General features: G+C 44.8%; 2 protein-coding genes and 1 pseudogene across 2 annotated transcripts; 2 read left to right on the top strand and 1 right to left on the bottom strand.

Moving 5' to 3' along the window:
- Window positions 1–10,054: 10,054 nt before the first annotated feature.
- On the top strand, window positions 10,055–12,734 carry LOC121833322 (elongation of very long chain fatty acids protein AAEL008004-like). Its single transcript, XM_042286515.1, has 2 exons — window positions 10,055–10,106; window positions 11,830–12,734. Exon 2 carries the CDS (start codon window positions 11,874–11,876, stop codon window positions 12,732–12,734), a length of 861 nt encoding a protein of 286 aa, XP_042142449.1. The 5' UTR covers window positions 10,055–10,106; window positions 11,830–11,873.
- Window positions 12,735–19,596: 6,862 nt separating this feature from the next.
- On the top strand, window positions 19,597–20,460 carry LOC121833323 (elongation of very long chain fatty acids protein AAEL008004-like). The gene has a single exon (XM_042286516.1). The coding sequence runs from the start codon at window positions 19,600–19,602 to the stop codon at window positions 20,458–20,460; it is 861 nt and encodes a 286-aa protein (XP_042142450.1). The 5' UTR covers window positions 19,597–19,599.
- An 11,213-nt stretch (window positions 20,461–31,673) lies between these two features.
- LOC120836782 lies at window positions 31,674–52,179 on the bottom strand (annotated as a pseudogene).
- Between the last annotated feature and the right edge of the window lie 19,910 nt (window positions 52,180–72,089).

Raw genomic sequence — 72,089 nt, forward strand, 5'->3', positions numbered from 1 at the left:
ATTTTCTTGGACAGTGAGTCACAGGGACTGGAATGTTATGGAGGTGAATCCAGGTTCAGCGTCAATGGAGCTGTACCATGCCCGGATCGATGATACATGGGGGAGTGCCTGGTTGAACGTGTTCTGCACATACTCGTACGCTTTCGTAGAATAAAACTTCAATGTAAGGGTGAAAGCCCTCAGCTGAGCTGAGTATAGTTCCCTTGTCACTTCTCCTTTCAAGTTTTTTAGTATTCAGAAAAACAGTTCCACTAGGACACCAGAAAGTGACCGACGAAGAACAGTGATTCCATAATTGCTGACAAGTCAGTGCTCCCTCAAGATCGGGAGAATGTCTTCCGCCTGGAAAACCTTTTGTTTCAGCCACTTTGTCACTTCTTTCGAGTATTTCGGTTTCTTTTGTGAGTTCTTCCGCCTGTCAGACAATCTTGTCATTCTTGTGCTTTGAGGTGCGTGGACTTTCAAAGGCATAGGTATTGTCTGACGCTGTCGACTTGGATGATTGGGCATCGCTGGTGTCACAGGCAGGATTACTGGGGCCAGCACTGTTGTCATCTTGTGTTATGCTTGGAGGCCTTTCTGCCTGTGGTTGCTAAGAAAACCCACAAAATGAATTTCTTTTACTGCCCATTGTAATTTGACTTAGCATGCATGATCATGCCGTGTTCTTATTTATCAGAAGAAAAGAAATTGTGCAGTATGGAATCTTTCAGGAAAAAACTACAAGTTCAGCAAATAGAGGGGGTGGGTGGAACATCTTGTGTCTATTACTTCAGTGTCTTTAGGGGTTTTCACAATCAATTCAATTATCTCATCTTTGGAATATTTTTTAAGGCTTGAGACTGAATCAAGCTCTTCTCAGCAGCTAGAGATCATTGAAACAAGCTGAATTGCGAATTTATAGTACAACCAGCAATAGTTCGGAAAACCTTCAAAATGGTTTCGTGCCTATGTTCAACAAAACAGATTTCGATCTTTAATTTTTTATTTAAAACTTGTGTGAGGCAGCCGCAGAAAGAGTGGAGTCATTTTTATTGGTTCAACTTGTTACTTATACTATGCAAAGCCATGAAATTGACGAAGATGTAACATATCCATTCATATTGGTGTAGTGAAATAGGCACATTGCAAGTGCTTACTCTACTACATCAATCACCTGATTGCACATCTCCACTTCCGCTAACTTTTTTTGTCCTGTGATGAATCAGTTGAAGATATTTGTGGCCAGATATTCTAAAGAAATTCAAATCAGAGAACATTTTCAACAAATAAGGGGTGACTTATTACGTCCAGATGATGTTAAGTCAGGTTGAAAAGGGTTGGGACGGCACCGGCTTTAGCCGGGCAGTTTTTCCACTTCGGTCAAAACATTTCCCTTCGAAATAATCTGAACAAATCAAACTTCTTTCAGATGGCCGCCAGTTTTTCCTTTTATGTTCCGTACCCACTATCGGTGTATCCTTGGGGACTTCGTGGGAACCTTGATAATAAATAGAGATTCCTACAGATTGTACTACAGCGAAACGATATCGTGATCAAACGACGCCATACTTACTTGTGGTATGTCTTCATCTTATCGCTTTCCAGGTGGTTTGCACAGTCGATTGCCCAACACGCTGGCATAGTGGGCCTGCGCTTGTCGCATTTGAGAATGAATTACTGCGCTTTGCAACGGTCGGCCTGCCTTTTAATTGTGATTGGTGAAGTGGTTCATGACGCACGACGCCCTTGGAGCCAGCACAAACCCCAAGCCGGTCGTGGATCGAACAGGACAGCACATCGATTCAATTGGTTGGCTTGCATTGTTTTTAGGACGCCGCTAAATATAGTTATGGTACACACCTCGTACATAGTTAGGATCCTCTAATATTATTGCAATCGGAGACATATTCCAAGTTTCTGTGCACAACTAACACTTAGGAACCAAGGTCCGCAGTCAACAAACAGATCGCTTCGGCATTAAGTTTGTGGGCACCCTGGCGGCTCCCAAGCAAAGTTGCCCGACTGCGAGGCTCAAGCCGAACTTTTCCCGCGTGGCGGCGACGTCACGCCAGCCACGCGCACATCGGATGCGCCGCCTTGATAAGGCAGATCAGAGGCGGCGCACGGGGAGTCGCTGCCTGGACTCAGGCGCCGCTGGTAACCATGTTAATCGTCTCGTACATGTCCCATTAAATGTAGTTTCTTGTTGTTGAAACCGTTGGCTCCGTGTTATTCCTCCGGGTCGGGTATGCAGCAAGGCAAACCGACCACAATGGCGCCCAACCGTGGTATGCTACACACTCGCAGGAATTTCACGGGGCTTGGTTTCTTCTTTCGGTGAGCCTTTTTCATATTCCCCGTGTTTCCTATCGTTGTTTCGTACTTCCGTCACGTCCACGTTTGCTGTATTGGCGTGTTTGTGAATGTGTCTTTGTGACTGGCGGCAATTGTTTTGCGCGCTTGTGTTGGGTTTTTGGGGGCGTTTCTTTTTTTTTGTGCTTGCAGGAATGCTTACGCGACGCAGCACCCGGATGAAAGTCTGGCCCGGTACGTTCGGGCCATGCAAGAGCTCTTCAAGAGAGCGGACCCGAAGTCACCGGAATCGGACAGAGTAGCTCGGGTCAGAAGACAATGTCACCCCAGGTACCACGTCCACCTGATCAACCGCACCTTTGAGACCCTTGAAGAGCTAGCCCGGGGCGCCCGCCTCATCGAGGAAGCTCTTCATGCCGAGCGGAACTACGTGCCGCCGCCACCAGCCAAGTACGCGCTCGAACCGGCATGCGCATGGCGGGGCCCCGAGGCCTTCACGCAAGTGGACTGTCCGAACGAGACCTCCCTTCCCCACCACGTCAACCAGGAGAGTTGGCGTGGCATGCATGGTGAACTCCCGTGCGGGATAAGCGTATGTTCGCCTAACTCTCCCCGAGAGGTCCCCGGAGGTCACAGCGAGGCCCGTGAGGGTTTCGGGCGGGGGTCGCCACGACAGGTGGGAGGTCGTTGGCCGTGCCCTATCGCAAGCTGGGGCCCAACGGAGATCACCACCCAAGCGAACCATCTTCATCAGTCTGCTCCTGCAAGTGCTGGCGAAAACTGGCACGGTGCGGTCGCAAACCCGCAGCCCAGCAGCATTGACCCCCGCCGCAACGGAACAAGCCCTCCCCACAACAGCCAGTCGCAAGCCTGGTGGAGGCCCTCCCATAGTGGTTCCTTATCCGATCACTGGAGGCGGTCCGACGGGCACCTCGGTGCCGGTGGCCTAAGCAGGCAACTGTCGTCGGACTGCTGCTACGAATGCGAGCAGCCCGGCCATCACCGAAAGCAGTGTCCAAGGCTTCTGGACACTACAAACAAGAGGTGGCACGAGACGGCGGCAAAGGGCCGGAACCAAAACAACCAGGGAAACTACTACGGCCGGCGACGCTGAAACCAGACAGCCACTCGCCGACGGCCGGTGCAGTCCCTGGGAGCGGTCAGGCCGCGGCACAGATTCCATCGGTATGTCGAATCCTGCCCGAGCCTAACATCATTGAACCGCGCATGACAATATCTCTGCTCGATTTTCCCATTGCCGCACTTTTGCATTCCGGGGCCGCTATCTCGCTCATAGGGGATTTCGTTTTCGAACTCTGCAAAGCAAAAAAGATAAGCCTCCGGGAGTGCGAAACCCGTTTGCAGCTAGCTTCTGGTACAGCAATAACAGCTGGAGGAGCCGTGAGGCTGCAGATTCGGTTTAATAGAAAGAAGCGGCGTCAGCGATTTCTTTATCTGCCAGGACTCGTGGTACCTGTGATCTTGGGGCCGAGATTTCATTACAGGCGAAAGCATGACGCTCGACTTTTCTGGTGGTGGATACCGGCTGAACAGTACAACCGGGGGCGACGTGACTTGCAGTTCGAGGTGGGAGAATTTGTACTCCGGCGTACTCACCCACTGAGTGACGCCGCTCGAGGCTTCGCAGCCTCCCTCGCCAACAGGTGGGAAGGTCCGTTTCGCGTGCGTGAAAAGTGCTCACCACTCACTTAGAAACTAGTTAACTGTGAGTCTAGTGAGGAAACCGGACCTGTTTATGTCACCGACCTTAAACGATTTTTCCAAGCAGAAGACGAAGATTCCTCGCAGGACCGGAACGACACTGACGGCAGTCCCGATCCGGAAACCCCCTTGTCTCCACCAAGGCGGCAGTATAACCTGCGACGTCGGTGACACCAAAGAGAGAGGAACTTTTTTTTTTTTTTGTCTCCTTGGCCTCTTTCGCATTTTGGGGGTAGTTTTCTACTTCCACGGATCTGCCCTCTTTTCAAGAGAGGGGGTGAAGATTGTGTGCCCACCTCAGATCCGTTATTTCAAACTTTCTGGAAGGGGTCTGAAGATAACGTCAGGCTCAGCCCTCAACTCAGTCCCATGTCGTCTGCTTCCATGTTTTCTACGAAGCTGACTCATGGACAAAACCGTCGCCACACCCGCCATCTGAACGACACGGCGGCCGGTCTCATCGTGGACCGCGGCCACCCTCTACAGGACCACGGGCAAAGCAGCCACCTGGTGGAGCCCTGATCCCGAACAAGCGACAAGCTGGAGCTGACCGAACCGCCGCGCTCGTCAGCAGCCGCCGCGCTCGTCCAGCAGGCGCCGGCCGGACTTACAACGTCAGTCCGCCCAACAGCGCCATCCACCCCCTGACACCCACAACGTCTCCGTCATCGACATGCCGGACGAAGCTTGAGGGGGGGGAAGTGTGGGCACCCTGGCGGCTCCCAAGCCAAGTTGCCCGACTGCGAGGCTCAAGCCGAACTTTTCCCGCGTGGCGGCGACGTCACGCCAGCCACGCGCACATCGGATGCGCCGCCTTGATAAGGCAGATCAGAGGCGGCGCACGGGGAGTCGCTGCCTGGACTCAGGCGCCGCTGGTAACCATGTTAATCGTCTCGTACATGTCCCATTAAATGTAGTTTCTTGTTGTTGAAACCGTTGGCTCCGTGTTATTCCTCCGGGTCGGGTATGCAGCAAGGCAAACCGACCACAAGTTTTACGCGCGTTACACTTACCGAACGTCCTCGAAGGACTGCAATCATATCCATAACAATTATTCTTTATCGGTTTGCACGTTTTCGAAGGGGCAATACATATGAAGGGGCACTCCGCACCAAATCAGCTGTTGTTGATCACTGGCCACTTGATCACAGGCTACGCGTGTTGTCAACTCACTCCAGTTTTGCTTGAGCCTGAGGGGCGGTGATTTTGCGGAACTTTCTCAGGTTCCCGAGGGGCTACTGTTCGACAGTTGACAAAGATTGTAGCTTTCCAGGCTTGACAACGCTCTGTGTAGGTGACGTAAAATTGTCGATCAATGGCCGCGACTGCGCAGTGGTCTCAAAGTGGGGATTGGCAATCCAGCCAATATCCATAAAGATAAGTAGAACCGGCCTTCTTAGCGGACACGTTTTTTTAAGGCCGTGAGACGCGCGACTGCGCCTCCTTGCGGGGGCCACAACCCGACGTACAGTGCACTTCCCTTCATGGCTTTGTTCCGACACCTCTTTCTTCTTCCATGATTTTCGGTCTCACATATATTTGCCCCTATGACTATTACGCTCAAGGTGTCAGCGTTAAAATCTATTCCCGTGTTACGATTAAGCGTCCGCTTCCCTGTACTGGAAGTGAAAGCAGCTAACGCACATATCTGAACTGGTTGCTCTTCAAATAGACACTGACACCTCCCACAAGATGTTTTTACTAGGCGATTTAAGGCAGTGTTAGACGACTACACAATCCATATTTTGATACTGATTCACGTATCTTTCTAAGAAAGCCCGAGAACTCATGATGCTCGAAACCGAAACCGAAACATGAGCACGGAAGATAGTGGCCGCGACATGTGGACGCTTTGTACCGAGGAGGAGGGAGAAATGTAGAGTAGGAGAGAGTTGCTGGAAACCACGTAACGACATCCGACCGCGTTTTCTTTTCTCTGCTTTTTCGGCGTGTGAAGCAGATGACGACGGCGATAAAATGGGCCTTTTCCGGGGTTTCCACGGCGTATGCGCAGCAGCAGCAGACACGAGTCCGCCATTTTTGGTGGCGTGGTACGTCCGGCTCGGGACTGCAGGAGGCAGCGGTGGTCGCTCGTTTCGAAGCTCTCCGACAGGCCCTAGCGCTGTTTCGTTGTTGGCTGCAGCAACGACAGCAAGCGTTGTCGCGGTTTAAGCTTCTTTTGGGTTTCCTTCTACTAGCCTGCACGCGACGAAGCGGCAGCTCTGGATTCGGGCGATTCAGCGATACAATGCGGACGGCTCGTAAAGGCAGCCTTCAAAGCACTCCCGCGTTTGCAGTTACCACTTCAAGGAAAGTTCATGTTTTTGTTCCTTCATTTTTTATTTGTGTGTGAATACAAGTAAGCAGATTGGTTAGGTATGCTGTCGTGTCGCTTATGTGCCACGCAGAGCGAGCGCTTCGGAGTTAGCGTTTCTGGGATAGTGCGTTTCACTGGCACACTTTTTTGTTTACCAATGTGAGGGTCTCGCGTTGCAACGCAAACTGCCTGTCTGCTTTTTGGTTGTTGTAAACATTGGAATAACCCTCAGTTTTCAAATATTTATAAAGCATTGAGGTAAAGTGGCTATGTTGCGCAGTTTGTTGCTAAGTGCACACCCAGAAAGTAAAATGGGAGCACATCTATCGCTACCACGACCGCATCTGCTGGTCTTGTGGTTAAATAAGAAAGAGGAAACAATCGCCTTGATGTGCTGTACTCGTGTATGTATCGAGTAAACAAAAAATAAGTTTGCAACATTGTCTACAGGCGCGGAACTAAAAATAAAGAAAAAAAAGTGTGGCCGAGTTTGTGTTTTTTTTTCAGGTTACAGTCACACACAGCTGTAGCCTGAAGTGGGGTGACATTTGACGAGGCTCGTTAAGAAATCGGTGACTGCACGTATTAGTCTTCGATATTTATTAAACATGTATATTAGTGGTGAATTTGACCTTGTGAATTTTCAAAGTGGTGCTTTTTTCCAGTAGAAAACGAGACCAACAAACTCGCCAGGGTCAGCGGCGCTCGTAAACGACATTTAGTATAGTCGCTGAACAAGTCCGCCGTTGACCCGGTCAAGTTTGTTGGTCTCATTTTATAATGGAAATAGAGCTAAGCGTTGAAATGTCACAAGGTGAAATCGACAACTAAAATAAACTTTTGATGAGAATTACGTTGGTACGTTCAGGCGCCGGTGTTTTCCGGACGGTTTAGAGTAAGCTTTCCCATTTATGAGAATACATCTTGCCAATAAAAATTTTCCAGCAAATTAAACAAATAGCTTGCAATTAAAAAAAAAGGCTTTCCTTAACTGTAACTTGGTCTCAAATATTTTTTTAATTTACTGCCGGTACTGCATATGACATGCATCCTAGTTTAATGTAACCGTTTGTACTTTCCCATAGGTCGAAGAGAGCTTCAACGGTGTCGTCAGTCACAACGGATGCCATGGCGAAGTCAGTCGTTCATTCATTCGGGGAGAGAGAGAGAGAATAAAAAAAATTTACAAACGGACGAAGTCGTCCGTAGTTAAAGCATTAATTGAAAACAAATCTCCTCGTCGATTGTATTGGATAGAAGAAAAACAAACGCTGAGCAGTGAGCTCATTTCCCGACCGCGTTCAGACAGCCAACATAGATTGGAGAGGGCAGAATTGGAAGCAAGGCAGGCCATCAGAAACGCCTCTCCTGCTTGCCGATAGATGGCGCCCAACATTTGCGGAAAAGGGAAGCGGTGAGTAAGATAGATTTTGAAGATAGATTGAGGCAAATGGATGGGGAGCAATGGGCACGAAAGGTTTTCAGCTATTTATACATGAGGAGTGTAGACACAAAGTGGAGAGAGCGCACTAGGAAATTAAGAGGAAAGTTTTTGGGCTATAGCGGAGATACGGAAGAGCAAGTCTCAGTTAAGAAGAAAGTTAAGGCCACAGAAAGAGATCGATGGCTAGAGGGAATGCAGACAAAGACGGCTCTGGAAAGCTATAGATTAAACAAAAGAGTTATTGCCAAAGAAAGCATTTATGACAATTCTAGGGGAAGCTCATTGCTGTTTGAGGCGGCGAGGACGGGTGTTCTGCGAACCAGAACATACAGAGTGAAGTACCAGGAAATTGATACAGTGTGCACTGCTTGTGGAGAGGAGGACGAGACGGCTGAGCACTTGATACTCTACTGTAAAGGGCTTCACCCTATGCCTACCGAAGACAACATAGATTTAATAAAGTCATTGGGTTTTAGAGACAGCGAAGGGAGAGTGGATTTCAAGACTGTAGAGATTACCAAGCAAAGATTAAGTGAATGGTGGCAGAAATCGAGAGAAAACTAGGTATTTTCTTATTCACTGATGGCAACGGGGTTTCATAGCCTCACTTTCTTTGCACTGCGGAGTGAATATAGATTTCACATTTAAATATTCTAATCTTAATGGTAAAACAAAATGGCTAGGTGGCGTAAGCTACCGCCCGATCCAAAGGGCTCAGCCGTATTCATCCATCCATTCATCCATCCATCCAAAGGCCCATTGCGTGCACGTTTGTAGTCCGAATGCTTCCCACTTATATACCTTCCGCTCGATGTTCTACGCTTGAAGATCGGTTGGCCGGTACCACGAACAACCGTTCCGCATAAGCGACCCCCTCGTCCGTCACAACTTTGGTGCGTCGTGCTCCGCCATCGCGCCGTCCAGTCCGCCGTATATCGCCATATTGAACATGACGTAGTGCACCTACTTCCCGTGATTTGTGCGACATTTTCTTTTTCCGATCAATGTATTTGCAGTTTCCTAGAGGCCAGTAAACTGGGGTTCCTATTATTTTCATATAATTTTCAATATTGAATGTGCGCCTTATATGACCGTCGACTTTGAATATATTTGGTACGCATCAGTTTGAAGGCCACGTGACTGTGGAAAAAAGAGTGAGCACGACTGAAATCGGCCAACTGTCGGCGGCTGTTTTCGGGCGGAAAGAAAACAAATTTCGAGCCGCAAATGATGTGCTGGGTAGCTGGGTTCTTTTAGGTCATGCTCAAATAAAACCTCGGCGAGCATAAATACCCCGTCAGTGCCCCTTTAACACTGAATTTGCCGTACACTTTAACGAGCAAATATCGAAAATGCGCACAAACACGCGCTGAGTAATTATGACTATATGCTACTCCTTTTCGGCGCTTATCACCCGAGCAAGAAACGCTGAGTCACTGGGCCGTTGACGCATGCGCGGCGTCTGACATTTACAATAACAGAGCCACTGTGCGTGTCCAGAACGCGTCCCACAGCCCAGTACACAAAGATGGCGGCACGCAGGATGGAATTATCGGAATTGTCCGTTGCATGAGGGTCGACAGCAGAAAACCACTTCCCCGTTTGAACTCATGGTGGACCTAAGCGGACGCTACGAGACATCTTAGCCAATCCAGCGCTGAGAAGGCACCACGTGCCTAAGCTGTCGGGTCAACTGCAGGAAACCACGTCACTGCGCTTGCCCCGAAGGTCACGTGACAGTCGGGCGACGTTGGGTTGGCTTTCGTGGCTCTTAGCGACCTCCGCGGTCCATTGTAAGGGAAACAGGTGTACAGCGGAAAGCGTTCTTTTGCTGTTTTCTTGTACCGTGCGATTAAAATAATAACGTCGAGGCAGAACGTTCCTTAGGAAGTTCATCGTGACTGGCAAATGCAGCGGAAGCTGCATTTGGTAGTCACATTGATGAATTGAGGAAAGGCTGGGTTCCAATGTCGTGAGGACAAATTTGCGATTCGCTTATTTCGCGGATCTTCTTTGCAACTAGAGAGGTGCAGTTCCTTCTCGGTGCAGACATTACAGACGCCGTGTGCGAAGAATGGCCTAGTTGCTGGACATGGCACTTCAGAATTAGCCGACCAGTAGCAGAGAACGTCCAGCTACAGACTCATGCTTGATCGCTAACCTTCAGAGCGGAGCGTCACCATCACCGAGGATTTGCTGCACCGCAACTTGGCCAGGCCGTTGCTCGGAACCAGAGAATTCAACCAGTTCCTCTGAGGGAAACCATAATTTGTGTCCGTCAGTGGTTTCCCTTCACCTGCCTGATCACAGGTCAAGAGGCGCTCAAACGTAAGTCAAAACGTTATTTTGTATGTTAGCTTTCGCCGAAAGTGAGGCGCCCATGTGTAGAGACAGAATTTTGTTTTTCAAGACGAGACACAATTTTAATTAAGCTTTCTTTAGCGAAATGTGTGCCGCCGTTCTGGCACTTTATGAGGTCTCTCGAGTGAGTTTATCTGGAGAGTAATACATCCTCTTTCATAGAATTTGGAGCACGCGTAAGGAATATACATATTAAGCCGTTCTGAAATGCCCACTTCGTAAAGTATATTTACGGGCAAATTTGTTTCGCCCCTCTGACCAGGGAACCCCCTGCTCTTGACGCCTTTTTTGCTTCGTGTAGCAGCGTACGAGGTACAAAAAATACACAAACGTCTGATATGTGAAATTCGTTTGGGATGCACAATGTCAATAATCTCTTAGTTTGACAGGTGTATTTTGTACGTATATAAAAGAACATAAAACGATTATTCACAATATAAAACGGGTCGCTAAAGTCACCACCTGGACGTCCCGGAAAAATAACTGTTATTGAAAGGCGTGCTTTATTGTTTTAAAATGCGCATTACCAGATTAATATCAGTGCTAAGATACAAAACCAAAAAAAAATCTTTAGCAAAATTTTATTATTCCTGCGATAGCATGAGGGCGAACATAAGACTCTCCGATAGCATTTCTCCGATAGCATGAGCACGAGGGCGAACATAAGACAATATTTTGACACCATCCCAGAGATATCACCGGCTTAATCACTCTAAGACGCATGGTTGTAGCTGGTGCCATCTCTTAAGAGCTAGAAATTAATTGTCTACTTGCAATGTGCCCTTGTCGACTTTTTCATGTTTTAGGTATAGCATTGACTTTTACGCACTTTTAAGATTCAGGAGTATAGCATTTTATTGCTTAGCAGATTTCATTTTTATCTTCAACAAAAAAATTGCCGGCATTGTAAGGCAAATTTGGATCCAGTCATCCCGATCCCGGCCGCACGCCGGTACGATGCTCGTCCAGATTGAAACGAGCCCCACCTCTGCCCATTTCGATCTGGATGAGCATCGTGCCGTCTTGCGGTCGTGTATCGCTACTGCGTGAGCACGTTAAAGACCCCAGGTTAGCAGTCGTACTGCACTGGCGAAATTGCTCATCTACAGTGTAAACCAGTGTCGCCCCTACTGGCAGACCGACCTTACGCTGTATAATTCACAAAAAAAAAAAAAATCGTCCAAAAAACGTCGGATCCAGTCCGTGTTCAAAGGTGCAGTTCTGAATCGGTCATTGTTGAGATATTGTCTCATTCTACTTGTTTACTTTTGAACAACAACGTAACCTGAATTTTATTTTGTTTCAGCATTTCTGATCAATATTTAAATTATCACTTGAATAATATTTATCTATCCGAAGTCACAACGTAGCTGGAGTTTCTTCTTAATATCGCTGAACCCTGCTAAGTTCAATAGAAAATATGAAAGTCAGAGCAAAGTCAATGAACTATTCGACGTAGGAGCAAGTCAGCGTAGAAGTTACATTTCTCTTGATTATTTATTACTAACGGCCTTCTCCGCAGAGAAGTAAAAAAAAACAGAAAAATAATACAAATTACTCTAGTTATTCGGCTTCTTGGACTGCCAGTTGCGACACCAAATTCCGTATGCCCACAACGCTCTTGGCAGTTTTTGATACGCTAATCCCCACACTTTCATGAAACATGTTTCCTGTGTTCTTGTTTCGTCAGGAGGAACCGTTCAGCGTAGCCAGTACCAGAAGTGAATACCCAAAATGATTGCCAGCCTGAACCCGATCACCCTGTCGAACAAGATCCAGCAGATGGGAGACCCCAGAACCAGGGACTACCCCGTGGTCATGAGCCCCTTGTTTGTCTTCCCGATGATCCTCTCCTATCTGTACTTCGTCAGGGTGGCTGGCCCCCGGTGGATGAAGAACAGGGAGCCATTTAAGATTGTGAACATTATTCGCCTCTACAACCTCATCATGGTCTACCTAAACGCCAAGTTCCTCGTCGCGTTGCTAGGCCTAACGTACCTACCAGGAGGACGCTACAGTCTCTGGTGCCAGGGAATCACCGGGTACATGGACGATGACTTCGAAAGATTCTACAAGTTCGGCTGGTTCTTCGTCTCAGTTCGGTACGCCGACTTCTTGGACACCGTGTTCTTTGTCCTACGAAAGAAGTTTACGCAGATCACGCATTTGCACGTCATTCACCACACCATCGTGGCGGTGAACGTTTGGTTTTTTGTCTTATTCGCCCCAGAAGGACAGGTTGCTTTGGGACTGTCAATCAACGTTTTTGTACACGTCATCATGTATTCGTACTACTTTCTGGCCACTTTTGGTCCTGCGGTACAGAGGTACCTCTGGTGGAAGAAGTACCTAACGACGTTGCAGATAGTCCAGTTTGTGATTCTTATTCTTCACATGTCGGTTCCGCTTTTTGTGGACTGCGGCTTCCCCAGACACCTTTGTCTGCTCGGAGGCGCACAGACGGCTTTGATACTGGCACTCTTTGTGAATTTTTACATTCAAGCATATCTACGGAAGAGTCCTACTCACGCGGGCGATCGTGCTTCGGAAAACGAGAATATAAAAGGCAAAATGTGCAACGGAAAAGACAATTAAACGCGTATATATGCGATCACGTGCTGCTTTTCTGCTTAAGAGAAAACAGGTTTCGGAAGAATATTTTTGCCTATTGTTTTATCAAAGAAAACAGGACAGACCTAATCTTGCAAAACAATCTTCTGTTACAAGCCACAAAGCTCTTTTCATGTGGAGATGTGAGAAAGTACCTAGCATGATATTAAAAGCGTATGCTAAGTCAAAGTTTCCGTTATTAACCCCACAAAAGAAAAACAATGGTTAGAGAGGCAGGTTTTTTTCTTCGTGGGGCTACCATAAGTTTCATTTTTTTACACAAAAATGTATATACATTTTGAACTTTAATGACAAAAGAGGAAACACATTCTTATAGATAAATAAAGAATACTCGTCTGCATAATCTAATAATATTGATGACGGATGAAGCCTGCAAAAATGACACATCGGTAGTTTAGCTTCATGTTCCTTGAAAAACACTCCGGTTAGCTTTTCTGCCATGACGCTAGCAGACGGCATTTAAATAATGGCGTCAGCTGTTACTGTTTCTGGCTTCAGACATCGTGTTTGTGCGTGTGCCCGTTCAGCAGACGTTTTGTTGTCACAGTGGTGGTGGTCATCGCAGACGGAAATATTGTGCGGAAAAAGACGGTGATGTGGCGAGATCAGGTGCGTGCTTGGGTTCTTTTGTTGTGATTTTCAATGGCCGAAAAGTAAAAAAAAATATATATATCGAAATAAAGAAATAACGAAGATTATTGATTTTTCTTTAGCGCCTAATATTTAGAAAGGATTAACAGGAAGTGGATGTTCTTTATGTTTTGAATTATTTTTAAATTTTGTATTGTTTCCTTGCTGACTATTGTAAGAGACGTGATAGCTACGCCAGCAGACTTTGAATATTTTTTGCCGAAGCCTTTTGCCGGTTTTAGTTATTTTCTCTCGGAACGTGGGTATGAAGTATCGAACTATTTAAATCGTACATTTCCTAGAGTCAAATAATTTCTTCACTTAAGCACAGCACGGATTTCGTAAATCATTATCTTGTGAAGCTCAGCTCCTATCCTTCTTCACTCATGACATTCATTCTATTGTTGACCGAGGCTCCGAGGTTGACTGCATTTTCTTAGATTTCGCCAAGGCATTCGATAAGGTGTGTTACGAGCTATTACTGCTAAAACTTTCAAAACTTAACATTGACCCTAACGTTCTCGCATGAATTCGGTCTTTTCTGAAAAACCGTTCGCAATTTGTAACAATTAACAACGAAAACTCTCCTTTTGTGTCTGTGAATTCTGGAGTTCCTCAAGGGTCTCTTTTAGGCCCACTACTATTTTTAAGTTATATTAACGATCTTCCCATTAATGTGTCTTCATCCGTTTGTCTCTTCACCGATGACCTGTAATTTACCGTGAAATCTGTCACGATTCTGACCTGTCTACACTTCAATCTGATATTAACTCTGTCTGTCGTTGGTGTGAATTATGGCTAATGAAACTAAACACTAGTAAATGTAAACAGATAAGAGTGTCCCGCAAACCTAACAACAGTCCCTGTTACCACTTAGATGGCAACCTATTGGAGCAAGTGGCAACGTACAAGTACCTTGGTGTTCACATAACAAATAACTTTTCAGGGAAACCCCATTACTACCCGTGCTAACTGCATGTTGGGCTACTTAAAACGAAACTTTTCACTGGCACTTTTTTCACTAATTGATCCTCCACGAAACATTAATCAGGCCTAAATTAGAATATGCAGCCACCATCTTTGATCCCGGTCACGATAGTCTAATCCCTGCATTGGAATCCATTCAAAATAGGTCAGCTCGTTTCATTCTTTCCTACTTTTATCGTACTGCTAGTGTCACATCGATGAAAAATATATTATGTTTACCACTTCTCTCCTTGCGGCGTAAAATTTCACGCCTATGTCTATTTCGTAAAATATATTTCCATAACCCTCTTCCACGCAATGAAAGGATTACTCACCCCTTTTAAATTTCATCCCGTCTTGACCATCACCATAATGTTGGAGTTCCAGGTTTGTTTACCACAACATTTCAATCTTCTTTTTTACCCCGCACAGCCGAGAAAGGGAACAACCTCCCAGAGTCGATTGCTACTATAACATATACTAATCTGTTTAGGAATTCCATTACTACTTTAGCAGTGACCTATTATTTTTCTTTGTTTGTTGTATATTTAATATTGTTGACATGTTACTATAGTACTATCTTTGTTTTATGCATGTGCTCTCCCCCTCTGTAATGCCTTCGGGCCCTGAGGGTACTTTAAATAAATAAATAAATCATCTGCTTTATATTCTTGTAACAAACCACTCCAAGATTGCACGCTCTTCGTAATCTTGCTTTTCAATTTGGCTGTTCATAAGCACAAAAAATAAGCTGCTGCTGCTGATGATGATGATGATGCCTTCAGAGGTGCTTTCGAAAAGGTTTGCAAACCTACACTCTTGCACCTATCCTCCAGGCGACGCTGTACGTTTGAGATACACTGTAGATGAAGGAAACGGATCCATCGGCTGTCAAATCCGCTCAGAAGAATGCATATAACATCCTCGGGCACAGTAATTTGAGTAAAAAAAAAACAAAAAAAAAAAACTGTCAGAACGCCGAGTTCTGGTTGGCTTTGATTGGACGGATTGTGGGTAGACCTCCATTCTAGCTGCCTTAAGGTGTACCCACTATTCTTTCAATCTGAGCCAATCGGAGCTCGGCGTTCTCCCGTCATCGCAACCCCTGAGCAGAAGAACTTACGCGCCGTACAGGTCTATTGTGCGTATGGCTCCTATTGGTCCATTCCGTTTGTTGACTTAGGCAGCGCCAGATCTAGTAGCGCTGACCAGGCACGCCTCATTCTTCCAAAATTATTCAGGAAAGTGAGATCCATTGTTCGCTGGCGAACACCAAGTCGCATCTCTCGCCTCTGAGTGGCAGTCATTTACTTTGAATGTGTTGACCCGGTAACGCAATTATAGTGAAATGACGGTCACATTAGATTGGACTGAGGAGGCACCCGAAGCCACAGGGGAAAGGATTTGAGTCAGCAGGCAGTGGTGCGAGTCACAAGGCCACTTTCTTTATGCCAGTTAAAATGCGAAGACTTACGCCGCATACAAACCAAAAGACAATAAAATGAATCCTTCAAGCGACTTCCCGGCAAACAAAAATGTAAACACTGCTGATTATCAAAGCTACGTACCTAGCTGTACTTAGACCACACGTTATTACAAAAGAAAGACCGGAAAGACTTTCCTGTTTTTGGAGCCTGCCCTTTAAAAGTAACTCTTTCTCAAATGAACGCTTTCTTTCTAGCATTATAAATGACTACTACGTGCTAACATTTAGGCGTTCAGTGCAGTGTGTGAGGCATTCGCACACCCGTCATTCTCACCTAGTGCCTTCCGCCAGTGAACTAAAGCAAAATTGAATTCTAGCCTGGATTCTTCTAAATAGCAGAGTAAACGTCACGGACAAAAGTCAAAGTAAGAACGCCACGGCGATGGCACAGTCGCTCCGCTGAAGTGAAGACGTCTTGAGCCCCATCGACTTCTTCACGGTAGGTGGGCTTTCAAACTTGTTCTCGTTAGCCCAGTATAGAGACATAGAGTCAGCGCAAGCCTTAAGCAATAATCGTTTATTCCATCCATTCAACCCCAAAAAGTACGTAAACGTAAAATTGTACATTTTTGCGACTTACCTTCCAAACCAAGGGAACATATCTGGCACCACCTCCCCACCTTCCCTAACAAGCAAAGCCTTGAATCTTAATGTAGAACGCAAAAGGAACTTTGAAACAGAAAACGAAAAATTTTCTATCAAATTGCAAATTGCGAACTCTCGGCACGCGTTTGAGCCCGTAAAACAGCAATAAGTCTTCCGGCCAAGTGCTTGCAGTAACATTTCTGCTTGACTTATTCTCACGAAGAAAACGTTTTTACCTAAATGCTAATCGTTACTAAGATATTGAACGTTTCACTCTAAGCCTGCTGCAGATTGGAGCCGAATGGAAACGAGTGAGAAGCAATTTGTTTATCATTTTCTATTTTATAAAATAAATGAAAGTGAATGAAAAGGCGTCACTTTCAATTAACCTGAATACTCAGAATGTCCTTTCTGTGATGCATAAGTAATGCATCGAGTACGAACTTACAGGTGCAACATTTCTAGCCCCATAAACAATTACTCTCTCGCAATGTGTGCGTCTGAGAAAAGCTTGATTTCTATTTTGTATTTGAGTTACTTCTTACTGTTATTGAGCCCTAATGATGAACTTATTAGACCCATTGGACATAGGTATTACGACATTCCATGTCGAGAAATGCTTGAAGCAAAAATATCGCTCAGTTTGTGTTCAATTTAAACTTCGAGCACCGGTTATTTAGCAAAGACCAGGTCGTACACTGAAACCATCCAGAAAAATAGCATGCTTTCATCGCTAAAATGTTTACAGACCGATAGCACAACAACAGATTCAAACTTGGTAGAGGATTCAAAGGCCGAGTTACAACTCCGAAGCATACGTGAAAAAATTATAACGGAAATCGACGCGTGCGGAAAGTGTTGTAAAAAAATTTAAAAGTAATGAGTCACGCAGGAAAGGTTGTTGTATAGAAATTGTAAATGTGCTTTCGTTTGGAATCCGACTTGGACTTCAATGTTTCAAATTTCCTTGTGTGGCGAGCTTTTAAAATTAATTCGAAACAATTTTGTTATGTTCCAACTATCGTTCTAATTTTTTATGGCTTCTTGGGACACCTGCGGAAGTCAGTATTCCACCCGTGCGCCAAATGAATATTTATGCACAAAGTATATGCTTGCTTGATTGGCAGTTTCCTTGTATCTACTTTAAAAACTACCAATAGAACAAAGCTTATCCATATTGACGTTGCAGATACATTCTCTCGGCGCACTTCTAGAATGCAATTCTTTTCCGGCACGCGTCGAAACTCCAGTGCGGAAACACATGAAAGCCTGTGTTCTCTGTTAGTCTTCAATGTCCCTCTTTTCTTATCGTAAATTAGAAACCAACACGCTCAAGCATCTACAGCGTACGCTTCGTATTTAGACTTTTTTAGTAACGAACCTGAAAATAGACCGGATATAAAACGTACATCCTGGAGTGTTCAGAGATAACTCTTCCACCTTCAAATAGCGAAGCTTAACAAGGCCCGACCTCCTTAACCCTAATTATTTCAAACGCGGCGACTTTGAAGCGTCTTCTAGAAAAAGCAAGGAAATTCGCCCAGAACATTCATCTACCAGATTGTCTCGAATGTCATAAGCTTTGACCAAACTGCCATCCAGTCACCATCAAAGTCGGTGCTACCAAACTGCCATCCAGTCACCACCAAAGTCGGTGCTTCCAAACGTTTGCCGTAACCAGACGCAACTCCTTTAAAGTAACGTAGTTATCAGCAACCGCACCTAAAAATGAACAAAACGTAAGCACCCAAACGAGCCGGTGTATGCTGAAAATAAATACAGAAAATCCCGAAAAGAGGCTAACAAGAGCAGCGCCTACACAAAAGTCTCAATTCTTAGTGTTCGTGCTGCCATTTTCCTACCAAGTTTTGAGGGTTCTTTACTTGAGTTAAAATTATTTCATTTACTTGTCCTTAACTTTGCATAGTACTACCTAGAATCTAGGATCTAGCAAATCACTCGATCGAGCTAAACATTCTGCTAGCGTCTATCAGTAACGTTCCTTGGACTTTTGTAGAATTCTTTACCAGCTCTTCGTCAATCTAAGAAAAAGCTTTTTTTAAGGTGTAATGCTTCTAAAGATGTAATAATAATAGTTGAAGAATTGGGAGGGCGCTAAGTCAAATGGAAATGCAACATACCTATTTATGAACAAAAAGTAACGGCGCAAACGAGCTGGTGTACATTGCACATGGTTGAAAAAAAAACCGAGACTGCGGGTAAACGACACAACACTAAAAAAAAAACTTTTTTTTTGTTTGTTTGTGTTAATGGGGTAATGTAGGTTTTCAAGTAGAAAAAACGTATAAGTCGTATGTTATTTGTGCGTGTGTGTGTGTGTGTGAATGGGCTTAGGCTTTCCAGTGTGTTTGGCGGTCGGGTAGTGAGAAGTCAAGATAAGAGAGGTGCATGACGCAGAGTCCGTTGTCCTTGTATTTAGTCAAAGGTTACATTGGCGGAATGTGGCATTCTTTGGGGTTCTGAGCCTCTCCCCCTTTTTTCTTTGTATCGAAGTGCCTATATAACCAGATTTTGAAAAATAAAAATTTCAGCTGTGTTAGAGACTTTTTAGTGTTGTGTCGTTTACCCACAGTCTTGAGGTTTTTTCAACCAGATACCTATTTAGTTGTGTCTTCTAGCCAAATAAACATTATTTCGACATCGTGCAAAACCGAGATCAAGGAACAATATCCCCAAACTTCTGACTGCTTGTCCGCCACCATATAAAGCTGAAATACAGTTTACTTAAAAAAAATGTGTTCGACATTAGAGAGTTTGAGTAGATCGATTTCACATCCAATACCTCCTATAAAGACACAATGCATACCCAAAGGCGGCGGCGGAATATTGGGTATCGTTATCAAAGTCATCGGAACGATCAACTGAAGCTTTCTAATATTACCTTAGAGTGTTCCTTCCACTGGCCTTTTGGTTCCTTATAACATTTTTTTTCTTCCTTTATTTTTGTTTTACTTGCACAGCTTTCTGAGTACAAGAAATGTTTTGCTGTGAAGAACCACCTGTTCGCTTCCTGATTCTATTTGCTAAGTACTGCAATGCCTGAGCACAAAAAAAAATTCCGGAATAATTAACTCCAACCTTTCGTTCCCTATTCCAGGTGATCCCAACTTTTGCTGTTTGTCGCCACAGGCAGTCTTCACAATGAATATCAGTATGAACCCAGTCACATTTCTGAGCCAGATCCACCAGATGAGCGATCCAAGAACAAGGGACTACCCTCTGGTCGTCAACCCCATCTTCGTCTTCCCTCTGATCCTGGGTTACCTTTACTTTGTCAAGGTGGCTGGCCCACGATGGATGAAAGACAAGGAACCTTTTGACATCATAAATATCGTTCGCGTGTACAACCTTGGCATGGTGGCTGTCAATGCCAGGTTTCTCTACATCGTCCTGAAAATGACCTACCTTCCAGGAGGTCGCTACAGCCTCTGGTGTCAGGGAATTACCGGATATATGGACGAAGAGTTAACCCAATACTACAAAGATGGGTGGTTTTTCATCGCGGTTCGGTACGTTGACTTTCTGGACACCGTCTTCTTCGTCCTTCGCAAGAAATTCAGACAAATCACGCACTTGCACGTCATCCATCACACCATTGTGGCGGCGAACGTCTGGTTCTGGACCTTGTTCGCTCCAGAAGGACAGGTCGCTTTTGGACTGGCCATCAACGTGTTTGTGCACATCATCATGTACTCTTACTACTTCCTCGCTACCCTGGGTCCCGGCGTGCAGAAGTACCTCTGGTGGAAGAAGTACCTTACCACGTTGCAGATTGCACAATTTGTTATTGCCCTACTCCACTTGTCAATCCCTTTGTTTGTAGATTGTGGGTTCCCCAGATTCCTTATCCTCCTTGGAAACGCGCAGACGTTCCTTATATTGTGCTTATTTGTAAACTTTTATGTTCAGACGTACAATCGCAAGGGTCCTTCTATTAAAAACGAACAGAGTATCACCGAGGAAGACCTTCAGCAGAAAGTTAGGAATAGAAAGTACGATTAGCACCTCTATAAAAAAAATAAGGAAATGTGAGCAATATGAACGAGTACAAATGTAAGGTAATGTTAGCGTGTGCACCTAATATCTCAGTGAGTTACTCTAATAATTGAAGGCGAGGGCGCAGTCGATAACCATTAAGGGATGTAGCCTCAGTTTAGAGATGGGGAATTTCCAGTCGCATTTCATGCCGCATGAAAGTTTCAGATCGACGCTTCGGATCCAATTTAAACAGCCCGAAAATTTCGGGTTCTCTAAGTATCGTGCTGTGACTTACTACAAGGGTACCGGTACGTAATAGAAGCTTAAAGTAAAAATACCAACGGATGAACTTACCTTGTTCATATAAGAAAAAAGAACCTTTTTAGGGCAATCTACGAAAACAAGCGCCACAAAAGCACGGCAGAAAGCCACGAGCGCAGGTTTGAGGCGAAGCCTCTACTGGGCTCTGAACTTGACAATGTGGAACAAGAAAGTTGACACCAACTAAAATACGGCCCCAGGAATCCGTTTTGGACTGGTTTATTTAATGTGTCCTCAAATGTAGAACCTCGATTTCCGTATGATGACATGATAAAAAGTGTAGTGACGTTGCCTGCCGCAATCTTGACAATGACAGAGCAGCGGAGCTGGATACGACAGACTCCTGTTCTGCTGCAGCTCAATCACCAGCCTGTGGAGATTTGGACACAAAGAGAACTTTGGGGACGAGGTGGCGGGCGCATGAGGAGCGAGCTGGGGTTAGCACCACTGATGAGTGTTGTAGTAGGCTGGATAGCGGATTCTGGCTTGTTTTGCTGGGGTCAAGCGGCACCACTGGCGGCCGTTGCTTCACATCAGCAAATACGTTGAACCCTAATGTAAGAGCGAAAAAAAGCAAGCTTTTTCTTATTTGTATTATATATTGGACGACAAACCTTTGACAAAATTTTCTTGGAATGATGAGACATTCTTCTGTTGTGATGTCAATACTTTCTATGCTGTTGTTTTTGGGTAAAAATACTTTTCTATCCTTTATTGACCTCCTTCACGGCCCCCAAAAGCCGCCAGTGGTAGCCTGGCTGTGATGCAAACAGCCAGAAAGGTTGGGGTTGATGTTATTAATACTTTTTTTATCTTTACTTACGAAGGGTTCGATTGTGCCTGAGGCATAATTTTTGTTTTTAATCAAAGCACACGATGTCTGAACAACAAATATTATCTTGCACGCGAAAGTAACTTTCCTTTTTAAAACATTCCCATAAAAAGCTGTGTTCATGCTGCGAGTCATTTTAAGAGAATCGGGGGTTTTGAGCATTACGAAAACGAGACGGAACAATCGAGCAGACAAATTCCATCGATTGCAGAAGATGACTGAGATTAGCAGTGTGTTTGTGCAATTTAATAAACTTCTCAGCAGTTCCTGACGCCTGTCAATGCTGTCTCACTATTCCAGCAGAACCTCATAAAAATGTCTTGACAAGACACTTCACACCTCCCAGAGACTTGCATGTATTGTCTGGTGCCAAGCAGAGGTCACCGGTCATTGCTTGACTTGCTCCTTGATTACTCCAGCTCCGTTTTCAGACAAGCGGAGAGTGAGAACACCACAAACTCGACAGTTCACGGAAGCTTCAGCATCCAGGAGTTGGATAGCTCTGGCGTCAAGCTACACTAGCGTTCGCTCCTGCTTTTTGTCGGAACTTATAGGACCAACCACCAGTATAGCGACATTTGACAGCCCGATACGACTGCTCCAGTGATGTCATTTGTTCAGCCACTTCGGGACTTCTTTAGATGCACTTGTTGCAAGACATAACTGTTCAAGGCGCGTTCAGGGCACCGCATGTAATACTAGTAATTTTGTTTGTGCCGGTGTTCGTTGCGCGATGCAATTGGCAGTGTCGAGTAACGACAGAATCGCAGAGTAATTTCGATGTATGCTTTCTATACGATCTGCATGTCCTGAAAGGTTAACCATCAAGCCAGATCTGGTCTTCCTTTTCGGACGAATCCGACGTGACCAAGCCGGTATGTAAAGTACTCCTCGTGCCATCTTAATCCTCCCTGCTGCTTTCGTAATGCACACGAAAGAGCTCAGTCGCCGAGTGTGCAACGATGCCTTTTGCTGCCCAGGCGCATCGCATCCTGCGCATCATCGACGTGATTTGCATTTTCAATAAGATTCTAAGGAAACAAAAGAACTTTGTTGTTAATTTTGCTGGTATTAAGATAAAAATCTCCCAGGCTGTGCGGACCGCAAGAACTTGCATGCCTCGCGCGGACGCACTGAACGTTTGTTTCTTCAGTCGGCGACTGGGTACTGCGAAGGACATAATGTTTGCGAGCAGCCTAACTTTGGCTTTCACGATATGTCTCTGCCTTTCTCTTTCTCTTATTTATTTTAGTTTTTGCAAGATTAGCAGCGCTTAACTGAATAAAAAAAGGCAGCAAAGGCTGTTTTAAATGTGAGTTGGGTGAGCGGTTGTATGTTGCCTTTCCTACTAGAAATAAGCACTACGGAGTATCGCTGACCGTTTACATTAATCAAGAACCATTAAATACAGGCTAAAGGTATTTTTCTGAGTTCCCAGGGAAGCGCCAGTCGCTGGTTATTAGAAATGAAATACTAGAAGATAATCTAAGATCAAGTATGCATTTCACCGACTGTACAATAGTGGTTGTTGGGTACCTCATGAGTGTTCATGCTTGAAATGTTTGAGTACCCCAGGACACCAACATTTTCGTGGTACACCGGTTGTTTTATGTTGCAACAGGTTCACGACTGCACAAACGCAGCTCAAGAGAGGGACATAAACTTGTCAAATCTCTTTTCATCGCATAGTTAGCGCATCACCACTTGGAAAAAGAATGGCTTCCCTACTGAAAAATCCATTTGTATGAGAAATTTCTCGTGTCCAATAAACACATATGAATCATACAAGATATATAGAACATATAAGAACCATATAAGAATCATATAAGAAGTATATAACAACTATAAATAAGATATATAAGAACCATATGAGCCACTTATAAGAAACATCTCACAAGTTTCTTATATGGTTCTTATATGTTCTGATATCTCCTATGTAGCCCTTATATAGTTCTTGTATGGTTCTTATATGACTCTTATACGTTCTCGTATATCTTGTAGGGTTCATATCTGTTTATTGGACACAAGAAATTTCTCATACAAATGAGATTTTGCAGTAGGGTTCTCTCGCCAGTTGGGAATTCCACAGCCATAAGATTGGAAGAACACAAATAAACTGATCGCATGCAAGAAAGGTAGAATGAGGGACACAATTGTTTGAATGTTGGCTTTTCATTAAGTGGAAAAAGGGCTGAAGCACGCATCAAAGGGCTTTGTCAAAGTCCGGCTTAATTTTGATTTGAGTAATACAAGTTTCATTTAATTTCATTTCATTTTATTGACTTAAGGGCCTTTTGACATCACATAAGGGGGGTGTCATACTCAAGGTTCGAAAAAGACAATAAAACACTACAAAAAACAAAGAAAAAATTAAGGAAAGCGTAAAAAACATTGTTACATAAACATCATTCAAACATTTTATTCAAGCATTATTCAAACATTTATGGTCACTGGTAGTTGCCAAGCTTGTGGGCAAGCTATTACAATATAATATGCATAATAGAAGAGGTGAGTATTTGAATGTGTTGGTTTCAAAAAAAGTCGGAAGACACCTAAGCATTTATGAGCTTTGAATGAGAAAGCATGAAGGTCCAATGAAACGCGGAAAAGTAATCCGCGAAGCTTTTTTTTTTTTTTGCGCGAGTAATGTTTTTGAATTGTGGCAGAAGCACCGGCGACGTTGTGGATGCAAGAGGCGGCTCCATGTTCGTCGGCGAAGAGACGAGGCGAAGCACCGCCGTCGATGTGGATGGTGGAGGAGACGGTATGTTGGTCGGCTGCGAGACGAGCAGAAGCCTCTGAGCGCGCGCCAAGGTGTCCGTTTGAACCGGCGCGGGGCCCGTAGTAAGATAGGGTTGCGGCAGTTAGTATTATCGGTGCGCTGGCGGCAAGACACGCAGCGCCATCTGGCGGCGGTCGTTGAACTGACGCGCGCAGCGGCCAATGGCATCCTCGTCGCCGCGCGCCAGCCAAAGTTGCCTTTGGGATCAAGGAAACTAGGTGCCGTTTTCGCGCTTTAGACTGATGACGTCGGCTCGCTCCATGAGACAGCTAATGCTTTCGCAATAAAAAATTGGTTCAACTTTATAGGGGTGGTCGAGACGAGAGGAAATATGATGGGCCGCGGAAATAAAGGTTTGGGAAGACCACGGGTTATAGTACAATCTCTGCATGAAAGAGAGCCGGTGTATTTTTCTACGAGTGTCAAGAGTTTGTAGGGATAAAGGTTGTTTTAAAGAAAAGATGATATTCCTTGTGTAGTTACGAGTGATAAAGGAGTGGCACGGTTTTGGACAACTTCCCGTTGGTTAATTAAATAGCTTTGATGAGGGTTTCATATCACTGATGCATACTCCAGCTTAGTTCTGACTAGGGAAATATATGCTAAACGTTTAACAACGGAGCTTGCGAGAAAAAGATGCCTTCTTCAATATCCTAATGTTTCGTTAGCTTTAGTACAAATCTAGTTGACGTGACTCTTTCATGATAAGTCTTCAGAGAGGTACACTTCTAAATATTTAAATGTGTTCACCCGCTCAGTGGCACCAGATGAAATAGAATATGAAAAACCGATTATGTTTAATGATCTTGAGAATTACATTATTTTAGATGTTTTCGTGTTTATCGTGGTTTATTTATTTTATTTATGTGTTTATTTCCGATACTACTAATCCCATTCGGCATTATTGTAGGGTGGTACGTCATACAGAAATATATATCTTTTAATACACATTTAAAGATAATGGTATGCAAGCCTATGTCGACAGGTGCGCTTCCAAGTTACTAAGAAACTGCTCTACACTAGAGGAAAGTACAATGTTTCGCGGCAAGCGATTCCATTCGTTGACAGCGCGGGGGAAGAAGGAATATTTGAAGCAATTATTGTGGGTTGGAAGTTCTTAGTAAAGCTTAGCATGGTTATATCTTGTCAGGCGTTTACTACTAGGAGTGAGATAATTTTCTGTGGGGTTGTTGAAGTTGCTGTTAGCTAATTCATATAGAAATTTTCGCCTGGCAATTTTCGCCCTTCTTTCTAGGGACAACAGTTCCAATTGCTTAAAGAACTCGGAGGGGGAATCATGCCAACTATATTTGTTAGATATAAACCTTGCAGCCATTCTTTGTATTCGTTCTAACTTACTAACACCAGAGGCCGTGTATGGGAACCAGACGACGTTGGAGTGCTCAAGCATAGGGTTGACTAGCGTTTTGTAGGCTCATAATTTCGTCTCAGTTGATCCACTTTTTAAGGTTCTTTTTAGAAAATTAAGTTTGTTTAGCGCTTTTTGAGTTACAGAGTCTATATGTAAGTCCCAACGGAGGTCATGGCTTATATGTAGGCCGAGGTACTTGTACTGTGTGACTTTCTCCAGGGGTTTATTGTTCATGTGGTAGGAAAACGATTTTGGTTGCTTTTTGTTAGTTATGGTCATAGATACAGTTTTATCTAAATTTAACAACATCTGCCAGTCATGACACCATTGTGCAATATGTTGAAGTGCATTGTTAAGGTTGACTTGATCCTGTTCATTGTTGAATTGTTAGTACAGTATACAATCGTCAGCAAAAAGACGGATTTTACATTAACGTTTTGAACTATGTCATTTATGTAAATAATAAACAGGAAAAGTGCCAGTACCGATCCCTGTGGAACACCAAATGAAACTTTTCCTTTTGACGATGAATGAGCGTCAATTGTCACAAGCTGATAGCGATCAGAAAGGTAGTTTCTTATCCAATTAAGTATTTTGCCAGGTCCGAGAATAGTTTCTAGCTTGAATAGTAGTTTTGTGTGGGATACTCTGTCGAATGCCTTCGATAGATCTATGAATATAAAGTCAACCTGACCCCTGTTGTTAATTACAGTAGAAAAGTCATGAATGCTTTCGGTCAGCTGAGTAACAGTCGATAACTGACGCCTGAAGCCGTGCTGGAATGGGGTTATTATATTATTGTTCTCGACGAATGTTGAAATGTGTTTTAGTATGATGTGCTCAAGTATTTTGGAGCAAGTTGAGGTGAGAGATATAGGCCTGTAATTAGTAAACTCCTTTTTGTTTCCAGATTTATATATGGGGATTACTTTAGCCAATATCCAGTCCTCGGGAATTTCCCCTGTGTTGAGGGAGTGTCTAAAGATGAGTACGAGATACTTTGCTATCCATTCCGCATACCTTTTTTTAAAAATTCATTGGGTAGATTGTCAGGGCCAGCACTCTTTTTACTATTCAGGTTAAGTAAGAGCTGCAAGACACCTTGTTCGGTAACTACTACATCGTCCAATGTGGCCAGAGCTGAACAAGAGACAAAAGAAGGTTTATTATCATTATTCCTAGTAAATACAGAAAGAAAGTACTCGTTGAACATCTTTGCTAGATTGGTTTTATCATTTGAAAGTGATTCTAGGTGTGACTTAGTTTTAGGGTTTCATTTCATTTCATTTCATTTATTTTTCCCTCAGGGCCCGAGGGCATTACAGAGGGGAGTGGGTTACATAATATAAAGTAAATCTAAGATATGCACATGAAACAGAACAAGAAAAATAACAATAGGTTAGTCAAATTCTGGAATATAAATATTGGCAATACAGTTTCTAAACGCCACACCATCGGAAATCGATACCGCAGAGGCTGGAAGGTGGTTCCAGTCAAGAGTGGTGCGAGGTATGAACGAACTATGAAAAGATGTAGTTTTACACGAGGGTACGTCCATTTTATGTTGATGATCGAGACGTGACGAGATGTAAGGTGCAGGCGTTAGTAACCTTTCACGTAGGAAAGGGTTATGATGGTATAGCTTGTGATACAGGCATAAGCGAAAAATGTTTCTGCGCAAAGCAAGCGTTGGCAGTTTTAGGCCCAATTTCATTGATGTTACGCTAGCGATGCGGTGATAATTAGTGAGGATGTAGCGAGCAGAACGGTTTTGGACCGCTTCAACTGCAAGGGTTAGTACGTCAGTACCGGGGTCCCAGATGGAGGAGGCATAATCCAGTTTTGAGCGAACGAGTGTTTTGTAGAGAAGTAATTTTAGCGACACAGGAACTGTTGAAAAATTCCGTTTTAGGAATCCGAGCATGCGGTTAGCATTATTTGTTATGTATTGGATATGAGAATCCCAAGAGAGAGTGGATGAGATATGAACGCCTAAATATTTATAACATGAAACGTGCTCTAAAGAAACATTGTTAAAAAAGTAGCGAGGAGTGTCATTTTGGACACGGGAAATTCTCATTACTTTGCATTTGTTAACGTTAAGCTGCATATTCCACATGTTACACCATTCTAACACACTGTTAATGTCTGACTGAAGAGAAATTACATCTAAATTATTAGTTACTTCACGGTATATTACACAGTCGTCGGCGAATAAGCTGATTGAGGACGAGACACTGGCGGGTAGGTCATTTATAAATATAAGAAAAAGCAGAGGTCCCAACACAGAACCTTGGGGAACCCCGGATGTTACAGAAGATAAAGACGATGAAGTGTCATTTACAAAAACAAATTGGGACCGGTTAGTTAAAAAGGCATGAATCCAGGAAAGTACGTTAGCGTCGATATTAAGTTTGCTTAATTTGTGAAGTAGAAGCCTATGTGAAACCTTATCAAAGGCTTTCGAAAAGTCCAGGAAAATACAGTCGGCCTTCGAACTACGATCAAGAATGCGATGAAGATCATGTGTGAAAGTTAGTAACTGTGTTTCACATGAAAAGGACTTACAAAACCCGTGTTGCGCGGGAGAAAAGAAGTTGTTCGATTCTAAAAAATTTACAAGATGTGAGAAGATTATATGTTCTAAAATTTTGCATGAAATACTTGTTAGAGATATCGGACGATAATTGAGAGGAATATGCTTATCACCAGTCTTATGCACAGGCACAACCTTTCCCACCTTCCAGTCGCCGGGTAGAACACCAACACTAAGAGATTGCTCGAAGAGTTTAAATAGTATAACGTTACGTTACTCCAGAATTTACGAGGTTACGATGTAATAGACAACTGAAGTGTCACATTGAAAAATGAATGCTTAGCTGATCTAACTTCGAGGCCAAGTTCTATATTCAACTGTGCCAACTTATCTTTATTAAGAGGTGCTTTAGTTTTCTTTGCACACTTGCGCAGCCTGTTTATTTTACGTTTCACGTGAACAATTTCCCGCGTTATCCAAGGGTTTTTCCTGCCAATTCCTTTCGTCTTAGTTGGGATAACCTTCGAAATGCAGAACTGAATGGCTACTTTAAATTCGTTCCAAAGGGTATCGGTAGTGGTAAGAGCGTTGGAGAAGAGCAATTGGAAGGTATCAAAATGCATATCAAAATAATCGAGTACGCCAACGTCGTCTGCATTGCTATAGTCCAGTACTGTAGAAACTTGCGGTGCAGCAGAAACTACAGGGTTCATTTTAAAAGAGCACAAAATCATTTCGTGGTCAGATATACCATCTAAGACGTCGATACTGGACTCGTGGCTCAGAAAATGATCACTAACAAAAACCAAATCAAGCACTGTTTGTGTCGAGCCTTGAATACGAGTGTTTTCGGTAACAATTTGAGTTAGGTTATAATGAAAACATAGTTCTGAAAGAATGTCAACACCATGGGATAATTTCTGGGGTTTTGAAAACGACCAATCAACTAGAGGTAAATTAAAGTGACCTGCTATTATGATCTTACTGCTCATGTTAAGATTCTTACGCATATAATCATACATATTACGAAAGAACTCTGGGGCTGTATTTGAGGGCTGTGTTTGGGGACCATGACCCATGAATGACACCAAGTTGTTAAAGCTTCAAGATCTTGTTGCAAGTTATGGTTAGGTCTGCCCTCCCATGATATGGGTTAGGTCTGCCCTCCCATGGGCATAGGGCACAGGAGGGAATGAAGAGGCATGGGTCGTGGCTTACGTCGACGCCGCCGAATACAACCGCCGTGAGGCGTTTGCCTTCTCGGCGGTTAACAACGCAGACCCCCTTCTGACCTCCGCAACACTTGACACTACACTTTCAGGAGAGGCGGAAGAGTTCAGCATCGCTCTGGCGATGACCATCCCCTTTGTCACCAAAATCGTTAGCGATTCCAAAACGGCTATACGTAAATTCATGAAGGGGAGATTTTCCACCTACATCCTACGCCTTCTCACCAAACTCCCTCCTTCCCATTCCGCACACATCATCTCAACCTCTACGCACTCCTCCCTTCCTGGCAACGGGGCCGCCCACATTTCCGCCCGAGGACTCACCTTTTGGGCTGAGGACCCTGGATCTCCTGAGATGGAGTTTCGCACGGCCTGGGTCCGAATGGTCACCTTTCACGAGATCACAAACGATTGTCGACTAAGGCGGCGCATCTACCCTACCCCACACTCTTCACTACCTCGAGCTCAGGCCACTACGTGGCGACACCTACAAACCAGCTCATACCCCAACCCAGTCTTCTAATTCTAAGGAAGGAAGTAGTCTGAGGGACGGCTATATATCTGGATTGGAGTTCCTGGAGGAGTTCGTCCTCAGCCCCTGGCCACTGGTGCAGGAGGGTATTAAGTCGATGCTGCTGCTAGTGCTTGCTTGAGGTAGGATCAAGGAGGTATCGGAGCAGAAACCATGCGCGCTTAAGCCCCAGTTATACTTGCACCCTGTCGCATACCTAACCCTATTGTTGGGTTAGTAACTGCAGGGAGTACTGTTCAATTTCTTTACCTACATAGGCTATTTTGTGGCGTAACGTGCGGATGTGCCGCTGGGTTTTTCATCACTCTTGTAGGTTAAACTCACCTCCCAGAGATGGTGGAGGCGAGTTTTTAATCTTTATTTATTTGGCTCTGGAGAGCCGCGGCACCGCGGAGAGGCAGCAGCCCGTACCATGGAGTCCCGTGGTGCCGCGTCTAGTGAACAAGATGGCAGTAGACATGCGGTGTGTATTGCCTCTAAGTGGGCTCCCTCTGATGTCCGAGGTGTTGAGTTGAATGGCGGTCAGGAGAGTGGAGGTCCACTCTTCTAGGTTGGTAATGGTTTTAATTCCAGATTCCTCTCTACTGGCCCTAAAGTCGACCCCTTTAGTGACGCGGAGGCGGTTGCGACGGGATTTTTCGTGGCACACCCCTACCGTGGTTTCTAGTAAGCAGTCGTCACTACCTAGTGGTTCTCCGAGATTTTGCCAATTTAAGAAGTCTCTGCTGTGGGCGAACGCTAGGTCCGGTGTCATGTCGACCATTACGCTGGTACCTATTCCTGTTAGTTGGAGGGGGTTAGTTACCAAGGTGATCTGGTGTTGTTGCGCTTGGGTCTATATATCCCGACCGTTGGAAGTGTATTTCCTGGAACCCCATGACGTGTGGGAGGCATTGAAGTATCCCACTGTGTCCAGGACGTGAGGACCTGTCTCCCTCAGGGCACAGGAGAAGAGGACACTAAATCGGTTCTTGCGAGCCGACGGGTGGCTGTATACGTTTAGTATATAGAGACGCGCGTCACCTTTTCGCTGGGGAAGGATCTCCAAGAGGTCGTGCTTCACGTCAACTCCACCAATTTTTTTGGATGGAGTAGTTAGATGTCTACGAGTGAGCATGGTGGTATTGGGTTCCTTACTGAAAAGCTTTTGGAAGGTTCTATAGCCGGCTAGTTTGACCGGGCCACGGGTTTTCTGAATCACTATGATATCGGGGGGAGTTTCGAGGAATAGTACGTCGTGTTGGAGATTGCCGCGTTTCCGTCGGAAGCTGTGGCAATTCCATTGACAGATAGGGGCTTGATGCCTACTGAAGCGTGGCAGGTGTGGGAGAGGTAAAGCCATATTGAGTAGTGCACTGTAGGCGGTAGGCTATGGATGGTGGGGGCGGTGGTGGATTGGAGGACCCTGCCTGGGATTGGAAGTTGGTGAGTTGGTCTATTCGACCGGTGAGTTCAGTAAATTCAGAGGAGTGCTTTGAAACAATGCTTTCGATAGCCGTAAAACGGCTGTAAACGTTTTGCTTTACAGTTTGTAGTCTGGCACTAAAAGTGAGAGACATTTCGGTCATTGACTCTGAGAGTCGGCGTAATTCGTCTACGATTTTGACGTCACTAGTATCGATTACTCTACGCTTTATAGACTGGGCGACGCTGTCAGGCGAGGATATGGCGACCGCAACGGGTTGTGAGGGAGGGGTAGCCTCTTTCTGCTTAAGCGGCGTTTGTAATTCTGTATTTCCCTTCTGAACGGCAGTGATAAGAGTGTGAGGGTTTGGAGCTCTTGCCGTAGAGTCGCGAGCTCGTTGTCTTTGACATCACCACCCGGGAGGCCGGGGGTCACACTAGCCCTGCGCACCTGTTCTGTGGCGGCGGGTCGTCGGGGCGGCTCTTCTTGAGGGGCCCGGCGCAGTTTGGACTTGGATCGGGACCGCGGCCGGGGTCTGTACTGAGTCCGGGACCGGGATCTGGGTCCGGGCTTGGAGGGTAGTGATTTGCGTTCCCTGGACCTGCCACGGGTGGGCGGTGGGGTTGGACTCTTGCTGGAAGCGGCCACGGGACGTTGTGCTTGGTGGCTGCGAATGGTAGGGTGTTCTTGAAAGCGTTTCTTGAACCTACGGGACCCCGTAGGGTGGGGTCCTCGGCGTACAGCGCACTTCACATCACACTCATGGTTCGTGGGGTGACTGTCTGTTCCGTTGTGCGGGCACTCTTTGGTTCTTGGAGAAGGACACACATCTGCCCTATGCCAGATCTTCCAGCAGATAATGCAGGCCTCCGCCTTGCGCTTGAAGAGGTCGCACCCGTAGGCGGCCCCGTGGTAGCTGACCCAGTGGGGCACCTCCGGGCTGTCGAATACTATTTGCACGGAGTTAGATTTTCCCAAGGAAAATAGCCGGGTCATGATTGTATTCGATTAGATATCGCCTTGTGCTCTACGGTGTATCGCCTTCTGGCCAATTAAAGGGGTGGTGCAACAATTTTTGTACTTTGCACAAATACAGCTTAAAACGGATCCCTGACGCTAATGACCTATGAAACACGCGTTCGTTTTTCACTACACGCAATAGAAGTTTCAGAAAAAAATTAAAGAAAAACGAGCACCGTTCACCCCCTCAACTCACAGCCAGAACAAGCGGCCACGTGATCTGTAGCCGATTATATGCCGCCAATGTTGATCATAGCCACGCGCTGGGGACAGACGGCGTTGCGAGCAGACGACGTTGCAAAGGAGCAGACGACGCTCAGATAAATTGTCACGAACAGCCAATGACGTCACCGCTACCTCCTGCGCAAGAACCAGACGAACTTGCATTCCGCATTGTGACACCAGTAGGGGTGAGCGAATAGTGGTTCGAATCAAATAGCGCACTGTCATCCCTAGCATAAACAGTGCAAAAAAAGCAGGTGGCATCGGTTCTCCTTTGCACCGCAAAGGCTATTAATGACGTTGTGCTGTACACTTTAAAAAACACCTTTGCGTCTGCTTTCCCGCACAACACTTGGAGAGCCAATCACCGCAACTTACGGAGGCAGCTCAGCGAATGACAATGCCGAAACATATGTTTAGACCAAAAAACGCAGTCTGAGTTGTGACATTAAGCAATGCGAAACGTCACGCTTGCATTGCTTAATGTCACAACTGAGACTGTGTTTTTTGGTCTAAACATATGTTTCGGCATCGTCCTTCGCTGAGCTGCCTCCGTAAGTTGCGGTGATTGGCTCTCCGAGTGTTGTGCGGGAAAGTGGACGTAAAGACTTTTTTTAAGAGTGTAGACAGTTACTCGAGTCCACAAACAAAAAATAAAGACAGACTTACGCGGCGATGACTAACAACTCTTTGGTATATTTACACTTTCGCCTTTGTCTACTTTTGATGTTGAACTAGGGTCGTGGAAAATAATTTGGTATTTTTTATCAATTGGATGCTAAACCGTAAACCAAGAGCGAAAATTAAAATTAATGTAAGGCTAGCTAATCTAGCCTTACATTTAAGGTGCATAGAGGACAGCATAGACACCTATGGTGCTATCGCCTTTGAATGCGTCGGGATGGAAGAGCGCCCAGCGCGAGTTAATGTCGGAGGAGAGCGCCACAGCGTGGCGTTTGGTTACAACACGACGGCACACCGGCCGCAATGGGAAAGCGAGCCACCTGAGAGGCATCTTAGTACAGTAGGCGTTGGTTGAGGCTAAAGTTACTGGAGCAAGCTCTAGGGTGCCTACATGTCTGTCTGTCTCAGGGTGAAGACATCCATTGTTGCGCTGAATGTGCCAGCGCGTTACGCTCTCGCGCACTCGGTGCGTGACTTGGGCGGTAAAATGGCGTCTATGCATTAGCCAAAGCCAGGGTGTCGAACCGGAACCGAACCGAACCGAAAACCGGAACAGAACCGTTATTTTTAGCCGAACCGGAACTGAACCGAGCCGAAATCTTCGCCGCCATCTTGGAACTGAATCGGAACTGAACCGGAAAAAAATATAACGGTAACCGGTTCAAAACTGTTCACGGCATTTTTTTTGTTAGTATTACAAATTTATTATTTGGGAATAAAAGATTGGCACGTGTATTCCTCTACGTATTGATCAAATCGTCATATACAGAATTGCAATGTATAATAAATCCAGTTTTTTTGCGGCGCTTTCTTATTGGCACTATGACCAGCCATGTGTCACATCGTCACGTGACGTCATGATGTCAAGACATGCTGTCAAGTAATGTCACATCACGTGACCCCGTGACGTCACGTGACTCACCGCGTTAGGTCGATTCAAATTGAGAACGTCGCTAGATCTATTAACGTTGTTGATTCCGTGACGTCACATGACATCACAACTTCGCACTGAGAGTCACTCGATACCATGATGTACTCGACTGTCATGATCCCGAGTCGAATGCTCTGGTTTATGACAACCAGCATCGCCAAACATTCGGGTAACGGCTCGTGTTCAACTCAAAAATTATGATGGGCCCGAGTCCCACTAGAGCTAGAAACAGAAACAAACGAAAGCGACAAGCCTCAGACACATGCAGCATGTTCGCGATGGTACCTTTAAACGGCTTTGAGTTGTTCGGTGCTCGTGAAGTTTGCACGAGTGTTTACAAGCCTGCAAATGGTACCATCGTGCGCAGGATACTCGTGTTTGAGCATAGCTTTCTTTATTCTACAAAGCCTGTCAAATCGCGAAATTCTCTGGTTTAAGGCTATCCGCTGTCGTTTGTTTCTGTTTGTCGCTTTAGTGGGGCTCGGGCCCCACTATAGCCGAACTAAGACTATACCTGAAGATTAGCCCATGCTCTCTGCTTTGCCAACCCTGCGTATGACTATGATAAACATTGACGGTGCCTATATTAGGATCAGATCACGTGGCTGATAGTTCTAATTGCGAGTTGAGGAGGGGAAAGCTGTTTCATTTATTTCTTTCGACTGTCTGCCATTTCGCGGAGGGGCAAACTAATGGATGCTTTTGCAAGTTATCAACGTCAGGGATTACAACTTAGCGGTATTTATTGAACTTAAGGTAAAAAAAAAAAAATAATGCTGCATGACCCATTTTACATGTATGCACATCATTGAGGCTCCCAAACGTGTTTTCGTTATTGCTGAACTGCCTCAGAAAGTTGTACCGATAATAGAAGTGTCAAAGGGTGTAAATGTGACGTATTAGTCCGACGTTACATGGAACTATTAGTGTGTACGGGAGGGATACCTCAAAAGAAAGATCGTAGTGGCCTCACGGGGATAGCCGAACGTTCGCAGCCGCTCTAAGTCTCACATGAGTGTCGTTCTCAAGTTCTCCAAGTTTCGACCGCCCTGTATTTTGTTTAACCTTCACAGTTTGGTGCAAAGTAAAAGCAAGGAAGAATTACTGTTAACAAGTGACACAAATATAATTGTCGAGTGAACACCACTCAATACGGAGTAGGGAATCCCTGAGGAACAAAAAGTATCTTGAGGAGCAACTAAAAAAAAAAAAAGGAGTGGGGAGGGGGGTAGTTTTAAAGCATACTGTGTCGTAAAGATTCCTCTGCCCCGCATTTTCGGCGCAGACTAGAAAGCGTGGTTTGGAAACGATTGTGACAGATGGGTAGTTGGTACAACTTTTATTTGTAAAAACACTCTTGCCAGAAAGCACGTTTTTGCCGTGCCAGATACTCGCGCCGTGCCTAACGACGATGCACCTACAAGAAAAATGCGTGCCTCTCAAATACATAGCTTGCACTGAGCGCAAAACTTTTGCAGCGTGCATTTTGCCCCATCGGATTTGGTTTTCTCAGGAAGAACAACTCGCAATGACAACCAGTATCTAGTGAGATTACGTCACGTGCAAACCATGTTAAATACTTCAGCTTTCTGGTGAAGTGCGAGTTCGCAACACTAGCAGCAGACGTCCAAGGTGTAAAGTTGTGTAGTATTTATAGCAGTCTCGCGATGATATACGGCAGCCTAATGAGATGTTGGAGCACATGACTGATAAAGAACAGAGTCGTGAAGTAAGGTCCCAAAACAAGTGCACGTAAAACCTAAGATAACATTAGCCTCCCGAGGTAGTATCTCGCGACGTTTCGAGCTGAGGCAAGCTGATCCCCAAAAGTGATTTATATTAGGATTCTAAAAATCTTCGTTTGCCCTGCGCGGAATCTATGTTTAATTAGGAATATCATTTTATGCATTTCTATGCATTTCTTTTTGCAGTAAAGCGTTGTGTAAGGGATTATTTAGAAAAAATTGCGTGTCATCTCCTTATTTCTGCACAATTCGTGTATTTGCCTTCCGATATATCATGTGACCACAGTGTTTTTTGGCATACTCTGCAACCCAGTATTTTACACTGCAAAACAGCTAACAAAAGCACGTTACCGAAGACTCAACAGCTGGTGTATTTTCGAGTATCGTCCTTCCGTGTCGGTCTCAGGCGGTTATGTGAACTTCATAAAGTCCAATTTATCGATGATAATAAAAATATACTTAATTCCTGTCTGAAGATTTGGCAGCATAAATAGAGGATCGTCACCTCAAAGATATATAAGTAAATGCACCTTTAAATTATCTGAAAGATGTTCTGCAAATCTTTTCCGGCGCTTTTATCCTCAATAGACACGTTATAGGTGATTTGGAAAAGCTTTAAATAATATTTTTTTTTATTTTGAAACTAATTTAAATAACTATATGTGTTTCTCACGCATATATAACTTCTCAAATATATAGAAGTTCATTATCGCGTTTTTTATGAGTTTTTATTATCGCCTTTTTTTACTGGAACGAATGGTGGAACTATGACGATTGCACACTTAAACTCTCCGAAAGTGTCCAATTAAGTAGCTTCCGAATTGAGTAGAGCATAAAATCCCACTTTGTTCTATTTAACAAAAATCATCAATTAACGAGGGCGATGCTTATTTGAAAATTAAATTGACCGACATTTTTTCAAGAGCAAACCTCAAGAACCAGGCTATGCCAGTTTATCCAATAGAAGAAAATGTTCACATGGGTAAGCACTGCTTTAGGTCAGATTCGATCTCAGTACGAAGGTGCTCATAGGTTAGAGTGAACAATTTCAGCCACTCCTTTTCGCATGATTCGTCGCCCGCATCATGCCGCTGAGAGCAAACAATGCTAGTTAGAAAAACAAGCATTGCGATTGTCGCTTAGTGTTTCTATAAAATATAGACTGGAAGGACTTGTCCCGTGACTTTTGTGACACCTTGAAAATTATATTGCCTTGAGTTCAGTCGTCTCGTCATCATATATATATTGTGAAACGTATTCCATAAAACACATTTTATGGTGTATACGGCGACGAACTGCCCATTTCATGATTTTTTTCACTGCAATGAATTCCTTAGTTCAAGGGCAAAACCACGAATCAACATCTATTACTGCGATACAAAGTTGTACCAATCACGGGTATTTTAGGCAACCTACTTCACTTCGCGAAAACATTTCGATTCAGGTACAATGCATGTGACTCTGGCAAACGAAGGGATGTTGAGTCGTATAAACACGACGTTTTGTATGTCAATGTAGATTTTCTTTTCTTGTTGTGTAGGTATAAATAACAGAATTTTATAATTTTTGTACCTGAAAATAAAACTGGATTGAACAAACTATATAAAAAAAGAAAACTATATACTGTAAACGACTTATTTTTCGTGGGCTCAATATTTCGCGATTTAGGTCAAAGCTGAAGTTTCGGAATAATCCGCGGGTTGTAATTTTCTCGACGTGGTGGAATCTCAATATAAATTTCAATCTGTTTACATTTTACCGAAATTCTTCGGGGACCCATTTTTCGCGGATTGCAGGCGATTCGCGAAATTCGCAAAAATAAGTCCTCGCAAAAATCAGATCGTTTACAGCAGTTAGTTTCACGGCCTAAATAGTGCATATTGACAGAACAACGCGGAAAATATACGAGGGGGGACCCAAAAGAAACCGAACTAATTCTTTTTTATGCAGAGCTTTTGCAGTACCGCGTTTTGCCGCCAGGAGTTGATAGAGCGAACATTGCTGAGTCATTAGGCCTAATTCCGTCCTCGAAGAAGGTTAGGACTAGTTGCGGCTGGGTTTATAGTGACAAGTGTTTCGTGTGGGCGTCCTTTTTGCAATGTCTGATTTCTGTGAACAGCGTGCGGCGGTTAAATTCTGGTTTTTGCTCGGAAAAAGTGGAACAGAAACTATTGAACTGTTAAAAACGACGTACAAGGACGATTCCATGGGGAAAACTCAAGTGTTTGAGTGGTTTTCCCGTTTCAAGAATGGCGACATGTCAATTGATGACAAACCTCGTTCCGGTCGTCCTTCCACGGCACGAACACGTGAAAACGTTGAAAAAATTCTTGCAATCATCAACAAAGATCGACGACGGACCATTGACGAAATTGTAAAGCTGTCGGGAGTGAGTTGGAGTTCATTGCAGCGAATTCTGACAGAAGATTTGGGAATGAAAAGGGTGGCTGGCAAATTCGTGCCACGACTGCTGACTGCTGAACAAAAGCAAGGTCGCGTGGAAGCATGCTGTGCTTTGAAAGAAGAGTCCCGAAGTGACCCAAACTTTTTTTTCAAAAGTTATTACAGGTGATGAAACTTGGTGCTATGGTTACGATTCTGAATCAAAGCAACAATCAAGCCAGTGGAAGACTTCAGGTTCGCCTCGCCCCAAGAAAGCTCGTCAGGTGAAATCAAACATCAAAACAATGCTGATTAGTTTTTTCGATGTGAAAGGAGTCGTCCATTCAGAGTTTGTTCCGCAGGGTCAGACAGTTAACTAGGCTTTCTACTTGGAGGTTTTGAAAAGATTGCGCAACAGTGTGCGGCGGAAGCGGCCCGATTTGTGGAAGTCGGGTGACTGGTTTTTCCATCATGACAATGCCCCGGCTCACACTGCCTTGTCTGTACGACAATTCTTGACCAAAAATGGTATGACCCTTGTTCCTCACCCCCCATACTCACCCGATCTTGCCCCGTGCGACTTTTATTTGTTTCCTAGAATGAAAAGAGAAATGAAAGGAAAGCGTTTTGCTGACGTTGCTGAGGTGAAGAAAAAAACGACGGAGGCGCTGTCAAGCATCACAAAAGATGAATTTAAACAATGTTTCGACACATGGATTAAAAGATTAGACAAGTGTATTAGGTGCAAGTGGACAGTACTTTGAAGGAGATTGAACGTTTGTACTTGAAATGGGAATAAATAAGTGCAAAAAAATTTAGTTCGGTTTCTTTTGGGTCCCCCCTCGTATTATCAATTTAGCGGTTCAAACCGGTTCGAACCGGTTCGAACCGGTTTGAACCGTTATTTTTTGCGCCCCGGAACTGAACCGGAACTTAACCGAAAGCCGTGAACCCGAACCCGAACCGAACCGATAAAAATATCGGTTCGACACTCTGGCCAAAGCTACGCGCTCGAGCTGAATGACACCAGATTGCGCGCACTTCAAAATGCATTAAAAAAAACGATTGGGCGGAAAAATGGCTGAGATGTCACCACTCAAGCAAAAGCGCGCGTGTATATGAAGGCACTCTAGCAAGCTCAGTTTCACAGCTCCGCCTGGCGACTTGGGCTCAGTGGTGGTCACAAGAACTGTCAGCGCTGTAGTCAAGGTTTACTCAAAGCCATTTTATGTTTCAAAAGTGGCGCTAGGTTCGTCGATGCACGAGGCTCGTGCAACGTGCAGCCCTTGGGAAGATCATGGCGGCAGAGCGCAGCAGTGATAGTACAGTGTACTAGAATACTTGGGTAGTGTTGGGACCGGAGGGGCTCGCTTGAAGCGCGTGGTATTGATCGCGACAGGTGTCGACACCGGCGCGTTATCCGGAAGGTGTGCGCATGCGCGGGTGCACGCGCGAAAATATGAATCTTTGGTGACGCTTTGGTGGAGTGCACACAGGATTTCTGATACAGCTACGACCAGCCAGCGGTCGTACCGCGGCATCAATTACGCTGCGACTGGATCGTTAGCAACATGATGCTTCAATGTATTGGACGGTACAAGCTACATTACCCTTCCTTTACATAAAAAAAAACAATTGCGACTTTAAATGAGCGGATTGCAAGTTGTTTCAGCGTAGATTTAGCTGCGACTTTCGGTTTGTCTGATGGCGAGCATTTTAAATGAAATGCCCATTTCCTTGGATGCAAAGGCCGAACATTAGATATTTGAAAGGAATATCTAAAACTCGGAAGCAGTTTTTTTTTCTTCTTTTTTTCCTATTGTATTTTATAATGGAACGAAACGGCACATACTAAAGTCCGAGATTGTTTTAGTATGCTTTTAATACCCCAGGTTAACTTCTCTGTCATCTTTTCTGCCCGTCTTCTTTTTCTTGACCTTAATCAGCTCGCTTCACTTGTCACTTATTCTTGTGTTCATTTATGCGACGAACCACCCAAGCGACGGTCGGAAAGGGGTGAGAATCTTCTATTTCTTCATGGCTGCCACGACCATCCGAGGATCACCCGACGTTCACTTGTAAGAAATGGCTTATAAGTCGTGACAATTTTTATCACGCGTTTTAACATTGAACTTAAGTCCAAAAACTGTGACAACGTGGGCTGAACAAGTAATGCTTTATAAGATCTTTAAAAAAGCAAGTATTTCACATAATTTTGAGCAGAAAACATGATTACACGTAGATCAAGCAAAGAAAAAGTTGTAATAGTTTACAGTACGGCATTGAAATAATGGTTACAATGTGCAGCGCATACATGGTCACAATGCAGCGCATTATCCTCTTGAGGGTAAGCCATCTGAAACCTACACGCTCATAACAATATATTTAACAAACAGCTGCTTTCTGACAACCAGATAAGTTTCGCCTGAGCTGGGTATTTGAAGGGAAAGACCCATGGTTCCACAGGGGGCGTATCTGGTTCACGCAGACATACAGGGTGTTTTTGTTTTATTCTTTACAGAACTTTACATATTTTACAAAAAAAAAAAAAAAAGGATGTGACAGATATGTGGATGTCGTCTTTCGTTATATCTGTATGACTCAGTGGACAATAAATGGGTGAATAACCGTTGCAATGTTTAATAATTAACCAACATTTTTTAGTTAACTTGTTTATTAGCCGCTTAATTGGCCATGGTGCAATTGCAGTTTTAAAGGGAGTTGTTATTAAAAGGACAATGCAACAATTTTTGTTCTTTGCGCAAATACCACTTTGAACGGATCCCTGACGTTAATGACCTATGAAACACGCGTTCGTTTTTTCACCCCACGCAATAGAAGTCCCAGAATAAAATTAAAGAAAAACGAGCAGCGTTCACCACCCTCAACTCGCAGCCAGAACAAGCGGCCACGTGATCTAGAGCCGATTATATGCCGCCAATGTTGATCATAGCCACGCGCTGGGGTTGGTAAAGCACAGGACACGCGCTGAGTTCCAGATATTGTTATCGCTCGGCTGTTGTCGTCGTTGCAGCGATTGGACACGGGCCACTACCCGAATGCTTCTAAACGCAATTCTCGGGTTCAATCTATGAACCGCATTCAAATATTGTCACTTGGGTGTACTGCGATCCCCACGTTACGTCGTCAAATTTTGCAAAGGAGAGATTGAATGAAAATGATCGCTTTTGTCCTTGAAATTACACCGCAACAAAGGAGTTCCTTAGCCAGAGGCGTTCCGTGTGAGTATCCTCGAGTCACTGGGACTCGAGGATACTCACACGGAACGCCACTGGCTAAAAAACTCCTTTGTTGCGGTTAAATTTCAAGGACAAAAGCGATCATTTTCATAGTGCCAGTAAGCTCGTGTAAAGTGAAAAACATTCCAATTGAATATCGGTTCACCGCCCCTTTAAAGGCAAACACAATTTCGACAATTCGCGAAAAAGCAACGAGGTTCGCAAATTATATCGTAAACGTTTGCCTTTCTTCGCTTGATTCAGAAACCGCGTTATGAAAATAATATGTAGAATAGTGGACATAGTCGTCTTGATGTGTGGCGCCGGCGAGTCCACCAAAGACACGCTGTCGAGTTAGTGACGAGGGGACAGAAACAACTGGGTCATTTTTCTACGCATCAATATCAGCACAACCTCATACGCGCTTTCAGCGCCCGGTTTTTTAATTAAGTGAAGAAAGGCAAAATTTTAGCGATGAATATCTCAGGACAGAACGAGCGGGTTGGTAGAGATAACTAAGCTTGAGGAAGGAAACGAGAAGGGACGGACAAACACAACAAAAGCGAGCGCCTTGTTGCTTTCGCTCAAAGCTCGCGTTTGTTCGCGAACTTTCTAAAGTGGGTTGGCCTTTAACAATGGCTCCCTTTAAAGCTGCAATTGCAACATGGCCCATTAAACCGTTCATAAAGATATATTAAATATATGAGTTATTACAGGTGCTAACAGATGAATAACATGTTTTACCGGTCTTATCTGGATGCCATCGACGTCACAGCTAGAACTATTTTTAAGCTGAAGAAACACGGTTATAATTTCTGGTTCGACGACGGGATCTAGAAATATCGAATCACTGTTTCGTTTATCATTTAAAACCAAAGGAGTTTCGGTTTCAGTAATACCCAAAATATTTACAAAATGTTCGTTAAAAGCATTTGCCAGTGAACACCCAGTAATTTCAGTACCATTGCACAGAATTTTTTTCAATTGAACTGAAGGGGCGATTACGATAAAGAAGATAATTTAGTTGCTTCCACATGATGTCAGTGCGTCCTTGTGCGGCCTTGAATAAATCAAAATGGTAACGCGTTCTGGCGCGCTTTAGTTTTTTTGTCAGGTTGTTGCGATATTTTTTTAAATATTTTAAGGTCCTTCTGGTCCTTGGATTTTATGAATTTACCATATAAAGCGTTTTTTATCTTAATGTTACAGAGTAAATCTCTCGTTATCCAAGGCTTCTTTATGCGCTTGTTTGTTTTAATAGAAGTGAAAGAAAAATATGTCCTATAAGTCTTGAAAGAAAAATATGTCTTATGTCTGGTAACGCAGATAGTTACTAGGCCGACTCGTGTTACGGCAACTTCTGAGAACGTGCTGGACCTTATTTTTTCTACCGCGCCTGATCTTGCATCCTCTCTTACGTATTTACCTGCCATCAACGATCACTGTTTACTTCACTTTCACCTAAGCGCTCCTGTATCTACCTTTGCAAAAGCGAAGAATAACTCTTTTCTTGATTATGGCAAAGCTGATTTTGAGGATATAAACCGCGAGTTAGCGCAATTTCTTGACTTTTTCCTATCCAATTTTTTCGAACGCTCTGTCGAGGTTAATTGGACAATGTTCAAAAATAAAGTCAATTCCCTTATCAATTATTTCGTCCCACGTCCCTTTCTTACTAATAGCTCCACGTCCCCGTGGTTTAATAATGCCTTGAAAAGACCTTCAAATAAAAAGAAACGCCTGTTCCGCACTGCTAAGCGTGCAGACACTGTTGAGAGCTGGACGGTTTACCACAACGCAGAAAATGTATACAAAAATGCAATTAAGGACGCTAAACAAACGTTCTTCAGCCAAACCTTGCCCCGTCTGTTATCAGCTAGTGTCAAAATGTTTTGGAGTGTTAATAATGGCAAGAAAGACAAGGCTATTTTGCTTTATGACTCTGATGGCATTGTTATGTCTGACGATGACTGCGAAAATCCTCAATCAGGTGTTTGTTCAATCGTTTTCTAGGGATGTAAACTGTTCTATTGTTACTTACCCTAATCATGATTTCTTTCCTATGGACCCGCTTGTGTTTGATTTTGATGGCATTGTTAAGCTGATTGACAACCTCAAAGTGACTTCATCATGTGGTATTGATAATATTAACACTAAGTTTCTAAAGCATACTAAAATTTACAGTGCAATTTTTCTTACTAAGATTTTAGAGCAATCTATTCTTACTGGTGTCCTTCCTGAAGATTGGAAAACTGGCAAGGTGGTTCCACTTCATAAATCAGGCGACAAACACTGCCCCGACAATTATAGACCCATTTCCATAACCAGTACTCTTTGTAAAATGTTAGAGCATATTATTTATTCACATCTTGTTAAATATCTCGAATCCAACTTTTTTTTCTCGTCCTCACAGCATGGCTTTCGTAAATTTCTTTCTTGCGAAACACAACTTCTTGTCTTTACTAACGATTTCTTTTTATTATTTGATCGTGGATCCCAGGTTGACTGTATTTTTCTTGATTTCTGCAAAGCATTTGATAAAGTTTCTCGCCAACTACTACTCTTCAAGCTTAGCAAACTCAACGTCGACCCTCAGATACTAACTTGGATTGAGTGTTTTCTTACAAATTGTTCTCAGTTTGTTCATGTAAATAACTATAATTCTTCAGTGTCTTCTGTTACTTCTGGCGTCCCTCAAGACTCCGTTCTCGGTCCTTTATTATTCTTCATATACATCAATGACTTGCCGTTGTGTGTCTCATCATCGCTTAGTTTATTCGCGGATGACTGCGTTATTTATCAATGATTCTGACTCTCTCCTTCTTCAAAACGACTTAAATGCTGTTCTTGATTGGTGCAAGCTGTGGTCCATGACACTTAATACTAAAAAATGTAAAACAATGAAAGTGTCTCGCCGTAATACTACGTCTTTTACCTATCATCTTGATAACGTTTCTTTAGAATGTGTGACTTCATATAAATACCTCGGTGTGCATATTACTTCTAACCTCTCCAGGCATATTCATATTAACCACATCATTGCTAATGCCAATTCTATGTTAGGCTACCAAAAACGTAAGTTTTCTCTAGCACCAGTTTCTCTCATACTAATATTATTCAAATCTTTGGTTCGCTCAAAATTAGAGTATGCAGCTTCAATCTGGGATCCTGGTCAGACGACGCTCACTTCTCATCTCGAGTCAGTTCAGAACCGCGGCGCTCGTTTCATACTTAACAATTATCACCGTAGAGCTAGTGTATCATCCATGAAATTTCTTCTCTCCTTGCCACTGCTTTCTTTGCGCCGTAAGTGTTTTCATCTATGTCTTTTCTATAAAATATATAATTCTAACCCCATTCTTAAAGAAAAGCTCTTCCTCGTCCCACCTTACGTTTCTCCACGTGCACGCATTGATCATCAGTACAAAGTCGGCATTCCTCATTCTCGAACCTCAGCCTATCACGATTCTTTCATTCCTAGGACATCATCAGAGTGGAACCACCTTCCGGCGTCATTAATATTATTACCCTCGTTAGATGTGTTTAAAAGTGCTGTTACTAATTATTTTTGCGAAAGTGACCCGTGACCTATTCCATGTCTTCTATTACTGTTTGTTGTTCAATGTTGCGATTCAATGTTGCCGTTCGGTGGTCGGTACACCACAGCAAAGATATTCTGGTTATTGCGTATACACATCATTTCGTAATCTTGAGTGATTGCAACTATAATCACCTATTAGTTCACAAGAAACACTTTTTGTCAAAATGGCTAAGCCACCACCACGTTTCTCTTTACGATTTATGTAAAAAGAGTGGTATGCAGGGAGTTGTAATACGCCAGTCTCTTCAGTGTATCAGGTTTCTGTAAGCATGATTACATCGAAAGAAAAACCAAATTGATCGAAAAGTAGCTCAAGATCTACAGCTTTGCTTTTCGCAGACCGAACAATTAAATGGAAACAGGTCATGTGTGATATATGATCGGAACCAAGGCAGGTTATCAAGTCTTGCCGAAGAACGAACGCGTCAATTGCCATAAAAAAACAAAAAGAACAAAGGATATTATCGTTGACCGCCCTAAGATAGAAATTCGCGTATAAGATCCTGCAAAAATGCCCGTCTTTATCATCGTGAAAGTGACTTTTGAAGATAACGCCGTCGGAATAACCGTACCCAGATTGTTTTTCTGTCACGCGGCAAGTAAACTTTCGGGTTTCATTTTTCAAGAACTAATAAAACAAAGATGTTTAGCGCTGGCAGTTCCTATTTAATTTTTCCAAGATCGGCTTCGTGCTCAATTCGAATTGTCGGTGCGCCTTCTTGTTTCCTCACGTATGAACAACCTTCCTTGTGCCAAATAAACTTGTAGCTGAGGTGCTTCGCCTTTGTTCTAACATCGTAGAACAACTGCCAGTTCGACGCCGTCATGTTCTCTTGCAGGTACACGTTGCCATCATCGGCTTCCGACCTTAACTTTTGCTTGTTTGGAAGCCATGCATTTCGCTCATTTCTGTTCACAAAGCGCACAATCACCATAGGCGTCTTCTTTGTCCTAGTTGGAACGCGGTGGATTGCCTCTAAACTATATTTCGTTAGGGGTGGAACTTCTATCTGATCGGCGATTTTGTTAAGCTTTTCGAGCAAATTTTCATTGATAGTTTCTACAATACCGTGCACTTTAAGATTATTCCTTCACCCGTATTGTTCCAATTTGTTTAGTTCTTTTTTTAGTTCGGTAGTTTCGTCCGTTCTCCGTTCTTGTTCTAGTTGATTCACATTTTTTCTCAGTTCTTTCATTTCGCTGTCATGTTCTTTCATTTTTCTTGAGACTTCATCTTAGTTGTCGGACATTGCTTGCACCGATTTCTCAATGTCCATCACAGTTTGTTTCATGCCCACCAGCTTATCCACTTGTTGCTTTAGTGGCGCGAGTATTGTTAACATACCCACTATACGGGTCAGTTGCTGTTGGACATCTGGCGATTCATCTTTTGACTGTCCATCTTCCAGAGCGCTGCGAGTTCTTGCCCTAGCCCTCAGACACGTTTGGCATTTCCAAGTCTCTTTAAACCCTGGATTTTTTCCCCGGAGGGACTTTTCGGTTACGCCTGCACAGGTACCAACATGGTAGCGAAAGCGGCATTCGCTACACTCCAAAACACCGTCATCATCGTCGATTTGCCCCTTACAATAGAAGCAGAAATCATCATCGTCTTTGTGTTTAGCCATCTCAGTAACGCTCTTTGGAAAGCAGTCAGCGACAAGGATTTTAAAACACAAGTTGAAAAAAGGGGTACTTTTCCTACCTGCAGAATCAGATGATTATCGTCTCGCCAGAGAGCCCTGTCGCTGACTGCTATCCGTCAATCCTGCGCAGTTCCTTTTGTAGCTTCTAGTGGTTTGGTGTAGCTTCAGCCGCTGCTGTCGCTTGCCCCAAAGTCGGTTGCTTGCGCCCGTTGGCTTGCCCTTATCTTCGATGAAACCCGGTGTTGGCTGGGGCGTGTCGTTTCCGCGCAGTTTTCGTCTGGCGGGTAGCAGGGCCTGCAGAATCAGATGATTATCGTCTCGCCAGAGAGCCCTGTCGCCGACTGCTTCATGACTACGCACGGCCTTCGATAGAGGCAGATCGCGCCAGAGAAATTGAGACTGAATATCACCCTGAAGCCGAGTGGAAACTTGTCAAGCCCGAGTGTAGGGAGAAACTAAAAGAGCTCCTCCCAGGCGCACCGGGAACAATTCCTCGAGGCCTCGGCCGTAGAGAAATAATTATTCAAACGAGAATACAAACAAACACAACATGTACGTGAGCGCGAATAGCCTCACGGTCGCGATCACCATCCTCTTTAAACGAAGGCCGATGCGATTGCTGCAACGACAACACGAAGAAGGCCGACCAAACACTCCTCATTTGGGACTTTCCCGGAATAGAGGTATGGAAAAGAAAACACGAACCAACAGAAATCATCGCACCGGAGTGGTGGACCCACCCACCAGGTCTCTGTGACCATATCGAGAAAAAAGGCACTAAACTCGCTGTTGAAATTTATCTTCGAGGCGGGCATCGACGTCTACTGCTGATTTATTTGAAGTATCTCCTACCCCACAACCTCTTAAGTGTTTCACCCCTTCCAATGTACCAGTGTCCAAGCCAAGAGCTACTCGACGCACTCCCCTATTCCCTCTACCCTTTACTATGGTCAATAAAGCGCTTACGTCATCATCAGGGCCTCCAAAACCCGAGTTCAGCCCCAAAATTGGGGTGAAAGCGGGCTACGTACATTGCAATACCGTGTGGATATAAATTAGGTAAGAAGAAAGAAAATTTTAGTTATCATAGACGAAAATAACAGATGCCCATACGAAGCGCGTTCGCTCTTCATTTAAAAGCTTCTTCTTCCCCAGGACAAAAGCGAGCGTTTTCATTCAATCTCTCCTTGGCAAACCTTGATGCCGTAGCTGGGCGGTCACAGTACCGCCCAGTGACGATTGTTGAATGCGGATCATAAATAGGACCGGAGCATTGCGTGACCACTCGATTTGGGCTCGTCATAATCGATAGCTCGAGAAGCATTCGGGTAGTGGCCCGTGTCCAATCGATGCAATGACGACAATAGCCGAACCGTAACAATGGGACTCAGCGCGTGTCCTTTGCCCTGCCAACCCCAGCACGTGGCTATGATCAACATTGGAGGCATATAATCGGCTCCCGACCACGTGGCATTTTGTTCTGTCTGCGAGTTGGAGGGGGTGAACCTGCTCGTTTTTCTTTAGTTTTTTCTGCGATCTCGACTGTGTGCCATGAAAAACGAACGGGCCGGTGTTTCACAGATCACTATCGTCATGGGATCCGTTCTAAGCGGCATTCGCGCAAAGTACGAAAATCGTTGCATATCCCCTTTAACGCAAAGGTTCAAGCGATCTTTATAAAAATGATAATATTTCCTGGGGAATAGAAACAATGGGGACAAAAGACAAACACAAATCTCAGAAAACACTTCTAAAAAAGTGATTTCGAGGTGAATTCTGGCGTATTTTATCCCGTGAATCTGAATATTACGCCTGTTTTTCCTAAAGATGTAACTAAACGCGAGAAAACACCAAAAAATATCCAACCAGTCGTGTTGTCAAACTATACTTCGCCTCACCTTAGCATGGACTATTGTTAGCCGCGCATGCTAAAAGCGCAAGCTAATTATTTTGAATGACGCCAAGGCGGCTGCACGAGCGCTCGTCCAGCGAGTGCTCCGCTCAAGCCATTCAAGGCTAGCCGCTCGCGCTTGCATAGTCTTCGGAGTTAGATCATGCTAAGGTGAGACGAAGTATTTGCGACGTGAGCGATCGAAAGCGTCGCTGTGGTCGGCCCACCACAATTGGCCGAATGCTGACTACGACGTCAGCAAAGGATGTCTCATCGACGGAAATAAGAGGAAAGTAAGAACTTCAATTTTGGCGGTGTTGGCAGTGTTGCTTTGAGAGCACTATGATGTCAGGTTTCCACCAGCTCATTACAAACACCATGGAACTTGTCGTTCAGAATGTAATGACGTCACGAAAGGTAACCAAACGAGGGCGCCACCGAAAATTCTCGCCGCTAAGAAGGAGCATTCACTGGACGCCATATTTGTGGGTGCTGTCTAGAGCGCATGCTCAGAACGAGCCCCCATTTTGACGGTGTGGAATGCACGTTGCAAAAGACCGGCCATTTTGACGGTGTGGGATGCACGTTGCAAAAGAACCCTGGAAGCTAGCCATCAGCACGCGCTCAGCGGTCGCGCACACAGCTATGGCCGCCAGTGAATACTTCCTATAGGATCTTTGGGCCGCCAAGCGCGTGTCCCTCGTGGGGACAGCGCGTGCAATTGCAAGCTTGGCGCCAGTTATGATGTCTATTTCTGACCTTTTTGAATGCAACAAGAGTGAGCGTGCATAGCTTTGACAGGAGCTGAAGATGCGCAAGAGCAGCGATCCCGAAAACTCCTAATATGACGTCACGCCCCGGGAAGGAGGGGTGTCACGGTTCGGCCGGAGACGTTGCGAATGCGATAGAGGCGAAGCCGAAAACGAATAATTTACAACCCATTATATTTACAAAAGGAAGACGAAGATATAACGGAAAGCAAAGGAGTATGTACACATTAAAGGAGAAATGATACACACATGCTTAAACACATCAACAGTTCCAAGAAATGAAGCTGTTCGGAGCAGTCCTTAAGCCTAGTTCACATGCAGCCGTTTTGGCCCTAGAGCGGCGCGATTTCTGCCGTCGCGGCGCTCTGGCCAGCACCAGCAATTCTGCGGCACGAGCGCCGCGACGGCAGAAATCGCGCCGCTTTAGGGCCAAAATCGCTGCATGTGAAACACGCTTTACAGTTTGAGTTCGTTGCGTCGACGAACCGAAGCGACTTGCCCAAGGGAGCGAAGCCCCTTGTCTCCTAGCTCCTAGGCGTCTGAAGGGGAGTGTGGAACTCTCGCCGCGACAGCTTGTGCACAGCAAGGGTCGGGCGCGTCCTGGAGCGTAGCCATGGACCCCATACGCCGCTTCCTCCCGGTCTCGGTCTTCGATCCTGACTCTCACGCCGTCCTCTTCTTTTTCTTCCCCTCCTCAAATCGTGGCATCATCTTCTTTCTTCTTGCCCCTTCAACTTCCTTTTATGTCATGCCTTAGAATCATGACATTACCCCCCGCAAACGAGAATTTCATAACATGCAGTTCTTTCTTGAGATCTTCATCTAGAGAAGGTGCTGTCCTGCGGTAGTTGACCACAAAGCACAATGGCTATCCTCCACAGCTACACTTTCACAGCACAGGTTTCTTGAAGAGCTTTCCACCCACAAATCATTGCGTCCAATCACAATCGTTCAGGAAACACACCATAAAAAAAATTAAAGCACAATCAAGTGACGCAAAATATCGAGGTCCCGACATTCCTAAACATCCTCAAGTATTTAAACTTTTTTTTATCTACCTTTGGAACCTCCGAAGATGTAATTATTGACTCACGCGTATGCAGCAGCTGCATCATCTTCCCGAATTCCCACAAATAACCACACTGAAATTCTTGCTCTTCACAAGCATTGCGCAGTACTTTATACATATATTCGGCGAAGTCTCGTAGTAACGTTTAACTTACTTTTCTTATTTTCAAAAAAAACAAAAAAACTCGTAGTTAATTTTTTTGGAACGTGCACTCCCCCCGATTTTGAACACTTGAAAAACGACATAACTGAATACACAAAACTTTTCTAAACTTCAAAGCATAATCACTGAGCGCTCCGATGATTTTAAAACTGAACAATTCCGTACAGAACAAAAATCACCGAACGAAGGAGCACCTTTCCGAAAATCAAAGACTACGACATGCCGAAAATACCGCAAAGCGATTGCCTTCCAATGTTCAACCTCCTTTCATACTTCGCTTTTGTAGTACAAGCTACAAATACAAAAACAGCTTTCTTCGCGACGAAGGCAATACAAAATTGTCAAGCAGAATCTACACATACAAAACAGATATGCTTACAAACAGTAGCATTGACGCTTGCAAAAAAGGAAAAGACCCAGTCTAATCGTTTCAGCCAGGAATGGAATCAAATCATAATGTTCAGCTAGCCTCCCAGTCTTGGCCTTTTGGCCGTCCAGTCCTCCAAAACGCTCGATAGCACCTCAGGGTAACAGCTTAACTTAGTGCAATCAATCGCGATGGGGTAGATCGCAATTCCAACGTCAGCACAGCGCGTGCTTGGCTTCTTGTTTGACATTTTAATTCCGTGGCGGACACTGTGACCCTTCACTTGCGCGCTAATTCGTGGCCTTCTAAGCATACCATTGCAATGCCTAGCAGCGTCTTTTGAGCGCTCAACCGGCGTCTCCACTGAGCACTGCGGTGAACCAGCCGTGCCAGAAGTTTTCTCCTCTTTACTTTCTGACCAGCAGAAGTAGCCCTCCGTACCTTAGCACTCCCTGTGCTTTGCTGGGCCTTCTTCTGTACGACCATGGGCCGCATCATCACCTCAGCATCTTCTCCACTTGCAAGGGCTGAAGTTTCAACTTCCGCACCAGCTCTTAAATGGGGATCCGAGTCCCTGAAGGACCCTCTCTTACTTTTCATCTTGTCGTTTTCTGCGACAAGCGGACAAGCCTCGTCAGGCTTTCCCGTACGCTCCGAAGCTTTCCTGCTTTGTGGACCTTCTCTTTGGAGCAAGGCATCATCCTTCCACATCTCTACACCATTTTGTGCCTCCTCTGCAGCTTCCAACAGCGTTATCATTTCCTCTAGGTGGTTGCATTCCGTCTTTATGCGTGCCATTTCCGTGGCGCTTTCTTCTCTCCACTGTTGTTCCTTTCCCGAGGCAAAACGCCCCCGCTCGCCTTCTTTTCGTACCAACTCTTGCCACTTTTGCTCTTCTCTCAGGTCAGACTTTTCTGCCTCGAGCAAACCGTTCAACCATTCTTTCAGTGCAATCCCTTCTAGTCCTACAGCGTTTCCAATCTCTTGCACTTTACACAGTTCCATCTTATCAACTTGCACTTCGAGCGTTACTTTTAAGGAACTTCCATGGCCAAGAAATAATGAGACTGGGTACTCACTTCCAGCACATGTTTTACCTAGTAATGACTCGCTCTAAATTACACTTCTGTGTATCGGCATATCTCCATCAACATTCGCGCCTCTCGGACTTCGTAATATCAGGATGTTAGAAGTATCCGGGCAAGCTCGCCATTGTCACGGTTCGGCCGGAGACGTTGCGAATGCGATAGAGGCGAAGCCGAAAACGAATAATTTACAACCCATTATATTTACAAAAGGAAGACGAAGATATAACGGAAAGCAAAGGAGTATGTACACATTAAAGGAGAAATGATACACACATGCTTAAACACATCAATAGTTCCAAGAAATGAAGCTGTTCGGAGCAGGCCTTACAGTTTGAGTTCGTTGCGTCAACGAACCGAAGCGACTTGCCCAAGGGAGCGAAGCCCCTTGTCTCTTAGCTCCTAGGCGTCTGAAGGGGAGTGTGGAACTCTCGCCGCGACAGCTTGTGCACAGCAAGGGTCGGGCGCGTCCTGGAGCGTAGCCATGGACCCCATACGCCGCTTCCTCCCGGTCTCGGTCTTCGATCCTGACTCTCACGCCGTCCTCTTCTTTTTCTTCCCCTCTCAAATCGTGGCATCATCTTCTTTCTTCTTGCCCCTTCAACTTTCTTTTATGTCAGGCCTTAGAATCATGACAAGGGGCTTCAGCAGTACCTTAAAAATTACTTTCTGCAGCCTCCATGTAGCACATTGAAAACTAATCTCGATACTCGTGATCCCGGAGGCCAAATAAACACGATTTAGATGTTCTTCAAAAACAGAACCGGTTCAGTTAACAATTGCAGCGTCGCTTGGCTAATGGTGTTTTTTTTTTTTGTTCTACAAGGTTTCTATTCTTTGTTGTCGAAAATCAGAAACTGCGCTGCCATAACAATGCACAATTGCAGAAACCATAACAATGCACAATTGCAAGCTCTACTTGTGATGGCAAGCACGTGAAAGTGCAAGCCTGGCAAAGCTACCACCCCGTGCTCCGCTGCATGGGCTTGCACGTATGGAGGGACACCTATCTGTATGCAGGGGCTACGATTGCGCAACAAGTCGTCACGCTTCCTTTTGGTGCTTTTTTTTTTTGTGTGTGTGTAACTTTTGCTGAATTATGCACCTACTTTCAAGGATGGGAATAGACAAATCTCACCAGTAATTTCGTGACGCCAAGGCTGCCGGCATGGAAAAAGATAAGTCTTCTGGAATTCGAGATGCGTTTGCTGCTAGCTTCTGGTACAGCGATAACAGCTGGAGGAGCCGTAAGGCTGCAGACTGTAACGGCGGTCGGCAAGTCGCTGGCTGGACTCAAGGCCGCGGGTGCTCGTTAGTTTTCTGTTAGTATTCTTCACTGTCTCGTCCATGTCCAATTAAATGTAGTTTCTTGTTGTTGAAACCGCTGGCTCCGTGTTATTCCTCCGGGTCGGGTATGCAGCAAGGCAAACCGACCACAAGTGCCAGAACTGTTCGGGGCCACATGCTCGCGCTCGTAGCGTCGGCTGCGTCTCAACTTAAGCTGCACGAAGTATAGCTTTTATATTGCAGGATTCGGCCTGAACATCTCAATCCACTCCCCCCAAGTGGATCGGTTCCGATTCGATGAGCCCAATTAGCGAATCGAGGCTTTTACATGGACCAATTGGGTTCGCTATCCCAATTCAATGCACTAGTATCCCAATCGTGTAAACACAGCCATTATACTGAAAAAAGTCCTGTTTCGGTCCCCGTCCTCGACGTTTTATACACTGATGTATTTTTATCTGATCACTAACGCGCTTGTTTGCAATTATTTGTATGAAAGCAGTCTTTGCAGTCATCTCGCTCTCTTTTTTAAAGCCTCATTCAGCTCCCATCTGTTCGCTTGGCCGGGGGATGAAACGACAATGTTTACCTGCAGAAAGTAGTTGTAGGGCTCCAACGACTTGTATGCTTGTTTATTCGCGACTCCAATTCACTATAGGTGGCGCCGCTCGTTTTCCAAAATGGTGGGTTTAGTGAACGTCGGAAATGCATGCCTCTGCTGAGCCTGTCTAGTTTGCTGGCTTCACTGAGCGACACAAATCATTTCTGGTATACGGGTAAGCTAGGGGGTTATGAGCGCAGGTCACCTCTTTATCCTGAAAACAAAAACGGTATTTAGCGTAATATTTAGGCAAGGAGGTACGTTTTAATTCCGGAGCGAAACCGAAACTAACCTTTATTTGGGATTTAATTTCTCGGTCTAGGCCTGAATTTCAAATTCTTTCATAACTCAAGATGTGTCACAGACCTTAATTCTTTCATTAAAGAAGTTGTTCGCGAAAACTTTTGTCCCTTTAAAGACAGGGTCTTTCATACACTTTAGAGGTAAGATAAGATAAAATATTATTATTTGTTGAAAAAATCAATGCTGATATTTGTGCGTTCTCGCGGTCTTTTCTCCCTCAGATAATTGTAATATGAAATAACGAACTGCGGGCCTTTCAATGGCTTTTTGAGTATTTAGATGATTAATTGCTTTAACATTTTTCCCAGCACAAGAATAACAGAATAAATCCAATTTATACAATATGTTCACAAAACGTATCAATTAAGAAACGTTGTTCTCAATAGAAAAATTCAAAGACGGAATCCGAGTCAGGCAGCTGAAGCGTGCGTGTTTTTTTAAAGCAAAGCATGACGCATAGGAGTTTTAATCGCATCCAGTGTTTGACTGTTTGTCTATCTTGATAACGATGTCAGAGGTTTTCATGTGCTAAAAATAAAACAAAATAATACCTATCAGGAAAGACTGTTATGGTTAAATGGTGCATTTTTGTGATCGTGGCGTTGATTGGGGGCATACTTTGCCGCGATTTGTATTAATAATAATACAAATAATAAAATTAAGACATCTAATACACTATTTTTGAAGCTTTATTATAATTAGTTGCTTATGATCTAATTTCAAACGCGCGATCAAGTATGACAGCCTAAAGTGTGCTTATTATCATCAGTGGTGCCAATTTCTAACCGCCAAGTTATAAGATAAATAAAGTCTAAAATCAATTACAACAATCTAGCTAATTTGGAAAATTAATGTAAAATTGATTAATTGAGGCTGCTATCAAAGTAGCGACTTTTGACAATTGGCAAAACTTCCAAAGTCGCCGCCAATATCCTTCTAGACAAATCCCCCCCCCCCCCCCCCCGGAAAGCAGAAAAAACAAAGACAGATTTTTTTTTTTAATTGCTGCTCTTTTTCTAAACATTTATTTACTTTCGTATTCGCTCGCCGTCGTTTTGCCAATCTCAGCCTTTGCAGTTCAAAGAAACGCCTACCTGCTTGTGCGTGTGCTCACTGCAGCACGTTTCGTTGGCGCTGGAAGCCGGTGAAACAGTAGTGAGATTTAGTATTGCGTATACGAGCGAACGCACGCGCTGTGTGTTCGCATTAGCTTTGCGTGTTCCACGCTGCGCGTGCGCGGAGCCCGAAATTGCGGTCTTGGATCGGAGCATGGCAACGATGCGCACGCGTAACGTGGAGCATGCCACCCTAACGCAAACGCACAGCGCTTGCACTCTTAGAAAAAAGGGTCAGTATAGTCCTGCCTAAAGGGAGGAACGCTCTTGACACATATGTTCCTTCAGAAAGGGAAAACTTTCGTCCCTTAAGCAGGGGAGCAAAAGTTCCTCCGTCGACTGCATCTCATTATGACGGCCACGAATTGAGCAAATCGAGCTCGATAAGGCTTAACGAGAACACTAAGTCTATTGTGCGGAGCGAGAGGAGCAGCAAATAAAAACGTAACACGAGCTTTCCGCGAACTGTATTTATTTCCGAAGTTTCTTTAACCCTGCAGGTAAAGAAACTTACGTTTCGAAAGCATGCAGTCACTCAGTCTTCTCATCCTTAGCACTGCGATGTTCAACGGAGACAACCGCACCCAGTTCGCGCACTTTATGTCTTACCTTTGTTATTCCTCGAGCCACGATTCCTTTGTCAACCGCACATCACGGAGGAGTGAAAATCATTCGCCCGCAAAACCCAAAGCCGCTCCAAAAAAAGAAGCAAATCCGAAGCAACCTGTTGGCTTACCTCACAGCACGGTAACGCGAAATTATGGCGTAGCCGCGTAGCGTAAAATGATGTTAAATCGCTTGCCACCAGATGGCAGGGTCAAGCAGAGTAATCGTAAGTAGCCAGGCTAGGTGGCGCTAGGTACCGCCCAATTCATGTTGCAAAAAATTATTTTTATTTTCTTAAGCCACAATTGCGTTTCCTTTTTTATACTCCCGAGCCTTGCGTTTCCGTCTTTTATACTGGTCGTTTTGAAAGTACGGAATTTTTCGGTGACTCCCCAAGCAATAAAAAATATTCCGAACATGTTCATTTTTTCTTAGCAATGTCATACATCTGAGACAATTTTTAATGACTCAGGGGATGAATCTCTTATTAAAAGGAAAACGCTTGATCATGCCGTAATTATTTGAAAGCCAATAAATCGGGCCGCTCCAATGTGGTTCCAAGCCATGAGTTTGTTTTCCCGCACGGCCCTTCGTAGCCAGTATTTATATTGTAGTGTTTGTTTTTCTATTTGTGCTGTTCGCGCACGGCTGCAATTGCCGTCTTGAATTAATCTTTGTAGAGCGGATATTCACTCAGCTGGAAGTGATGCTTCACGGGCAGAGAAATCGCTTTTCGATCAACTTGAATGCAGACAAAGCCGCGACTTGCGGCAACTGTTAAGTGTACGGAGCTACGCTGTTGCGAGCTCGAAAACTTCTAGCGCTCATCCCAGCGCGCCACTTGGAGGGCAGTTTCTACAGGAACCGTAATATATTTAAACAGTAAAATAAAGGATAGTTTTTTTTTGTTTTTTTTTTAGATTTTACCGTTTTTTTTTATGCTAAGCTTCCATTGTAAATATACGTACTTTCCGTCATACTTTCGTACTCTTCAGTCTTTTCCCCAGAGCGCAATCGCTCTCGGGGACCGACAGTCACATTGGCCACTCTACGAGAGGAGCGTTCCACATGACTATCTACACGTCGATCGACTGCACCTAATCCCTCAAGTGGTTTTAAACTCTTTAATGTAAAGCGGAATGTCATCCTGCGACACTCCGCCCCCTCCGATCACGGCCCGACCAGCGGCATCAATGCCCGACAGTTTACGTCATCTCATCTTGTTGTTACACCACTGATACGCGAACACACGGTCACATCGGCGATAATTCCAGTCTTCTGTTCACAACCCACAACACTGCCATCACGATGTCGCTGACACGCAGAAATACAGAACCACGTTGACGATGTTGCTGACACGCAGAAATACAGAATCACGTTGAACGCCGGTTGGCACTCGGCACGGGACAACAGAACCGAACTCAGCACGGAAGGCACCCAGGCAGCCGGCAGGAAAACCTGCCTGCCTTGGACGCAGTGTTGCCAAATCATAAATTGTAAACCAGCAGTCGGAATCCCGAAAACCGCCAAAAAACCGCTAAATCCAAAACACAGCGCAAAACGACATTTTTAAATTTTTTTTGTTCCTTTAATTCTTGACAATGGTATAATAACAGTATAGATCACATCAATGCCATCTGAAAGGAAGCTTTCCTTTTGTTTTGACTAGAAATTGGTCACGCCACGCCACAGTTCACCCAGGTGATCCGAAGCCAAAATTGAAGAGGAGCGCATACGAACATGGCAAGGGACCCTTCAGCAGTGCGTGACTAGTCAGACCCGTTCAACTTGTAAAGTCGTCTGCTACCAGAGGAGAAAGGTGCAGCGGCCGAAACATGCTTCTTCGTTGCAGCGTGCATGACCAAATCCACATGCTTCGCAGATAGTTCCGTTTTGAAATAGCGGCACCTGGCTCGTCTGCTATCACCAGGAACCTCCAGTAGCCAGTCTTTAAGCTTGGGGTCTTATAGCCAGTCTTTTCTAAACTTTTGAGCGTACTTCACTGCGATCATTTCACGAAACAGTGACAAAAACGTCAAAGGAAAATTAGAACATTCATGTTGTTTAAACGTGCGCGCACAAAACGGGGAGGCATGTTCCGATATTCGACGTCTTAATGTTTTGATGACGTCACAGGCGTTACTTTCACAAACCAGAACATTACTGAGAGTCAGCGAAGACGATAGTCAACAGTAAATCGATATAAAACTTCTATATCTCTAAAAAACCGCCAAGATTACATAAAACCCGCTAAAAATCCCGCCGCCCGCAAAACAATAATTTATCCCGCTAAACACAACCAAAAACCGCTAAGTTTAGCGGAAAAACCGCTAAATTGGCAACACTGCTTGGACGCAGTTCTCCCGATTTCCATAACGTCGAAAACGTCGACACAGTTCCTCGTGGTTTCACTGCTGTAGTTCCGCGTGTGTCCCGCAAATCGGAGACGGCCGTCTTACCCAGTGTATGTAGCGCTGCTGGCACTGCTCCGGAACTTCGCTGTTTCTAGCGGCTTCGTTAGCTCGTTTGATAAAATTAGTGGTAAAAACGTCAATGCAACCGAAATGTTCTGCACGTTTGGACTAGAAGACGGAATTACAGGCGGCCTTCGCTGCCGCTGAAGCTTAATCAACTCAACATTAATTTATTAAACAACGTGCACGATGTGCTCGAAAAACGAAACCGAAAGAAGATGAGTCGGGAGCAGACTTGTACCGTACGCATTACAAGTAATCAAATTACTTGTAATCGATTACTTTTTGGAGTAATTTTGTAATCAGTTGATTACTTTTATTGGGCAGTAATCACAAAAGTAATCTGATTACTTTTTGAAGTAATAAAATTACTTGTAACCATTACAATTTGTCGACGCGAACCCCCCCCCCCCCCCCTTTCCGGCACACGCCTTTTTTTTATGAAATGACAAAAATAAAATTTGCTTTTTTTTTTTTTTTGAACGGGAAAAAGGAAGATTTCTGCGGAGCTGTAGGAAAGGAGGTCAATCTTTCTATGTACAGTTTCTGTGAAATGTTCGTTTTTTTTTTTTTTTTTTTTCGAGCTGGGACTGGGAGTGGGAAGCCACAGTGCGTGACAAAGACCATTCAGGGCGAAGTTTGAGGACGCAGAATGTAGCTTTGTGAGTCCTTCGTTCAAACTAGCACGCACTCACAGAAATAAAAAAATAAAAAAAAATATTCTGCTTAGGGTACCTACTCGCAGCCCGTAGGAGAACCAGAACCGAAGAATGCCTAAAGCGGATGCAAAATATAACAAAGGCAGTTGAAATATTTCCCCATTTCCCCTACGTGGTCTTTGTGACAAGCAATGTTTCGAGTTGGGAAGTGGTCGGGGAGATCTCTTCCGCTAATGGATACTACACATGATCCGTTTGAAATCCTGGAGCTGCTGCTCTTTTGTATAACGTACAAGCTCATCCACATGTGAATAATAAAATGAGTGACGCAAGCTTTGAGCGACAACCCTTGCTCAAGCTTAACAAGATCTAGAACCACCTCCGCTCCCCCCCCCCCCCCCCCCACACACACACACACACACACTGGCGAACGCCCTAATCATTAAACGTCTTCAAACGAATTGTATGCTTGTGTCCGCATTGTGAAGGTGCAACGACCACGAAGAGGGAGCCAGTTTTTCTTCAATACTTGTGAAAATGTGAAATATAGGTTGGAAGTAGTTCATTGTTACGAGCGCTAAAGATGTGTCTTCGCACAATAAAGTAATCGGAAAAGTAACGATTACTTCTTTAAGTAATGTCCAATTACTTTTGCCGTCGAGTAATCAAGTAATCTAATCGAATACTTTTTAGCCAAGAGTAATAGTAATTGTAATCGATTACTTTTTTTTAGTAACGTGTACAAGACTGGTCGGGAGGGCGAAAGCTTTCTCCGGTCTGCCTGGAGGAAAACGTCTCGGTGAATAATAAGGACTGTAATTTTCCTTTCATCGGTCTGGGTTTGTTTGTGTGTTTTGGTAAATAAAAAAAAAAAAAAAAGAACTTTACGAAAAAAAAAAAAGAAAAACCGCTCCTCTGGGGTCGATCCCCAGAGGAGCGGGTTTTCTTTTTTTTGACCACTTGGTGAGTAGCGCGATGTTTTACCCCTGCGCCAACTGAAGAAGGAGGAACTCGCCCTCCTCCTTTTATCTGAACTGCTGTTCCTCCCTTCTCTGGGCAACTTGTCCGCAACAATAGGAACAGTCGCTGTTGCTACCTTTCTCCTCCTTTTTTTTTCTTAGAGTGTAGAATCTCCCTTCCTCCTCTTCCCTCCCTCCTCCTTCTTCTCCCCTCCTCGTGACGTCACGCGTGACCCTCCTGAAGTCACGTGTGACGTCATTAGGGTAAACGTTCCACAATGCAACGCGCGGTTACGCCGACAGCAGCGGCGACGCCGCCCAAGCCGGAAACGGGCGCCTAAGCGTTGCGCTCTACAATATATTTACGAACATGCTTGACAGCTCTCCATACCAATGTACGAAACTTTTACTCCGATGTCCTATCAAGAAAGGCGGCTGCGGGAAGGCACGGAAGCTGCTGTCGCATCGGAAAATGGTGGAGCAAACGCCGCGTCTGCACGCAAGAAAAGTATGGTCACGAATGACAAATGATGGGGCTTCGAATAGCTAAACTTTTAATGGGGCGAACGTGTGACCAAAACGAAATAGAGAGAGACTAGCGTCGCAAGCGTCGATGTCGGCGCTTGCGACGACATCGACGCTTGCGTCTGTCGTCGCAAGCGTTGTCAGATGTTGTCAGACTTGCGTCTGTCGTCGCAAGTCTGACAACATGACGTTATCGTGGAGTCACAAAATAACTTAGAAAGACAACATTTCTTTATCAGCCGTCAATAAGAAAAGAAAAAAAAAGTGAAAGCCGTTTACAACTCCCTGTAACGCCGAATTAGAGCGCAGCTCTTGAGGAGGAGGAGGGAAGGGTACTGGGGGGGGGGGGTCAAGTGACCTTGGGTGGGGGTCACGTGACCTAGGGGGGTCACGTGACGATGACGATGCCGATGACGTCATCAGTAACGATGACGATGCGGATACCGATGACGTCATCAGTGACGTCACTGATGACGTCATCAGTGATGATGACAATGACGATGCCGGTGACGTCATCAGTGATGATGACGATGCAGATGCCGGTGACGTCATCAGTGACGTCACTGATGACGTCATCAGCGATGATGACGATGACGATGCGGATGGTGATGATGACGATGACGATGCGGATGCCGGTGACGTCATCAGTGATGATGACGAAGACGATGCGGATGCCGGTGACGTCATCAGTGATGATGACGATGACGATGCGGATGCCGGTGACGTCATCAGTGATGATGACGATGACGATGCGGATGCCGGTGACGTCATCAGTGACGTCACTGATGACGTCATCAGCGATGATGACGATGACGATGCGGATGGTGATTATGACGACGACGATGCGAATGCCGGTGACGTCATCAGTGATGATGACGATGACGATGCGGATGCCGGTAACGTCATCAGTGACGTCACTGATGACGTCATCAGTTATGATGACGATGACAATGCGGATGCCGGTGACGTCATCAGTGACGTCACTGATGACGTCACCGGCATCCGCATCGTCATCGTCATCAGTGACGTCACATCCGGCATCGTCATCGTCATCAGTGACGTCACTGATGACGTCATCAGCGATGATGACGATGCGGATGGTGATGATGACGATGCGGATGCCGGTGACATCATCAGTGACATCACTGATGACGTCATCAGTGATTATGACAATGACGATGCGGATGCCGGTGACGTCATCAGTGATGATGACGATGACGATGCGGATGCCGGTGACGTCATCAGTGACGTCACTGATGACGTCATCAGTGGTGATGACGCTGACGATGCGGATGAAGGTGACGTCATCAGTGACGTCACTGATGACGTCATCGGGGGTCACGTGACCCCGGGGGTCACGTGACTTGGGGAGCCACGTGACTTTGGGTGTCACGTGACCCTGGGGGAGGGGTCACGTGACCTTGGGGAGTCACGTGACCTTGGGTGTCACGTGACCTTGGGGTGACCTTGGGGTCACGTGACCTTGGGATGACCTTGGCGGTCAAGTGACCTTGGGATGACCTTGGTTACGCCGACGGCGACGCTGACGCCGCTCAAGCCGGGAACAGGCCCCTAAGAGCTGCGCTCTAAAAAGAAAAGAAGAGAAGAAATGAAAGACGTTTACAAATCTCTGTAATGCCGAATTAGAGCGCAGCTACTTAAGAGGAAGAGGGGAGGGTACGGAGGGAATGGGCTCCCATTCCGTACCCTACCCTCTTCCTCTCCTGCTCCCCTCTCTTTAAGCGGTTAAGAATTAAACGAAAATATCCCCGCTAAATGTAGGGAGAAAATATTCTCGATAAATTTAGTGGGAAATTTACCAACATTTTCCCGCTAAATTTAGCGGGAAATTTAGCGAAAATTTTCTGGCTAAATTTAGCGGCAAAATTTTGCCGCTAAATTTAGCTGGTGAATTTATCAAAAATTTTCCGACTAAATTTCGCGGGGAAACTGAATTGGTGTTGAGATCACGCGACGCGCTGGTTTGGATCGTTGGTTTGGATTCAAACCAACGCGTTTTTGTGCCCGCGTAGGTCGTGCGCTTCCCGGAAATTGCACATTTCGTGATGTTTTCGCTGTTTCCGGTGCGCTTTTTGAGTCACAACCATGCACGTTGGTTAGGACGAGCGCCTTCGGGCGAGCGGAGAAACTCTGCGCAAAAGAAGAGTGGAGAGAGGAACTCCCCACTCAACGGGACTCTTTAGTCGCGATGGCTGGCGGGCTTCCACCGCTTCGGTGACCGGCACAACTAGGGCATCTTCACGACGTCAGCCTCGCCGCTGCTTTGCTCATCCTAAGACAGACTACGTCACGCTTGCGCCGGATGTGACGTGCCCTCTACTGGCTGCTCTCCGAGCGCTTGTCAGAGTGGGCCGTTTACGACGATTAATAGCCATCAGGCTCAAAATAGAAACGTGCGATTGTCATTTACGGATATTAGGGATCATATTCAGCCTATCTCTGAACACGACGGATATAATTCAAATTTCGTCGAACTATTTTTTTAAGCTGAGACTAAAAGCTCCGCCTTGAGCGCGGGCTCACTGACTTCTGCAGTGCTTTGGTTGCGCGTAGTTGCGCGTTCACACTTGTGTAAGCAAGCGCAGAAAGCTCGCTCTGAAGGCGGAGCTTCCAGTTTCCGCTGAAGGGTGAACGCAGTATACACTCGTCATCGAAGAACTATTAATCTAAGCAGTGCTTTAACAAGTGATAAGGTATAAATAATAAGACTGTAGTGCCGTGATCGCCTGGTTTGTTTTAACGTCAGCGATATATATATATATATATATATATATATATATATATATATACGAGCTTAAGGTTGGAAGCACACTTACTCTGAAGAAGTGGATTGAGTTTGGAGCGTTTTAACGCCAGCAGCTTCTTCGAATGACAGTGCACGCCGTGGAGTCCTCAACATGACCAGTGTGTTTGATATTTAAGCTGTTACGTTTAGGTCTCACTCAAGAATAAATCTGTGCTTTACTGTACGGTTAGAAGACAATAGGAGGAAAATTCACACAAATCCTTCACTCCCAGGCCTGGTTAAGTAAGTTTAAGCACGTGCCAATATTATCTCCCAAGGGAAGGGAATATTTAATTTCACAAGGAAATGTATTCTTACGGAGCTTCATTATGGGGCTTGAGACACAAAAGTTTGAAGTCGATTGTGCCAACCTGCTCTGTGTTCCTATTTGCATAAGTATAAAGCATAAAAAAGCGACAATTTTTTTTATTTTTTAGTATGGAACTTCCGCGGTACGCACTGTAGCCTAAAGAATCGTACTAGTCTTTCCACATTTTGCTTGGGATTTTTTTATTCTGAGCAGCAGTCAGCCGGCAATATGAGCTGGCCCAGTCACGTGCTAGCGGAAAGAGGTAAATGCGGCGATAGGCGTCTTCGGCATGCTAAGCTATGACACGAACTGCCACATTTTGACAACAGAAAATGCGGCATGGGCTGTGCCGCCTTGGCCGTAACGCTGCTAGGCCGTTCATATTTTCACGAACACTCTACGTACTTCTTTATATTAACCGACCGTTCTCGGCCCTCTATGGCTGTCCTCTCAGTCAGATTACGTCACCAGTTAACACATGCGCACAATTAGGAGGCGTGAGCGTTCAGTTTGTGTTCGGATACTGAAGAAAAAAAATGCTCACTTTCCTCGATACATTTTCTGGTAGGGGTTTAAGGACGAAAGTGTGCGACGTTCATCATTAACGGTGAGTAGAGGCTCCCATGAAAAAAAAAAAAAGAAGGCTGATTCATATCGGTTTATTGTTTTGCAAATTTAAAACGTTGAGAAGGCGGTGCAATGACAAAACCGGGTGTGTATCGGCTTTATTAAGTGTGGTAAGTACCCTTTCCGAGAGAGGCGGCTTACAATTGGCCGACGAGTGCCCATCGTCACCGTGCTTGCACCCCGCCTTTGTTGAGCGGAAAAATTTGCTCAGTAAGGGCTGTGTACCGGCCTTTCATCACGTTGTTAATAGTAAATTGGCATCGTGTGATTGTAATTTCTGGATTTTTAAGATGCCCAGGGCCCGTGGAATCAGTTTTGACCAAGAGCAGACGATTGCAGAATCCTCTCTAGTGCCCCTTTAAGTGTTGAGCTCGCATGTGAAGCAGAAATAGTTATATATCCAGTACCCACGACCTAGGATCAAGATGACCATCCTTGGATAATCTAAAGAGGACTCTAAATTCACTCAAAACGAGGTCCCATACATACTGCCACTGCTCCGGAGGTTTAAAATTTTGTACAGAGTAACATTATTATGCCATAGATCTCCATGACTATCTGGGAGCCACTATGGTTGCTTATTTTTATCAACAACTGTAGAAGAACTTCTGCAGGCCTGCAGTGTTATTACCGCACCACCACAGCTTAACTCCTGCAAACAAAGGGCCAATTGAGCGGCTCCACCGAACGCACGTCAACATGATTTCAACGTACACAACCTTACGCGAGACAAACATTGACAAAGTTGTCCTATTTATAAGTTTAGCCTACACCGCCAGCGTTGACAACTTGATTTTCTCCACATTTCTTTTTTTTTTTTCTGTTTAGAGGAGACTTTTTGTGCACCTTAGATAAAGATTTACCCTATTGGTCGGAATTTTTCAGAGCACCAGTCAGTCCCAAACATCGCCTCACACGCTGAAGAGTGTATTATATTATGCATAGTCTACAATGTTGGCAACACATACATTTTCTGTGTGGAGAATAAAATTGGAGCGCCATGTCAGGAAGCTCAAAACACCGCCCTCTGGCAAGCTGCTGTTTGAGCCCTAGCCAGAGTTCACTAGCTGTTTAGCACGGATGTGGGTACTCATATATAACTTTCTCATAAATGAAATATATTTAAATTTTTATTTCAGTGCTCCTTCAACAAATACATATGTTTTGCAGCAAAGCGGCACAAACACAGCTCAGGTTGATGTTGCTGCTTTGCCGCAACGATGATAGAGCTGGAACTTACGCCAGCTGTGGCAGGAATGTAGGTAGATAGCAGTGGTGGTTGGCAGGTGATGTAACCGTGCCACCCAAAGGCCAAATGGCGCTCCTAGAGAAGTTGCCAGGGGAAGAGACCGAAGGCTGGCTCTCTCCGGAGAGGACCTTTCTCTCCACTTTTGCCTGCTGCCGTAGAACCATGACAACCATTTGCAGAAGTGAGCGAAGGCAACCAAAATTGAACGCGCTGTGCGCTTTCTCTCAGTGTACTGCGAGGTCACTTATCTCGTTATACACAAAGTTGATGTCGAAGTTTGCGGAACGCGTTTATTAGAACTCTCATTTCTTCGAGATTGGCAACCGTTGCAGAACGTTGCGAAGTTCATCGAAGAGCATTTGCAGTGCGTTGATGATGTAGCGCCAGTTTGTCCATGCCTACGATACGCTAGAGTCAATGCTTCGTAGATTGCCCCTAGGCGAGCTGTTCAATGGCTCCAAATCACTCCAAAACATTTGCACACATCAGCGTAATCTACAGCGAATTTTATTTCCAGAAAAGGCCTTCACATTAACATGAGGCTGTCGTAGCGGTGGCGCTGCTTATCAGATGGTGCACGTGCAGATGTTTCACGTCACACGAAGTTTGTTAGTGCGCATGCACTAACAAACTTCGCATGCGCAGTGCCCGCACTTATTTGTGGGCGAGATGCTTAAATATTGTGGTTGGTCTGTAGGGCAGTTTTATGAAAAGCTAATTTATATCTTTACAAGCCCTCGGCAACCATACCGCCAAATGACTTCCGCCATTTTACCTATTTATTTGTATGAAAGTGCTTCTTTAGTAAAGCATGTTTTTGACTTTGCAGACCTGAGAGGTCTGGAAATCCAAAAATACATGGCTCCTCTAATGCCATGATTGGAATCGTATTTCGGTTGTGACTTTCTTCCTCAGTCTGAAAGAGCAAAGGTGAAGAAGAAAGGAATGTGCCTAATTTAGCCGCTAAATTGGCAACACTGCAGCCGTCTTACCCAGTATGTAGCGCTGCTGGTACTGTTCCGGAACTTCGCTGTTTCTAGCGGCTTCGTTCGCTCGTTTGATAAAATTAGTGGTATATATAAACGTCAATGCAATCGAAATGTTCTGCACGTTTGGACTAGAAGACGGAATTACAGGCGGCCTTCGCTGCCGCTGAAGCTCAATCAACTCAGCATTAATTTATTAAACTACGTGTGCGATGTGCTCAAAAAACGAAACCGAAAGAAGATGAATCGGGAGGGCGAAAGCTTTCTCCCGTCTGCCTGGAAAATGAGGAAAACGTCTCGGTGAATAATAAGGACTTTACTTTTCCTTTCATCGGTCTGGGTTTTTTTATGTGTGTTTTGGTAAATAAAAATAATAAAAAAAACTTTACGATAAAAAAAAAACCGCTCCTCTGGGGATCGAACCTTTGACCACTTGGTCAGTAGTGCAACGTTTTACCCCTGCGCCAACTGAAGAAGGAGCAACTCGACTTCCTCCTTTCACCTAAACTTCTATTCGTCCCTTCTTTGGGCAACTTGTCCGCAACAAGGAGGAACAGTAGCTGTTGCTACCTTTCTCCTTCTTTTTCTTAGAGTGTGCGTTTGCTTTTATACGCAATACTAAAACTCTCTAGTAAGGCACAACCTTATACCAGCTGCAAAACTACGTTGAGACAGAGAAGAGTGTTGTTTGCATTCGGAAATGACATTTCGCGAGCCATGATCGCGAGCAGTTCTGCCGTACCCGCTGAGCCGGAGATTTGGGAGACTCTCCCTACGGCGCTTCCCCTTTCCGCCACGGGAGGGCGAGCAACGAGCTGGAGACGCGAATAGGGTGAATCTTCTAACTGCACATTGCAAGTAAAGTTGAAAATGTGCTTCACCTAATGTTATTTATACTTTCTCATTCAACCTGGTACAACAAGGCCCATATGAGAACCCGCAACTCTGTTGAAAGGACCTTTGGAGTTTAGAAGCGGCGCTTCCCTTGTCTGGATACACCGCTCCAACATAAGCCTGGCCGTTCCGCCATCATCCTCACTGTGCTGCCCTCCACAACGTGGAGTGCCTGAAAAGGGAGCCGCAGCCTCCACCTCCTCCACCCGCACCAGTCAGGCGCAGGGTCCGCAACACCAGGAGGAGGGCCAGGAGGCAGGTGCACCTGCTCCCCGTTGATGCCATGGAGGACTCCCTGACGGGCATGAAGGATCGGGAACTCCTCATTCAGGAAAGCTTCTCCTAGAGGTACGCCAAAAAAGTGCTTGACTTGGTTCAAACATGTGGCTATCTCACCCATACCTTCGAAACACTCCAACACCTAAAAAACATCAATCGAATTCCTGATTCCCATAAATCTACGGGCTAAATTAGGCACATTCCTTTCCTCTTCACCTTTGCTCTTTCAGACTGAGGAAGAAAGTGTCAACCGAAATACGATTCCAATCATGGCATTAGAGGAGCCATGTATTTTTGGCTTTCCAGACCTCTCAGGTTTGGAAAGCCAAAAACGTGCTTTACTAAAGAAGCACTTTCATACAAATAAATAGGTAAAATGGCGGAAGTCGTTTGGTGGTATGGTTGCCGAGGGCTTGTAAAGATATCAAGTAGCTTTTCATAAAACTGCCCTACAGACCAACCCCAATATTTAAGCATCTCGCTCACAAATAAGTACGGGAACTGCGCATGCGCACAAACAAACTTCGTGTGACGTGAAGCATCTGCACGTGCACCATCTGATAAGCAGCGCCACCGCTACGACAGCCTCATGTTAATGTGAAGGCCTTTTCTGGAAATAAAATTCGCTGTAGATTACGCTGATGTGTGCAAATGTTTTGGAGTGATTTGGAGCCATTGAACAGCTCGCCTAGGGGCAATCTACGAAGCATTGACTCTAGCGTATCGTAGGCATGGACAAACTGGCGCTACATCATCAACGCACTGCAAATGCTCTTCGATGAACTTCGCAACGTTCTGCAACGGTTGCCAATCTCGAAGAAATGAGAGTTCTAATAAACGCGTTCCGCAAACTTCGACATCAACTTTGTGTATAACGAGATAAGTGACCTCGCAGTACACTGAGAGAAAGCGCACAGCGCGTTCAATTTTGGTTGCCTTCGCTCACTTCTGCAAATGGTTGTCATGGTTCTACGGCAGCAGGCAAAAGTGGAGAGAAAGGTCCTCTCCGGAGAGAGCCAGCCTTCAGTCTCTTCCCCTGGCAACTTCTCTAGGAGCGCCATTTGGCCTTTGGGTGGCACGGTTACATCACCTGCCAACCACCACTGCTATCTACCTACATTCCTGCCACAGCTGGCGTAAGTTCCAGCTCTATCATCGTTGCGGCAAAGCAGCAACATCAACCTGAGCTGTGTTTGTGCCGCTTTGCTGCAAAACATATGTATTTGTTGAAGGAGCACTGAAATAAAAATTTAAATATATTTCATTTATGAGAAAGTTATATATGAGTACCCACATCCGTGCTAAACAGCTAGTGAACTCTGGCTAGGGCTCAAACAGCAGCTTGCCAGAGGGCGGTGTTTTGAGCTTCCTGACATGGCGCTCCAATTTTACTCTCCACACAGAAAATGTATGTGTTGTCAACATTGTAGGCTATTCATAATATAATACACTCTTCAGCGTGTGAGGCCATGTTTGGGACTGACTGGTGCTCTGAAAAATTCCGACCACTAGGGTAAACCTTTATCTAGGGTGCACAAAACGTCTCTTCTAAACAGAAAAAAAATGAAATGCGGAGAAAATCAAGTTGTGAACGCTGGCGGTGTGGGCTAAACTTATAAATAGGACAACTTTGTCAATGTTTGTCTCGCGTAAGGTTGTGTACGTTGAAATCATGTTGACGTGCGTTCGGTTGAGCCGCTCAATTGGCCCTTTGTTTGCAGGAGTTAAGCTGTGGTGGTGCGATAATAACACTGCAGGCCTGCAGAAGTTCTTCTGCAGGTGTTGATAAAAATAAGCAACCATAGTGGCTCCCAAATAGTCATGGAGATCTATGGCATAATAATGTTACTCTGTACAAAATTTTAAACCACCGGAGCAGTGGCAGCTGGAAGTGCGGATCTCTCGACGTGTCTGGTCATGTGATCAATCGCCATTGCAACCCAGCGGTTTCCTGACGTGGAGGAATGCAGGGGTCCTACTCCCAACTCTTCGAAACGACCGTTCAGGTGAAGGCAACAATAGAAATAAACCCATAGAAGACGAAGGCGGGCGCTTCCTCATTTGGCAGTATGGCAAATCTTGGACAAATCGCTGTGCACTGCGACATAGCGCCACTCAAAAGTAACACTAGGAACATATTTACCTTGAAGTGTTCAAGAAGACATGGGTATGTATGGGACCTCGTTTTGAGTGAATTCAGAGTCCTCTTCAGATTATCCAAGGATTGTCATCTTGATCCTAGGTCGTGGGTACTGGATTTAGTAGTATTTCTGCTGCACATGCGAGCTCAACACTTAAAGGGCACTAGAGAGGATTCTGCAATCGTCTTCTCTTGGTCAAAACTGATTCCACGGGCCCTGGGCATCTTAAAAATCCAGAAATTACAATCACACGATGCCAATTTACTATTAAAAACGTGATGAAAGGCCGGTACACAGCCCTTACTGAGCAAAGTTTTCAGCTCAAGAAAGGCGGGGTGCAAGCACGGTGACGATGGGCACTCGTCGGCCAATCGTAAGCCGCCTCTCTCGGAAAGGGTACTTACCACACTTACCACACTTAATAAAGCCGATACACACCCGGTTTTGTCATTGCACCGCCTTCTCAACGTTTTAAATTTGCAAAACAATAAACCGATATGAACCAACCTTTTTTTTTTTTTTCGTGGTAACCTTTACTTAACGTTAATGAGGAATGTCGCACACTTTCGTCCTTAAACTCCTACCGAAAAATGTATCAAGGAAAGTCGGCATTTTTTTTTTCTTCAGTATCCGAAAACAAGCTGAACCCTCACGCCTCATAATTGCGCGCATGTGTTAACTCAGTGACGTGACCTGAGTGAGAGGACGGCCATAGAGGGCCGAGAACGGTCGGTTAATATAAAGAAGTACGTAGAATGCGAGTGCAAATATGAGCAGCGTTCCGGCCAAGGCGGCACAGGCCATGACACATTTTCTATTGTCAAAAAGTGGCCGTTCGTGTCATAGCTTAGCAAGCCGAAGACACCTATTGCCGCATTTACCACTTTCCGCTAGCACGTGACTGGGCCAACTCATTTTGCAGCTGACTTCTCCTCAGAATAAAAAAATGCCAAGCAAAATGTGGAAAGACTAGTACGATTCTTTAGGCTACAGTGCGTACCGCGGAAGTTGTCCCTTTTAGGCCTCACTGGAATCTTACCCTGACACCAATTTATAAGTGAAGACTAACCCTAACTTCCATACTAAAAAATAAAAAAATTGACGTTTTTTTATGCTTTATACTTATGCAAACAGAAACACAGAGCAGGTAGGCACAATCGACTTGAAACTTCTGTGTTTCAAGCCCCATAATTAAGCTCCGTAAGAATACATTTCCTTGTTAAATTTAATATTCCCTTCCCGTGGGAGATAATATTGGCACGTGCTTAAACTTACTTAACCAGGCCTGGGAGTGAGGGGTTTGTGCGAATTTTCCTCCTATTGTCTTCTAACCGTACAGTAAAGCACAGATTTGTTCTAGAGTGAGACCTAAACGTAACAGCTTAAATATCAAACACACTGGTCATGTTGAGGACTCCACGGCGTGCACTGTCATTCGAAGAAGCTGCTGGCGTTAAAACGCTCCAAACTCAATCCACTTCTTCAGAGTAAGTGTGCTTCCAACCTTAAGCTCGTATATATATATATATATATATATATATATCGCTGACGTTAAAACAAACCAGGCGATCACGGCACTACAGTCCTATTATATATACCTTATCACTTGTTAAAGCACAGCTCAGATTAATACTTCTTCGATGACGAGTGTATACTCCGTTCACCCTTAAGCGGAAACTGGAAGCTCCGCCTTCAGGGCGAGCTCTCTGCGCTGGCTTACATAAGTGTGAACGCGCAAGCACGCGCAACCAAAGCACTGCGGAAGTCAGTGAGCCCGCGCTGAAGGCGGAGCTTTTAGTCTCAGCTTAAAGAAATACTTCAACTAAATTTGAAATATACCCGTCGTGTTCAGAAATGAGCTGAATATGATCCCTAATATCCGTAAATGAGAATCGCACGTTTCTATTTTCGCCTGATGGCTATTAATCGTCGTAAACGGCCCACTCTGACAAGCGCTCGGAGAGCAGCCAGTAGAGGACACGTCACATCCGGCGCAATCGTGACGTAGT

The sequence above is a fragment of the Ixodes scapularis genome, unplaced genomic scaffold (genome assembly GCF_016920785.2).
Source record: "Ixodes scapularis isolate PalLabHiFi unplaced genomic scaffold, ASM1692078v2 PGA_scaffold7__128_contigs__length_106722199, whole genome shotgun sequence".
Lineage (NCBI taxonomy): Eukaryota > Metazoa > Arthropoda > Arachnida > Ixodida > Ixodidae > Ixodes > Ixodes scapularis.

Bases quoted from the DNA above. Each gene is read 5' to 3' on its own strand.
- LOC121833322 (XM_042286515.1), top strand. From the start codon at position 11,874: ATGATTGCCAGCCTGAACCCGATCACCCTGTCGAACAAGATCCAGCAG.
- LOC121833323 (XM_042286516.1), top strand. From the start codon at position 19,600: ATGAATATCAGTATGAACCCAGTCACATTTCTGAGCCAGATCCACCAG.